The following is a 71,848-nucleotide window of genomic DNA, read 5'->3' as shown; positions in this document are numbered from 1 at the left end:
TCGGGTAAATGCGGAAGAAAATTGTCAGAAAGAGTTTTAAAAAGTGGTGTTATTGAAAAGGCACACAGAGACAAAAACAAAGGCCAGGACCGATATTAGCAAACACTGTGAAAAGAAAGCCCAGAAATATAAAAGGTTATTTTGTGATCTACCTCTTTAAAGTTTATTGCAAAGGCTACGTGAGTGTCTACACAGTGCATTTAAGTGTGATGTATTATTGTAGAAAGTAGAACTACACTTCGCACAAACCCATGCAAGTAAGTGTATGATGAGACTTTCATTTTATTCTCTCACTCAAGGCTTCACAAGCACATGCTGAGATTGCATGCATGCATGTGCTGAGAAAAACACACACATGCACACGCACACACTCATCCCTTTCGACGGTTAAAGAGCTGGGAAGGTCATCGGTAACTTCTCAGATTCATCTGATATTTACAGCTCACAGATGACACTGTGCATTTAAAGAGGCTTAGAGCAATGGGGCCCGCAGACACATCATGATTAAGCAGATGGGGAAGTCTGGTCATTCACCACACCACAGTGCATATGCAAATGTAGGCATTTGCATGAAGAGAAAATTAAAGATGGTGTCTGTCTATTCAACATCGTTAATTCATATCAACAAGTTTCCTCCTGTTTTTCATACTGGTCTCATCCCTTCTCCTGTGTCAAGAATTTGATATGGCAGATACTGAAAATGGAGGCTCACTTGTCGTCAATTGGCACGTCATATTCATGTCATATTCCTTCCCTATATAGTTGCTAGGTTAAGGAGAGCGCAGTGAGCCATAAATTAACGGTCACTGTAAACATGTCTGTGTTTACTGCAGAGGATCACCGTAGAAACTGGCATGTTAAGGTTTGGCTATAAAACAGGGGCTTTTCAACTCAAAGGTACAGGAGTCTACTCTGGTTACGGCTCTGTACGCGCTATATGAAAGACTTATTTTTGAACTGGCTGATAGTTAAAGACATCATTCGGGTCAAGGTGCCTTTCAATCTGCATAAACACATGTTTATTTTGCAATTTTATGCAAACAATTTATAAAGACCAAAATGTCAATATTGTGATTGTCGTGATTTTTCTTTATGTAACAGAATGCCATCTGAATGTCTGATTGTGGATTGGACTGCATTGCTGCATTTCAATAGAAATGGCAGTACAATATGCCTACGACAAGTTAGGAGAGAAGTGCATTTTTATTTTTGAGAGACAACTTTCAAAAGTGTTGAGCAAGTAAGGGGTTGCTGTGTACACTATCACACACCCACGCACGCACACGTACACAGACTTACCTCTGCAGGATGCTTGGCTGCTGGCCTCCAGCTCTCTCAGCGTCCCGTTCCAGGTGAAATTACTGCGGCCATAACCAAACATGACTGCTGTGCTATTGATCGCTTAGCCAATCTTTCCACTTCTGCCTGTCAAATTGATCCCCTCCTTTCTTCTACCTCCGCTCTTAGTGAGTGATCGGCTGAATTTAGCAAGTTAAGAGAGAGAGAGAGAGAGAGAGAGAGAGAGAGAGAGAGAGAGAGAGAGAGAGAGAGAGAGAGAGAGAGAGAGAGAGAGAGAGAGAGAACTGTAACCAAGTAGTGCTGATGCACCTGGCTCTCCCTTTTGCCTGCCCATTGGACAGATGCCAAATGTCTAACAGTGAGACACAGTTGTGAGAAGAGTATATGGTGAACTGTTGGCCCTGTGTGCATGTGTGGATGCGTGGATGTGCGTGTGTGTGTGTGTGTGTGTGTGTGTGTGTGCATGTGTGGATGTGTGGATGTGCGTGTGTGTGTGTGTGTGTGTGTGTGTGTGTGTGTGTGTGTGTATGTGGGTGTCTCCTGTGTATAAGTGTGCATGTGCATGCATGTGTGTTAATGTGTTTGTGTGTGTGTCTATGTCTGTGTATGCATGTGTTTATGTGTGTGCATGGGTGTAAATGCGTGTGCATGCGTGTGTGTGTGTGTGTGTGTGTGTGTGTGTCTCCTTGTGTGCATGCATGCCTGTGTGTGCATAAAGTGTATAAATCATCACTGTCAACTGGAAGATCGCAGGGTGCTGCCTTTTCCCAAAAGTAACCTGCTGTGAGACACATCAAACTGAGGACGGTGTGTGTGTGTGTTTGTGTGCAGGGGAGGGGGGGGGGGGGTTGATGCCTGTAGTAGGAAAGAGAATCCACCAAGAAGGAATCAAAGGAAAAGGAGAGGGCAAGGTTACGTCGGTGAGAGAAAGTGCAGCAGATAACAGGTGACAGATGGACCGCGAAGAGAGCCTGAGACAGAGAGCAAGGGAAAAGGAGAGGGAGTGTAAAGGAGGAAAACACAGAGGGTGAGATGGAAATGGACACGGGGTTCAATAGAGCGAGAGAGAAGTATGCATCCGTGGGTGTTCATTTATCTTTGAGGGGATTCCAAGGTTCTAGGATTGCAGCGGCAACACCCACCCCACTCTCCTACCACGCTCTTTGCCCCACCCCACGAGTGTGACATAAATAGTTTGGGAAATTGAAATGGACATAAATAGAGTGCAAAAGACGCACAAGACCCCAGCGTGCTCCCCCACCGACCTAGCCTTCCTGACCACACATACAAATAACCCCTTTGAAGTCACTTTGGCTTTTGTGGAACTGGAAAATACCCATCTGTCAGCTCTCGTCACTGACAACACTGTTACTGACACACAGTTACGCTTACTGTGCCGGCCAATTAATTACAGCTCCACATTTTAGGCAGAGGCTGGGAGCTGAAGTCTGCCAGTGTAACCGGCCAAGGGCTGCCGGCTGATCGGCACGGCCCTGTGGTAGAATCTGGCGCAACAGAACAGAGGAAATAGAACAGAATAGATATACGTAAAGGCGTACTCCATGTCTTGTGTTTCGTAGCCTGTATTGAATCTTATCCAGCGTGCATCTTTTTTTTTTCTGTCTTTTGAAATTGAACTTGCGGCTTTGAGGTCTGACCTTCTGTCTGCCCTTTCCACAGGAAGATTACGCAGCGATGTCAATATGTCACTTAAAAAAAAAAAAAAAATCACAAAAACCAATGAATGCAACAAATGCATGAAAAGTTCATCAACTCAGTTATTTAATGCACATGGAAAAATTTGAACATTTGGGTGAGGTCGCGTGTCAATTACCGAAGCACTGACCGACTAATTAGCGAGTTACTTCATAGTTGGCATAAGCCAGCGACAGCTGTGATATGACGAGTGAGCTAGAGAACCTGCTTCTCGTTTGTTTATGTCAGTTTATGTCTGCGTCAGTGGGCTCAGCAGAATCCCCCACATGCTGGGAGATTCATTAGGGAAGCCATCGCAATAAGCGGGGCTTCAGACGCTAAATATAACCGTACAAACATGTGTCGCAAATAGTCTCTGTCCTTTTGAATCGAGTGTCTCCGACTGAACTTCCAATTTTGCACCATAATGACGCATTACTGCTCCCAGCGGGGGGGAGAGGGGGGGAGAGGGGGGGAAAGGGAGAGGGAGGGTGGGTTGGTGGGAGGGAGGGAGGAGGGTGTTGTCTAATGGCGGCCCAGATGGGATATTGCACAGGAGATTTGGCCATTTATTATTTATTCCTTTTATTGTGCTATTATTTATTCAAGAAAGAGCAAAAGAGCTACGCAAAGAAACAAAGGCAGAAGCAAAGCAACTCTTTTGCTCAGTCCTCAGAAACACATCATGTGACTGCAGCACAACGGTTTGACACTTCAACACAAACTTTTTTTCCTCCATTTTCCTATTTTGTTTTATTAGCTCACATGTCAGTCAGCAAGGGGGAGGTGGAGGGGTGACAGCAGGATATCTCTACACCTAGCCCTGTGATATTGTGGCAGCATTCTTGGCACTGGACGAATGTACTCAACAGCATTCATCATAAATTAAGGGAATGTGTCCTTGAGCCGCCTTTGTGTCTAAGCAGACAGCGAGGTATTATACCTCTTTGTCTCACTAACAGGCCTAGACACACGGAACAACCAACCACATCCATGGCCATGCGTATACACACAACCACACATATAAGTATTGGGATATAGCTTTGTCCAAATATCTATCCAAACACACTTACACATGCAGCTGGTATACTGCAGCTACAGGTGTGCGCATTGACATACAATCCTTATCGTCTGCTATTATCTCTATAAGATCTGACATTTGCCATGACACACACACACACACACACAGTGTTACACACCAGTGTTCCAATGCATGGAACTCAATTGATTGTTGGGGCAGACAGCAGCTTAGATGATCACCGTAGTCTGGACAATAAAGAGCTTGAAATCCATGAGAATAAATCTGATCAGATATTTTTGAACAGCAGGTAAGCCTCGGCTCCAACCAAACGCAGGTAGCCAATTGCTAGCCAACAGATCCTGCTTCGTCCATACTCTTCTGTATACAATGTATCTTGCTCTTTGAATCAATGGTTGAATCAGTTCTTATTTTTCAGCATTTTTATTCAGTCCACTGCGTCTGTGTGTGTATGTTTTATGTGTGTGTGTGTGTGTGTGCGTGCGTGCATGCATACGTGTGTGTGTGTGCATGTGGCGTGCGTGCGTCAGCATGTGTCTGCTGTGACTGTCTGTCTTGGTGCAGTGCATATTTCAGTTGCAACCTAACCCTTTGCTATTCATACCACTCCCCCAGTAATTTCCCTAATGGATTCTCATCTGATATAATGAAGCTTTGATACACATGTATTTGGCTGCAGTGTGATAGAACTAAATGAAAAAAAATAATTAAAAAAATAAAAATAATACAGAAATTAAATGAGATGTTTAATTTGCACCTAGGTAAAGGATAAGAATAGCACAATCTGGAACATCCTTTAAGTCGTTCCAAACCCACTCTAATAAGAGACTAAGTAAGACTAGTTTCTATGTGTTGTCTATTAAATTCGCAATGTGTAACATTTCAACCAGCTTGAAGCTTAACATTACTTGGACATATCTGTAGTCATTGCTAATGGATATTGATTTCAATGTTATTAATAAAACCACATCCTTTACCGGATATATGTTCTACAAATAATTCATTCTGGCCAGCCCGTACCTTTTTGTTTACAATAATTTTGCTAACCCTCCCAGGCATGCCACTCAGTCAGCCAAGCCATGCTAATTCTCGTCAGTTAGAGTTAACAGAACACTGCTATGAAATATGTATATATATATATATATATATATATATATATAGATTCTTAAATATCAATTTGCATTTATTGATTGCAATTTCTTGCTCTCCCTCCTCTATCTCCATCCACCTTTTGATGAATGTTAAACCACTGTGTACATTTTGACCTTAATGTGCAATGGCTACAAATAAAGTGCATCATTATGATACAACCCCCTGGCCCTTAGTAGAGAGATGAGATGAGTAGAGACGTTGTGCATCAAGGGCACAACTATAAACAGATTCTAACAGCAACTCAAGTGGGACTGTCAAAGTCATCCATAACCAGTTTCTCTCACTCTTCTCGTGTGTAACTCCCAATAGATCTAATGGAGGATACGATTGCGCTGTTGGCGCTTTGATCAGCGTTTCTCGCCCTTGACGTTTGTACTCGCTGAGTGTGTTAAAGATAGACCTAAGATGTTTTCTTTGAGTTGATTCATCATCCTTAAGGTTGACCAGGACAGGACACACACACAAGATACTAGACCCCGTTATGGCTTGCTGCCCTAACCTAGGCATCGTTTTCAGAATCATCTATCAGCTGGGGTTTTCTTTCTTGTAGAAATGAAAAGATTCACAGACCCGAGGGGCCTATGGAGCTGGTGTCGCCCCGTTGACCTTGACCCCTGCTTTGTGTCCTGTTGGATCAGGCAGCCAGCTCCAAAGGATTGCCCTGGACAGGCTAAGGAAGTGGGAAAGGTAACAGAAAGAAGAGGACATACTTGTCATCTCCAAGGCTTAACAGGACATCATCCCGGTATGGAAATCACGCCTGGGCCCTGGATCGTCTTACCCACATATACATATACCGACATTGTGTGTGTGTGTGTGTGTGTGTGTGTGTGTGTGTGTGTGTGTGTGTGTGTGTGTGTGTGTGTGTGTGTGTGTGTGTGTGTGTGTGTGTGTGTGTGTGTGTGGGGGTATGAATGTTGAATCAATGATTGATATGAAAGAAATATGAGATGATAAAATTTATATCAATATGAATAAAAATATAAATTAAGCACATTAGAGCCACAGGCAGCAGAATATAAGTATAATGTTTAAGCAGAATATTTTTGCTACAAACATAATTGTACTGAACATTCACTTGGGGCAAAGTCAAAACAATTTTAAAACATATTGTATTAACTTAATATATATAAACACACATATATATTTATATATACACATATTTATATATACATAAATATACTGTATATATACAGATGCAACAATGCTGTGTCCCCCCCTTGGTGGAGACTCAATCCTTAGTGGAAATACCCCAGCATCATCACTTGAATTGGACACCTTTCAAACGGCCTATCGGATGTTCCAGCCTTCGTGGTATCTAGTGGAGGCATCTTGAGCCAAGCCAACCGAGGGAACTAGTAGCCTTTAGCAGGAGGGCGGGTGCTTTGACCAAATGGTGTTGTCAGAATTTCAACTCTGTGAACCTGCGCCCAAATCGTTGCCCGAAGGAAATCCAACTCAACTCAAGAAGGATCTTTTTATGGTCCAGGAATATCCTGGGACACGAGAGAGAGAGAGAGAGAGAGAGAGAGAGAGAGAGAGAGAGAGAGAGAGAGAGAGAGAGAGAGAGAGAGGAATGTAAGACCGTCAATACTGGAATGGATGGAACAATACCCACGCCGTTCCAGAGATCGCATTGACAGTCAACTTCATACCCCCATTAATGTGAGCAGCCAGAGCTAAAGCTTACTGAGGCCTGGTAGACTGGTATGGTCCTTTAAACATCACTTGGCTAACCAAGACTCTCTGGACATAATTAGCCTTCTGAGCTTTCATTGCCTAAATTAGAATAATGAACAGTTCTTCTTTTGTGCATATGTGTAGTCTGTGTTGATCTCAACGATGTAATAAAGACAGATATGCTTGGAAGCACTTGTAGGTGTGTGCAGTGGTGTGGATTTTGGCTTCATGTGTGGACAGGTTAGGGGTCAAAGCACAAAGTCAACATTCCACCACTCCAGGTCACATTCTACATTTCTCAGGGTTGTGACAGAAGTGTGACTGAATTATTCTGTGCAAATCAAATCAAATCAAATCAAAAAGTTGATGGTGATTCAGCTTTGAAGAGGAAAAGATCAAAATGGATAGCATTTCCACAGCTTTGCACATTGGAGCCCTTGTGCATGTTTTGCAAAGCACCAATATGATAAGCCATCAGTCTGCACAGAAATGTTCAAAGCGGTATCCCATTTAACTTGTTTAAGCACCAAGTAGGTCAAAACCCTTTCATGGTAGAACATACAGTAGAAATCTGGAAATTGATGAAAGTATAAAACAAGTGATTTATCTTCACCTTTACTCGAGGTCAGAAGAGAACCGGTGACTAAAATTCACAACACGAAACTACCCTTGAAACAGTTACTTTTGAGAAAACAATAATAAAAGAAGAATGCGAATGACAGACTCAATGATAGGTGACCAGTGACATGGATCAGGAGAGATAATTGAAGAGTGCAGGTGGGAGCGGGAGATCCTTAATAAAGAGGCAAAGTGAAGGAGCTTCTTGGGTGGGGTGGGTGGGGGGGGTTGTGTTTGACGTACATTGCCATCAATCAGTGGGAGTATGTAAAGTGACCCCGGAGCTGGTAGCCCCTGAGCTGCCTGTGCGTGGCTGAAATAGCATTTTCCAAAATGCCTGAAACCCAAGCAGCTCTCCAGGCACACTGCCCGTCTCAGACTCTACGTGCATGCACATGGACACACATACACACTGATATACACACACACACACACACACACACACACACACACACACACACACACACACACACACACACACACACACACACACACACACACACACACACACACTAATATACACATACACCCATCCATGTGATTAATAAAGTTGGATTAGGTGACTGGACTATCATAAATAATAGCCTTTATGACAACTTATTGTTTGCCATGAGTAAGTACACATATATTGTGTGTTTATGGCTATAAACACACAAAGAACATGATAAACGGGTGATGTCTGCTTCACATATGGTAAAGCGATAATCCCATCAGGCTCCTGTGCGGGAAAGATGTTTAGAGATTTTTTTAATATTCATTATAATTTTTTTATATTCATTATAATAAATGTACATACATTACCAAATACCATTCAGCATTACAACAGTTGTGAAATAGAAAATATGAAATGAGTCCTTGCACTGCCCAAGTAGGCCTATACGTTCAACAAAGTGCAGCATAATCATTAATATAGTATAAGCATTAATCAACTCGATACCTGATCCCTTATTCTGTGCACTACAGTGCACTGGAAGATAAAGTGGCATCTCTACTGAGACAGTCGGTACAGCACCCTGATTATTATGTGCCATCATTATGTTCATAATTAGAAGAATAATGAGCATAATAATTAGCCGTTTAGTGTGTGTCCCATGCCACTGCATGTGAAAAACACAAGTGTAGGCTAATGTTTTTGTTTTGCGGCCTGATTATTCAGTGTTGCCAAATGTTAACTCGCCCCTCAAGCTCCAAGGGAGTGAATAACACCCTTGAGTTGTCACCTTGCTCCAAGGTTGATTTCGAAGGTAGCGCAGCAGAGCACTTTCTCTGAAAAAACCTGTGCTGTTTTTAATGCTCACAAGGACAGCACACTTCGATATGGTGCAACCCTTTAAAGACAGTGTTATTATTTGTTGCTGTTCAAAATAAATCCTTCTCCGGTTGACACAGTAGGCTATAGCCATGCAATGCTATAGTACTAAAAACGAAGCGAGTCAACTCGAAAGGGCTTGCTTACATAACCAGAGAACAGGTGTACGCAATGAACTAATTAGGGCAGGTTACACAAAGGACAGTAACAAGGAGGCTCAGAGAATTTGGAGTGACATCAAGTGGACAACACCAACAATTACACTGGTTCTAGGACCGACCGAGACAGGACCATGACATAAACTTCTGATAATTATTATAACTTCTGATAATTAATCAAATAATTATCAATGACTTAATTTTGATGATCTACCTTATAGAGTTCCTGACCTTTGTTTGTTGTTAAGGGCAAAGTATCATCATATCGTACAAAGTATGCCCAATTTTAGAAAGCTTGCTAAACATGGGTTTGCATTGATATGTCATAAAGGATTGCTTACCTGAATTGGGAGCTGAATATGGCCTGATGACTTTAGACTTTGGTGCCCGTCACAGTCATAATGCAATGTAATCTGGCATGAGTCAGGATTCATTTTGGGGTGTGCCTGGACATTTTCTACCCGTCTTATTGTGCAATTCATGTGTGTGCATTATCTGAGTTGTGCGAGTGTGTGTGCAAAACTGTACATGTGTGAGCACCAGCACCAGTGTGTCATTTCAGATGGACATTGTAACCTTTCTCGTAATCCACCGCAACTAAATCAAGCGCTGATGTGTTTAATCCATCCGTCACCAAGTGTATGAATAGACAGTGACATTGTTCCTGCCCTCTCTAAGTCTTCTTCTCTGTCCTGTGTCCTGTCCAAGCCATGGTGTATGATTCAAATCCCATTCTCCTCAAAGCTAAGGAGAAGCTAAATTAGGAACACAGAAGAGTCATCATTTTACAAAAATTACAAAAAAAAAAAGACATCAAATGGAGTTTAGAGGCCATCTTATATGACGTGTTTTCAAAGGAAAATGGGTTATTAATGCAGAACAAAACATGGAAGGAAACATTTGGTTCTTCCAAGATTTGATGGATTTTGCCAAAATGAAACGTTTGACAGCCGTGCTGGGTGCAGCGTTGGATGACAGGGAAGGAAATCCTAACCATAACAATAATTGAATTGGTTAAAAGTAGGCCACTTTCCACAATTTAACAGTAGAGTAAATGATGCATTACATTTTGTTGTTATTCAACTTATTCCATTTTTTGGCAGGCATTTGGCAATGGGTGTATATAGATTACATGGAAATTAGTTTTAAGAAAAAAGTAAAAAATGTTGTCACAAAGTACATTTCAATATCTTGGTAAGTTTGGGTTTGACATAGTATTCAATTGAATGGTTCAGATTTTTAAGCAACCTGTTGATTTCAACTTTATTTTCTAACAATAACATTTTATAAAAGTGCTTTGCCACAAGCCACAGCAAACAACCAACAGAGTGCGGTTCGTATGAGGCCTGAGGTCACGGCACAGGCTTACACCATCTTCACTCCTAGCTGGTCATTCCCTTCAAAGGCAATTTTAATTTGATACAATTTCACAGCGATTCATCTTTTTTTTGCTGAGTGGCAGGGGGGATTTAGGTGCAGGAGGATGGTACGTCATCAGGACTGGGTGGGTCCAGCTTGGCATGAGTCCACAAGAAAAATGGATTTTCACCCTCAGTGAGCACACTAACTGAGACATATATATCGGTCGGTACTGCATTTCAAGGCATGGCAAAAAAGATCAACATACTCAGCAGGTCCACTGAGATGAGATCTAGTTATAAAGTACTATATAATTATACATTTTGGACACTTACATTTGGGATCAATCCGGGTACGATTCCTCCCCGTGGTCATTTGTCGCATGTCCTCCCCTCTATCTCTCCCATAAAAAAAAATTATATATATATATGAAGTAAATCTTATACTCCTGAAAAGAAAAGTAAAGGGTCATGGAGGCTAATTTTAAAAATGTTCTTGAAATTCCCATATATATATATATATATATATATATAAGCATAATCTTGAATATAAAATAAATAAAACTCATATTTTCATATGAGACCCAAGGAGATCCTTTGCTTGAATTATGAAGCATCCATGTTCTTATATCATATCCATCTTCTTCGGTTGGAGACAGTTCAATGTGTCAGAATATTGAATATAAAATGTGTACAAATACACAATTCCTCCCCAGACGTAACCAGTTGTCATTGCACTTGTCATTTGTCACTCAGCCCCTAGGCGGTGCAAAAAGCGGGTGCAAGTCAATTGATTTATTCGACATTTAAAAAAAATAAAAGTCTAATAAATTACAATTCATGATAATACCCTTCTGTATATTGCATGATTCACACATTAGATTGCAACATTTTACCTGTCATTCTCTTGTCCCCCATGGCCTACTGGAATGCTTGAGATGTACCTGGAAGGGCGTGTATATGCACAGAAATGATTCTATTAGGAATTATTTTTCTGTGTGCCATTTTTATTCAGTCTCCCCTACCTTAATAATTATTGCAACTGGCATAGTGGTGTATTGTCTGTTCATGTCTGGTGTTCCATAGCGGTGACGTGTCACATTTATGGAAAAGTTTAGACCCCTTTGAAAGTAAGGTTAATTCCCACCCAGGTCGCAGACATTTTTTTGGGAAGTCAGTGGGAACATATCAAAGACAGAAGAGGAAGAGACGGAAGAGTTGAAGGATGAGAGGGTAACACAGTGGTCAAGGATCCTTATGGTTACGATGGGAAGTCCAATAGGCTATGTGTCACTATGTGTTGTTATAAGTAATGTGTAGAATTATGTAGTTATATAAAGCAATCATACTGCAGAGGCTTCTTCACAAAGACATCTCCCGACTCTGGCAATCCCTCGGACCGGGTGGCAGAGACCCTTATCCACGCCTTCATCGCCTCCCATCTGGATTACTGCAACAGAGTCCGGTCGGGTTACCCAGCAAAGCCCTGGACATGCTCCAGCGTGTGCAGAACTCAACAGCCAGGGTTCTCGGCCATACCCTGGCACCACATCAACCCCACCCTCATCCACCTCCACTGGCTCCCAGTCAAGTCCTGCATCGCTGGCAAAATCCTCCCCCTCACTCGCAAAAATCCCTGCATGCTCTTGCCCCCCAGTAGCCATCAGATCTGCTGCTTCACCCCCATACACTGTCCCGGGATCTGGGGTCCTCAGACACAGGCCTGCTCACCGCCCCCGGCAACAACCTGCAGATTTCTTGGGACAGAGCCTTCAGTGCGGCAGACCCCCCACCCACTGGAACCCACTCCCAGCTAAAATGCTGAGTCCCAATGCTGAGTCTTTGGAAACCTTTAAAAATATATCTTAAAATGTACCTGTTCAGCAAGACCAATTTAATTTCTAGTTAATTTCTACCATCCTCTGCAATCTTTGCTATCATTGTTCTCTGTTCCTATAAGGACGCTAAGCGTCCTTTGGTCACTTCAATTGCACTATATAAAGTTATTAATATTATTATTAATATTGAATTCTTTAATTTAGTAAGGTAGGATTAGAGACACTGCCCTTTTCTTACCTATGTCATCTAAACTTTCTTTGCAGGGAAAGAAGAACCCCCCGCAATTTCCCTTAGGGGACTAATTAAGTATTATTATCTTATCCACACACTATAAAAGGCATCATCTGTTTTGGTGTAGTCCTGGAAAGTATCAGATTGAAAAATATATAGACCGATAATTACAACAGCTCATAATCCAAGTATATTCTCGGTAAACGCAATAAACGTTAATGTCTTTTAAGTAGTTGCGTTATATGTGAATGCCAAGAAGCAGAGGTTGCACATACTGCAAAAATGTAACGCAAGACGGAGTGGCTCGATGAGCAGAAACCTCGGGGGCGGAAACAGGGCGGGAAGTTCGAAATTTAATTCAGGTTCAAAACATCGCGAAATCGTCACAGCAAAGGAGAAAGACAAGTAAGTCTCACGTTGTATTGTAATGCGTAGTGTAAATTATTTGGATAGGAAACGTTGTTTATGAACGTGGACTCCTTATATTTATACCACATAGTCGTATTACTTATAATTACTACCCGGTTCTAACATGTCAAAATCCCATTTCAAACATCGGTCATTTACTTAAGCGGACTGTCGATACACATATTTGCGGTTATGTGTCTACAAATGTCTCTTTTGCCCATTCACAGGAACATGAGCGACCTGGAGGATATCACCCGTCACATAAATGACAGAATATCATCTCTATGGCGCATGTTGGATCTTTCAGCAGTTGGTAGTTAACATTATCATTAACATTGATACAGCCGACGTAATGTCATTTTCTGTCATCATCACTGTTCATACATGGAAAACAAAATTGATTACGTGTGTTTTCCACTCTGCCCACACTAGTGCCTCAACTGCCCCAAAGTAATATTAAGAAGTTGATTCAAGAAGTGCGATCCATAGAAGGCCTTCACCATGAGTTTGAAAAATGTGTGGATCGCCAGAATGAGCAACTGAAATGTCTTCAAGTACAGTTTTATCATATTTTACAGCTCTACGCAAGTTTATGAATCCCTCCCTATAAAAATGTACTTTATGAAATAATGTCTTTACGTTTCAGGAATTTGAGCGTTCCTTCAAACATGATTTTGAATCATTGCAACACCTTAAGGACAATGTTCCTAAACATATGCCCAAAAGGTATGCTTGATTTATAGTATGGATTGCAGGTAGCACAACTTATATTTCTCTTTGTATACTATAGATTTGTATCCTAACCTGTGGCTGATGTTATTTGTTCATGATTTCTCAGGGAAAATGAACCTGCTCCAAATCAGAATATTCCAGCCGTGACGCAACCCAGCCAGCAAGGAAATCCCAGCAAAAAGATCCAAGTAAAACAAATGGAGTTTGTTACAATGTTGGAGTTTGAAAACATCCCCCAGTAAGTGTCCTCAACAGTTTAATCTGACACATTAAATTTAATATGCACTTACTGCAGCCTTTTAGCCCGACCTCTCCAGACCAATTCGCAAATGCACATTAGTCTGGAACATTCATTTTCTATTTCCAAAGGGAAGTTATCTAAGGCTTCAGACCAAAATGCCTCTGGACACAATTGGATAGATCTACAACCAATCAGAGCAGCAAAACGTAATGACACATGAGCGAAAGCCATCTTGGTTGTATGAAAACGACCATAAGGGTGTTCCCATAGGGCGCTCCTCTGTTTAGTCATTGTATAAAACCCAACCCATAATAGATAAACGGTTGTGATTGGCACGAACCGTGCCAGGTCTGCTGGCAATCTGTCTGAATGGGAGGTAGGCCAGATGCAGATGGCAGAGCAAATAAAACGGCTTGCATATACATCTGGGTCCCAGGCTAGCAGCCTTTCCCAATAACCTTAAATACAGGACATTCTTTGATTGTTGGTGGCAGTGTTTGTGTTTGTACCACAGTGGCTGTTGATGGAAAGGTGATTTTCAACCAGGAGGCAAAGACAAAGAGAAATCATGAGTCCAGTTCGACTTAACGTAGAAATTTTTTCATTGCCATTTCACAATATTGATGAATATTATAATAATACACAATGTCGGCCTATTTAAATCCTAGTTTTCTTGGTTGCAAGGTGATCATCTTAGCCAACATCAGGGCGATGAAAGGTGCATGTACGGCCACAATTGTATTTTAAATCCATCAGTCAAAATGTCCATGGCTTTCTGCTATGCCGTCAACTTGAAGATGGATAAACAGTCCTTAAAGTGAAAGTGTGTGTGTGTGTGTGTGTGTGTGTGTGTGTGTGTGTGTGTGTGTGTGTGTGTGTGTGTGTGTGTGTGTGTGTGTGTGTGTGTGTGTGTGTGTGTGTGTGTGTGTGTGTGCGCCAAATGATGCTCCACAGGTACATGAAGGGGCGTGTGACGTACGAGCAGCTGAACACTGCGGTGCGTAACGTCAACGAGGCGGTGAGTGGGAAATACAAGATCATGCGGCAGCCGGCCAAGAGCCTCAACAACAACACGCGCAAGCTCTACCAGCGCTTCAAGGATGAAGAGACCAAAGACACAAAAGGTACACTGGGCACAGCGGCCTCTTTAGCTCTTAATGGGCAACATCTGAACAACCGTGTCTTTTCAAATGAGTGTTTGTGTGTATATATATATATAGTACATTTGATAAATAATCATGAGGACTGCTGAAGTTGGCCTTGAGTTAATTCATTTGTGTTTTACATTTGTATTTAATTGTTGCATTGAATAGGATCATCTCCTCAAAAGACAACAGAAATGTGTGTGGCTCTGTACTAATGTGTGTTGCGTTGTGTCAACGGCAGGTCGCTTTTTCGTGGTGAAGGAAGACATCCTTGAGTTCAGCCAGATAAAGATGGACAAGAGGTTCCAGGGCATCTTGAGCATGCTGCGGCACTGCCAACGCCTGCGAGATATGCGTGGCGGCAGTATCACACGCTACTTTATCTTGTAGAAAGTCTGCTTCACAATGCGATTTAGCAAACACGTCACATAAAATGATCTTTTTAAGAGCTCCTGTGTGCCATTCCAACTTTTCCATGCTTTTCAATATGAACATGGAGAGAACAAAAGCTTTGAGATGAATAAAACATAACTTTTTCTCACTTTTATTTAAATCTTTTATATATCTATAAAATATTTCTCACTTGTATATAAATGTTTTTCAATTGAAGATTTTTTTAATAATAAAACGGCTGCATCAAATGTTTGGTTTTATTGCTGTTTTTCTACCTCTGTCCACTGATGTGTAGGCCCAGAATCTGTCAGACAGTCTGACTGGATAATTCATGGAGAGGTTTTTGAGGGGAATGCGTCAGAGTTGGAGGGCTATTTTCTATATTGTAGTTTGTGTTGAGGGTGGCTGTTGAGCGTTTCTGTGCATGCTGACCCAAAATATTTAGGTGCATTTGGTTATTTGGATCAATTCAATTGCAATCATTGCAATCCAAGTATTAATAAGCTTGAATAATTGAAAGAAGGAAAAACCACAGCTTATACAAACACCCAAGTTGAAAGCTCTTGAAGTCTAACCCTGCTAGTCGGTCCTGGTTCTGCTGTGTACATGGCTCTAGGTTGGGCAGTAGGAAGACAGCCTTTAGGTAGACCATTTTCTCATAAAAAGACTTTCTCTGGAATGTATTTTATGATGGTCTGACCACCATCTGACCAACTGTCCATTTATACTCACACATTGTGTGTCTGGCAACAGAGGCAGTTTGGCTCATAAAGGGCAAGGACCGTTTTCTATAAGTAATGCACATGTGTTAACAGACTGTTGGGGATTTGCATTTACTTTTTCAGCATATAATATGAGCGTGTCACATTTCTCTGGAAAGAGGTGACGTCAATCATGCAAGCTTTTGTGTATCCTACTATATTTAGATATTCTGATATCTGAAGGTGAGTTATGGACTAGTGATGTGTAAGGACACAATATATAACAGGAGATGAGAATAGACTAGTGGAGTAGAAGGGTGGCCATCGCGATCGACTGCCACCCCCCGGCAGAAGGCAACAGCTCCAATCTACTGCCGCATCTGACTCCGGTGATTGTTACCATGAGGCCTACTTATACAATCTTACACAATTTGGAATAGGTTTGTGTCAAATTAAAAGCTTATATTCTTAATTATGTGAGTAAGAAATAGGCTAATACCATTTTCTATAGGTCAAATGCAAGTAAGGGTTTGTTATGGCCTTGTAATCAAAATGGAGAAATCTAAATTAATGGGGCAATGTTTTCTTATTTACAAAATTAGACCATATCTGGGTATTCAAAAAGCCGCTGTACAAAATATAACATTGCATTGGCTGCAATTCCTTACTACGTTCCAGTTCCCTATATGGGTCATTATGTTCCCATGATCCTGTGTTCGCCTTAAAATTAAATTAATAAAAACATATATTAAAAAGGCTTCTTATAATTAAAAAAAACAGAATACTATTTATGAAATATCTTTCCTTGAAACGGGTCAACCTCAATTAACATTTGAGGGTTAATGTGTGTGAACAGCATATTGTAATTCGGAAACTAGGATCTTGGGAACTTAAAACCCTGGGAACATAGACACACTCATTAACTAACAGTTCTTCCTGTCTGACTGTCACACTGTCAAATTGTCTATCTCAAGAAGGAACCTCGTCTGGCTTTACGAGAAAGGAGATTTCAATTACCGCAGCAGATTGGGGAATTGCGGACTATTGGGCGGAGCAAAAATCATCCTACTCCAGTTGCAGTCGACTCCGACGTTCCTGATGTAGCAGCGGCGGCCTTCGTCGTTGCAGGACATCTCCATCAATACGTCGGCTGGATTTGTTTACTCAAGTATAGACGACTTGACGATATGTTGACGAGCTATGGTTCACTTATGCACGAAAGACATCCATAAACCATATGGGTAGACATCAATGTCCATTGTCTGTGTCATCATCAATAAACACACACTGCAAGCTTAGTGTATGTTTGTATCTATGTGTTTTCATTTTCGTTGTGTTTGGGGGATAGGGGAGCCTGCACACAAGGGGGCGATATTGGATAGTATATATAGGCTAATAGATTTACAATGACTTATTTTTTGTCAATACATTTAACGAGATTTACATGTATAAAGCAATCGGGTGTCATTATTCATCCTTTTTTTTTTGCGTGTTTATAAAAAATGGACTAATCTAATCCATTGGGCACCATTGATCGTTCGTAATGACAGCCGTTTTCAAGTAGAGCTTTATTGTGATACCGTTAGTTATTACGCTGTAGAAATTATTTGCCATGTTTAAACGATTTGTCAGGGCTTACTACGTTATTTCCCTGAGTCAACGTGCTATTGTTTTGCTACCGCCATAAGCACTCATTCCCTGTGTACTCAATTGGTTGAAAGATCCGTTCAAATTACGCCTACTATAAAAAGCAATATGTTAATCATTTTATTTGCATAAAATAGGTCCACGTGATTGGTCAACCAAACGTCCATCACACGATATGAATCCGCAAAAGCCCACCTTATTTTTAGAAAAACATATTCTATTGGCTTGTGGGTAGATTAGTCTGAAATCCACATTTGGTACTGGCCAGAGAGCCGTCACTCAGAGCTAAACCGAAATCCACTGGTTGGTCCTTGTTGAGCAATTTCCAGCGTTCTCCCAAAACCAGTCCGACGGGCACTGGCAGATAGACGTTCTTTTAGTTATCTGGGATACATTTTTTAACTGATAGCCAGATGTCTTACATTAATTGGATTTAATTTTACGAAAACGTAATTAATGTGAGTATATCTTCATTACTTATGTCCTTTATATACACGGATACATGTGCAGTGTATTTCATTTTAGGACTAAAAGATTAACTGTTGTCAAGAGTTTACCGTTAACACTTAACGTTTCCCACATCTTAATGCAGTTTCACTCATTAAACAACTTGGGCATTTTCCATTATCGTCACACAACTTTCTACCTTGTACAACTCCCCCTTGTTATTGGGTGTTTTCTGCTGTTATTTAGGGTCCAGCTAGACTCTACTCATTCTGCTCATTGTCATTAAAGTTGAGCCTTACAATGACTCTGGCTCTCAACTAAAGTTGCTCGGTTTTTGTGGAATTGCACTTCTTATTTCGCCTCCGACTACTTGCGATGGACCAGGTTACTTTGACCATCATTTCCACGGTCGCATGAGCGTTGGGATGTTATTGTTGACGCTACGCGAAACAATCGGAACTTGTCTTTAGCTTGCGTGCTATGGAATGCTAACCAGAGTCTAGTGTTTTGACACAACTCTCCGTTTTAAATGGGTAACGTTATGGGTACTGGTTAGCCACAATCAGAAGTCTTTTGCACTTGCTGTTAAGTGTCTATTGTACCGCGATTATATTGTTTTACACGCATAACGTTAGTTAGTTGTCCTCTAATTTAAGTATTCTACAAAGACCAAAAAAAACATAAACCTGTAACTGCTCACACACATAAAGAGAGGTCATTCTCTAAATACATCCAACAGTACATTTAAGTTACCCAACTAAGTGTATACTCGATGTACAGCAATGCGTCATGTTTACTGTCTGAACAAAAGCAGACAAACTATTGCCCAAAGGTTGAAAGCATTTGGCTGGCTTCCATATACACTTTGATACCATGTAGAGCAAATATACCCTTGAGTCTCTGAGATGGATGACATTTTGATTCTACTTTAGAAAACGAAATATATAGGCATCCAATTGTACTTCTTACCAAGGTACATTCCTTAAATGGGCGATTTCTTTTCCTGTATTTACGTTTTACGGATGGTTCCAATGCTCCGGAGCATCATTGATTAGATGACAGCTCAAGCTAAAAAAAAACAATAGCCAAAGCGCAGGAATGATCAGCCCTTGCAGGTTGTAAAGCTGGGGATGCAGTGGTATCCTTGCCAATTATTTTCAAAGAATACGAGAAATCAAAACAATAAGTCATTACACTAGATGAACACAACACCTCATTAATCAACTTCTGCCCTTGACAAATTGGACAGCCATATGCTTGGAAGAGAACAGGGGCAATTTTCACACACAATGGTTCAGCCTACAGTGACGTGACCAACCGGTGATTGACATGGCAGACTGACAGTTAGTCCCCTTTAATCGTGATAAAAGGGGAGGTCTCTCTCTCTGGGTCTGCTTTTGATTAACAGTTGGTTGCAATGCTTTAGGGTGGTTTGGGTTTAACTGTACCTCATACAATTCACGTTGTAAGGAAATTATTCTGGTTGTTTCTCAATCATATTCGAGCATGCTGGCTCCCCTACACCACTCACAATTTGAGATAAGATTGTACAATGCTGATACACAGCTCACAAATTTGAATGTGACCTTGGTATACTACTCACACAGTACAAAGCTGCTGACAACATAGCCTACTCTACAAAAGACCCTCTTCTGTATTAATGTACTCGTCCACACACACACACTCTAAGTACTAAGCACTACTCATTAAACATGGCTCTGTGCAGGTTTACACACACACACACACACACACACACACACACACACACACACACACACACACACACACACACACACACACACACACACACACACACACACACACACACACACACACACTTTACGAGAAGAACCCTGGTGTGACCATGCTCACTTGCTCTCTTACTCAATCTTATCCACATCAATTTGGTTGCCTGCAGACAGGCCACTTTCAGGGGGCACCAGGCAACCAGTCCAGTGGTGCAGCTATGCTAGCAGCGGATAAACAACCTAGGCTAACTGACTAGCAGCCTCATTGCAAGGCAGTGAGCCATTCAGCTTTTCTTTGACGGAAACACACAGAGAAATTGAATAGAGACCTGTGTGTGTGATTTAAAGTAAATGAGTAGTGACCCTTTGAAAGTGTAAGATATTTTCCCATCTTTATTTCATCAACTAATGGATTCAAAATGCATATCCCCTTTAGAATCAATCTGGCCTGTACGATAAGACCAACTTGGCAGCACTGGTGTTACCAGCCAAAACTGACAACACTTTGGCTTGGAATACATTTGGATTTAACTATGTGGAACATCCAGGCTATAACCTAGCCCAGCCCTCTCGGAGCATCTCTTGTATCGCAGTGCAGATATTGAATGTGCGGATGCTTTCTATTTTCTTCCTTTCCTTAACTTGCTTGTGTACCACTATTTGTTGACAATGTATATTGCCCTGAATATCTTGTGTTGTTTATTAGCCCCCTGTAGCTGTGCGGGGATGCAGAACTCCCCCCACCTCCTGACTGTCAGTGCCTGTGCCTGGGTCAGCAGTCTTTGTCACCGTAAGTCTGCCTGAAGCCCGGAATGAAGCCCTCACCCAAACCCCACCCTTAGGTCTGAACCCACACCCCACCTTTATATCTAAACCCACACCTTACCTTATGTCTAAACTCACACCCCCACATTATTTTTTTTAAGTATTCCCACCCTCCCCCATCATCCTTGTGGATGTTGGTTCATTCAGATGTCTGAACCATCAAGGGCCTGACCCTCCACCCCCACCCCTGCATTGTGATCCATGGCGACCCCTCGTTGTATCTCGCTATACCTCACCACACTCTGTTGTTTATCTTGACATCTGCTGTCTGACCCCCCTGGACCAGCCTTGCTCCTCTGATTGACAACCCACCCACACCTCCAACCCCGCCGCTTCCGCTTGACATCTTCTGTCTGTGCATTTACATGCACACCGATCCAGAAGTCAGTTTTCTCTCCGTCAGGAAGTGATGGAGAACTCTGGTTGGATTAGTTCAGATGTCTGTAGCGAGTGCCTTTCCTTGGGTGCTTTCATTACTTAAATATCTGCTGTTGGATGCAACAATCTTGTTCTCTTCAGCCTTAAGTATATGGGCAAGCCTGGATCTGAATAATTGGATGGAGAAACATGTGTCTACATCCAGTCATTTAAAATGTTGGGCCGCAGTCCATTGTGAAAGATGGGAAGCCGAATCTCACCTTGAATCAGTCTTTGATTGAGGTTTATCCCATCCTATCTCTATGCCAGATAGGGTGGCGACAGTTGATTGGACAGCTTTAGTATGGGTAAAACAGTCTGAATTTGTGGCTGTTGATCATTGACATTGGACATGATCATTGACATCGGACATGGTGATTAGTGTGGTATTCTCTGAACTCCACTTTGGCTTTCATCGCTGGCCCCATTTGTGTTAGAAATCTTCCAGTCCAAATGGCTTATTTCTTTTAGATGGTATTCTCAACTAAAGTCCCTTGTGTCCCAATAAAGTTGACATGTCTATTCATATAGGCAAATACTCAACTGTCGGTGCATGTCAGCATGTGAGTTATATACAATTTGCCAGCATGTGAGTCATATACAATGTTATTATTTTAACAGTTGTTTTTTCAGTTCAGTTCAACAAGCCAACTCTGAAACAAGCACACAAACAACTGCATAATCTCTCTCACACACACACACACACACACACACACACACACACACACACACACACACACACACACACACACACACACACACACACACACACACACACACACACACACACACACACACACACACACACACACACACACGCATCGCGATTCTCTCTAGAATTATTCAGTTTTGATGCAGATAAGTTAATAATCAGAATAAAAAATATATATATGTATATATTTTTTTATTAAATTTGTTCGTCTGCTGCAGCATTCTGTTCACCTGCAGCAGAGTGCTACAGAAAACTATTTTCTGCCTGCGGGTTCTCTGCGCAGAGAACCGACTTTATCTTATATAAAATATTAGATGTGGTAATTCATCTGTTGATTGTCTTTAATGATCATCACAAAAGTAGGAAGTGATTAGCAAATTCAAAAAAGAATTGTTGCATCGATTATCATTTTAGAATCGATGACCTCGGAATCGGTGTCAAGACACACACACACACACACACACACACACACACACACACACACACACACACACACACACACACACACACACACACACACACACACACACACACACACACACACACACACACACACACACACACACACACACACACACCTGGCCAGGAAAGCAGCATGTCAGCAAATGCACACACACTACCAGCACAGACACAATCACACAGGCCGGCAGACAAACAAACAGCAGCATTTGCTGAAACTGCTCTTTTGTTGTGTTTTTTTTTTCTTCATTAATCTCTTTGTAGCATGGTTTGTTTATGTCCCGCTGTCTCACAGCCAAAAGAAGTCTTCCTCTTTTTCAGGGGCAAAACAATAGGCCCGTGTCAGGGGCTTCCAAACATTTATTATGTACTGCAATGTCATCATGGATCGTGTATATTTGTATCTGGGTTTCATTCACATCTACGGTCGGAAGAGCATGTCTTTTCTTGCTTTGTTAGTTCAACAGAATGCTTAGATGCATCTTTTGTGGGGTATGGGTTCACGTGACGGGTGGGTTCCGATTTGCTGATATTGGATTTTTGTAGATTTATTTAGCTCATTGTGTTTTACCAATGATTAACATGTCTCCCATTATAACAACCAGGAACTCTGGAAATAAATAAACCAAACACTGATTACGGATATGGGGAACAAATCTGACATTGACTCATGCTATAGCAAATGTGATCATAAGACTGCAGAATACAGGGAACAAAATGTGTACAAAAACAAAGAAACTCAATTTCTTAAAACATACTTTACAAGACTTAAAAGAATATTGAATGCCCGGCTCTTTATTGTTTACTTTTTGAGAGAATATCAATGACAAATCATCCATATCATATTGCTTTAATATTCCCATTTTGTCATGAATGTAACCCTAAATCCTAATCTCCAGCTATGTGTTCACGTCTATGTGAAAAGGATGATGAAACAATCCTCATTATGCTCAAGACAAAACAATTTAAAAGCTAAGTGAGTGTTTGTGTCTTATTGGTCTGTTCCTTGCTGTTCAATGTGCATTGAGTGACCACTTCGTTGTCCCACACAATTGCCCTAATCAAATAATACGTCCTAATGAATAGGACCAAGAGCTCCATAATGGCCTGCGGGATGCTAGGCTATGGATAAGTATATTCCTGTTGGCCACAGCAAGCAGTTTAATACCCCAGGAGTCAAAACAGAGCGTTGTGTTGCCATAAGACAATGTGAACCGTACCACACCCACCCCACTGAAAAATTACAAGTATGCCTCTTCAGTCTCCACTGAACAAAATTACTTAAAGGAATTTAAAGATTTTTGATGCCAGACCGCAACTGGTCAGAGGCAATACACATTAAATACAGCATCCTCCTTTATGTTTTGTCCCAATATTTAGGAATCTGGTATCTTTAAGCTGCGATATTTTGGTATGGGGCGGGGGGGGGGGGGGGGGTGCCATTGATGTTGCTGTCGGCAACATCAACACATGTGGGACTCCAGCGCTGCTTCAGGCCTGCTGCTGTTTTCCAACATTCTGCCTTTTTAATAATTCATGGTTTTTGGAGAGTTGATCTTGTGTCCCGACAGCAGCATTCCCGAACCTCGGAGAGCGAGAGATATGCACAGGAGAGGCTAGAGGAGCACTGCGTGAATGAACGCACCACCATACTGTTCAAAGGATGTTTACCTAGCTACAATGTAGAAAATAAGAAATAACTGCAAGAGATGACATGGCACTGAGAAGGGAAGATGTAGTAAGAGAGACTGAGGGAGAGAAATATATGAGAGGGCTCCGATGAAGCACAAGACAGAAATAGAAGTACAGAGATGGTAGTGTCTTGGCCTTCCTATTTGGCCACGTTCACGCTGCATGCAAAAGTGGCCAAAATCAGATTTGTTTTTTGCTCATGTGATTCATATCCTCTTTTTAGTCATAACAGTTAACGGCACAAATCATAACACATAATCATACACAGGTCCGATTTTTGCAATAAACCTGTTTTAACAGTCACATTTGATACAAATTCTGCACCATTCGCTCGGTGAATACAAACATCTGAAAATCTGTTCTAGGGAAGCCATTCACGTCTCAGTACTCCTAGCACTATCTCTGCTTCCACACATTTCCGTACAGAAATTGCAGCCATTGCTCCACAAAAAGCCATTGTTATCATCCACTCACAAATTCTTTGGCTTATCAACTTATAAATGAAAATGTAAACGTTGACTTCTGTGGCCTCCGTGTTTACTTCAGTCCTTGAAATCTGATACTGGCTACATTTAAAAAATGAGATTAATAATGGGATATGAGCAATAAATCTGAATTGAGCACTCAGGCTTGCAGTTTGAACGAAGCCTTTGATTCCCCCTCTGCCCTGTGGCGTTGTGATGAAAAGTGTTTGTTTCATGGCAGCACAGTTGTGTCCCAGTAAGTGGAACAGTAGAGAACATGTTTTTTTCTGAATCATGTCTCCATCTATTGTATCTTTATTACATAATTGCATTCAGAAGAAAGCAAAAACATTGAATTATGTATATTGTATAGTTTTGATTTTCCATGTTTAATTTAAGGCATGTTGACTATTTACTGGCCTGGATGTTATCAAGCGCTTTTACAACCTCTTTCCAAGTCTATGCAAAAGGCTCAAGATAAAGTAATTTGTTATGGGGTCAGACAAAGCTATACACCTGGGATTCAGGTGGCTGTATAACCCAGTGTATGCTGAACACCAACTGTTTAATGTCTTTGGAGTGTGCTTCAGTCAGTGTTTAACCTACCATCGCCGGTGTTGTGTTCAGGGGTCCTAATGAAAAGTCTAACTACATATATGAGGCATTATTTTGTTTTTGGTAGTTGATATAGGATTTAGGATAAGGTTAAGGACGCATTGCCATTTTATTCTGTTCTTTATTTCTGTATGATAAATAGAAAAGCAAGTAAATATTTTTAGTAATAAATATAAAGATTTTGATTTGTTTATTGGTTTGAACAGATGTTATCTCTTTGATCATCGTTCTAATCTGATATCTGCCCTGGGGGCCAGGTTACACAATATTTGGGCTAAAGTGACTCACTGAACATTTTAAACTAAAATTTGCAGTGTTTACTGTTTGTCTTCATGTCTGATGTTTCAATTATAACTTATTTTTTTAAATGTTCTTATTTTACTTTTCTCACCAGGAAGTCTTCCAGTGAGAGACTTTAGCCCAAGTGAGTAGAAGGGAGTACATTCTGTATACTGTAGTACTTACTACTGTACTTGATGATGCATGATAAGTCATTTTGTAATGTTTTATCTTGAAGCTTGAGGAATCATCTGGAATCCTAAAGTAGTTTTCCTACTTTTGGCCAAACCTGTTCCCTGTCCTTTTTTTTTTTATGTAATATTTTTCTGGTTTGGATTTGTGTTTCCGTTTCGTTCACCGTGTTTAGTGGGAGAGATTGTTCCAAGCGATTCCCTGGAGGTGCCGAGCGAGGGCGCCATGTCGGTGAACGTGCACGAGAACAGGAAGTCCCGCTCCAGCACGGGCTCCATGAACATCTCGCTGTTCCACAAGCCGTCGCACCCAGACAGCGTGCTGACCCACCTCAACACACTGAGGAAACAGTGCATGTTCACAGACGTGACGCTGTGGGCCGGGGACCGCTCGTTTCCCTGCCACAGGTGAGGAAGACTCAGTGATTCCAGGTTGAGTTGGTGCAGATCCAGTGATGCTTTTACCTTCCTATGATGCCAATCACAATGTCTGACTTGTTCAAGGCTGACTAAAAGGGCATCAAAACGTGAAAGTAGTGCATTGACATGATGCCAAGGAATTTGATCATTCAAAAACTCCCATTTAACTGTAGTAGTAGGTCATGATTTTGACACTGAGGCAGTGTCCAGCCAATGCTGTCCTTTGAACATTTGATCATAAGCAATGCAGCACTCCTCGTAATGAACTCTCCTGGTCTGTTTCTATGTAGGGCTGTCCTGGCGGCTTGCAGCCGCTACTTCGAGGCCATGTTCAGTGGTGGATTGCGAGAGAGTCTGGACCGTGACGTCAACTTCCGGAACAGCATACATCCTGAGGTACTATGATCAACATAAACACCACCACTGTCTGTTTGGATCCTGTGAAGCGCTGTGTGAACTACTTTGCACGAAACTTGCAAAGTGTAATCACCATCTGCTGAGCACTCACACCCCTGTCCCCCTCTGAGTTGTGGATATTTTGGACTACTGCTGCTAAATGGGAGGGCTCATCCAACTGTTCCCCCCCCCCCCCTCCCTCCCTCCCTCCCTCCGGCTCAGGTGCTGGAGCTGCTACTGGACTTTGCGTATTCCTCGAGGATCATCATCAACGAGGAGAACGCAGAGTCCCTGCTGGAGGCCGGGGACATGCTGCAGTTCCACGACATCCGCGACGCAGCCGCAGAGTTCCTGGAAAAGAACCTGCACTCGTCCAACTGCCTGGGCATGATGCTGCTGTCGGACGCACACCAGTGCAAGAGGCTGTACGAGCTGTCGTGGCGGATGTGTCTGGTGCACTACGAAACGGTAATGGAGACACGTTACGCTGGCGGGGGCTCAAAACGACTGCACGTCAAAACTTGAAATGTAATAGCCTTCCCCCCGTTCTTTGAAAACAATCCTACGTGGCTGGTTGGCTTGCTACGTGGCTGGTTAACTCTGTGGATTTCAGCTTGTTGTTTATAATGTAGAGAATACGCTGTTGTCAGTGCCAATCGAAAAAGCCGCAGAACTTGAATCTGAGAATGAAATATTATGAGGGAGAATTTATTGTTCCGTTTCCAAATCCCCATCAACCGTTCCAACTTTATATTAATAAGGGTGATTGGATTGATGCTGCTGCTTAGCTTTGCTTTTTCCTGCCTGCCAACAAAATGAAATTGTATTGCACTGTTGCATAGTTCTGTATATATTAATCCACACAAGCAGAGGCACATGAAGAGTGTTATACAATTTGCCAGTTTAAGTATTTAGTACAGTTTTACAATTATAAGTCATTGTTGCTCAGTTTAGTGCAGCTCATGTTCATGTTCAGCCCTTACTAATGTTGCACTGGCAATAAATATATCCTACAAATGCTATATCTTAAGCTTAATGGGTTGAAGCCGTAGCTGTAGCATAGCATTAACCAGCTATATCTTTGATGAAGTTAATTTTACTTTCAGGTCCTGGAATCCGAGGAATTCTACAGCCTGTCTAAAGAAAAACTGCTGGAGCTGATCCTAAGTGATGAACTTGAGATTGAAGATGAGGAGGTCAACCAGTAACCTTTTGGCTTTTCTCCCCCTTTTTCTTTCTGCTTCTGTCTTATGTAAACCTCTCACTTCCTTTCCTTCTTGAACTATTTTTATCTGGGGGATGTCTGTTTTTGCTGTTATTATACCATCTGGTTTTCTCCAAAGTAACTAGCTTGAAATTGCTCATTAATTTCAGCGACAAAGCTAGACTGTCAACAACTCGGAGGCATTCAATAAGAAAGTGCTAAAGGAGCTTAGAGTCAGCCGTGTCAAGGATATTTCTCCACAGTGGCTCTGCAGCTGAGCAGACCTCCTACTGTGCATAGCTCTTCAGCAGGGGGTGAGCAGACTCTCATTGGATCAGGTGTTGCAGATGACTGGGGCTTGATGGGTGATTAATGTCTCAAAATAGAGGAGAACATGTCCATGAATGATCAGGGGAATTTTGTAGCCGACACTGAGGGTTTATGAGCCAGTGCTGCAAAAGGAAAGCAAAGCATGTTTCGTTTTGTGTTGTATGTAATGTACTAGATTAAAGATACTGGGGATTTTAGGAAGGTGACCACATTGGGGAGATAAGTTGTTTGGTTTCGAAAGAGCTTGTTGAGCTGGTTGTGCCTAGGTGGGGAGCGGTTTGTTGCAGGAAGCAAGTCTTTATCTCCTTGAGACGGCTGAGAGTGGGACTAACAGACCCAGGCTGTGGGCTTTTGCCAAGGGTTTAACAAAACCTATTTTGTTAGGCAATTCAAAAAGTAATTCAGAAAAGATCATAAAAGGTTCAGAACCACAACCTCAATGAGACGTGTCAGGTTTTGCTCTTGGTAATCACACTGAATCTTTTTAATTGTGTCCTTGTGGTGCATACAGGTGGTGTTTAACTCAGTGTTGCGGTGGGTGCGCTTTGACCTGGAGGGCAGACGGCACCACCTGCCCGAGCTGCTGAGGGGCATCAGGCTGGCCCTGCTGCCCTCCGAGTGCCTGCTGGAGGCCGTGGCCTGTGAGGAGCTGGTCATGGCGGACAAGAGGAGCAGGTGAAGCATGTGTGTGTGTCTGTGTCTGTGTAATGGGTTCTCTGTTCATCTCTTGTATACACACTTACCTCTTCCTCAGTCAATGTTTTCTTTTTTTGTTTCTGTTAGTGATTGATATTTCAAATTAATGCATTATCATCACTAGGTGATGATTGATAAGTCAGTTAAATTAAAAGATGTGTGATCAAACAAATTGGCAGACAATTTTTCAGAGAAATCGGCACGGCTCACACGTCTGGAAACAACATATCGCTAAGTGACAGCAGGCCGCCAGACAAAACTTTGGACACTTCATCATGTATAAAAGCATCAACATGATGTGGCGTGGGTGTCATTGTGACAAATCGTTTTTAATTGTCATTTTGAGTTATTGAAGCAGCCTTGAAGAGCGAGGAGGTGGGAAATGTAAATCAAGGAGTGGCTGACAGGCATGTGTTCTATGGATTGGCATTCATTTAATTAAAGTATAGACAGCCAGATGTATCAAAACAAGTTCTTGAGAGCTCATACATTATGCTTTCCTTCTTCTTCCATACAGATATACACAGTGTCTATTCAGATTTGGTGTCTCAGTTGTTGGTATACTCACCAAAGAACAGAAAGTGTGATAATTTATTAAAGTTTAACCCATCTCTCTGTGTCACACACACACACACACACACACACACACACACACACACACACACACACACACACACACACACACACACACACACACACACACACACACACACACACACACACACACACACACACACACACACACACACACACACACTGGGGTGCAGGTTGATAGTAGAGGAGGCCATGCAGTGTAAGAAGAGGATTCTGCAGAACGATGGCATGGTGACCAGCCCGTGCGCTAGACCACGCAAGGCGGGACACACGCTGCTCATACTGGGGGGCCAGACCTTCATGTGTGACAAGATATACCAGGTACACGCACACACACACACAGATGAAAGGCACTTGGTTTGATCTCCAGTGTCCTCAATAAACCCTAGTCATCCTTGAACAGGATGTCTAAGCACTGCCTAAGTCACTTGGGATAAAACTGTCTGCTAAATGAATACATCATCAAGAGAAAACATGGGAGGGGTTGGCGTGGAGACCAGTGAATATGGTTTATTTGCATAGTTATATATTCAAACCTGGCTTCTAACCTTGAAGACACCGTCCTGCTCTCGTTCCTTCTGTTCACCTTCTGTGAATTTTCTCCTCAATTCAAACCTAATGAGGCGGCAACACCCAAGTCATTTAGCCTACAAGGTCAGGCTGCCAACACGCAGCTCTGTCACCTGAGAAGAGCGACTCTTGCACTGTAAACACTGATGCACATTGAAAAGAAGCCTTCTGGGCATAACATTCCACAAATGTACCAATTGTATTCTCTCCTAGGGGTCTTAAGGTACATGATATACATTCATGTGCATGATTACATTTCGAAAATGCACAGCAAAAAGTTTGAAAGTTTTAGTTTGAAACATAACATAAAGGATTCTGTTCATACACAAATACAATGAATAGCCACAGCCATGGAGAATCTGATTCAATACAAGTTTTGGACAGGTATGCTAACCTGAGGGAACGCTTTCAGGTAGACCACAAAGCTAAGGAGATCATCCCCAAGGCCGACCTGCCCAGCCCCAGGAAGGAGTTCAGCGCCTGCGCCATCGGCTGCAAGGTGTACGTCACGGGGGGGCGAGGCTCGGAGAACGGTGTGTCCAAAGACGTGTGGATCTACGACACCGTTCACGAGGAGTGGTCCAAGGGGGCGCCCATGCTCATAGCCAGGTGACGCACCTCTGCTCTTACTTATGGTTATTGTCTTACTTATGCATTTATTTAGCTCGATTGTCATGTCTGACACCATACAATAGAATGTTTACACGTTTTAAATACCCTATAGTCTGTAAAAGGAAAATCCAGCATTTCAGTGAAAAACATTGTTAAATGCTTCCAATTTTGTATAAGAAGTGCTTGCGCTGTGTGAAGGAACATCTGTGTGTACGCAAGTAGCTGTATCGGCTGCTATTTATCCTCCTGTTTAACAGGGCCTGTTTGCATCTTTTGACTGTACAGGTTCGGCCATGGCTCCGCAGAGCTGGAAAACAGTTTATATGTTGTAGGAGGACACACGGCTATAGCGGGGGTATTCCCTGCCTCGCCGTCCGTCTCCTTAAAGCAGGTATTAAGAATATGTTATACTAGCATCATACACTGAAGTAGAAACTTGGTGTTGCTGATACTTAAGTAAATGAAAATAAAATAATAAGGACAATACAAAGAATTTAAAAAGGCTGGTACACCGATGTCTGCAGGTGGAACGGTACGACCCCCTCACCAACAAGTGGACCATGATGGCTCCACTCAGGGACGGAGTCAGCAACGCAGCCGTGGTGAGTGCCAAGCTCAAACTCTTTGTGTTTGGGGGCACCACCATCCACCGAGACAAGGCCTCTAAGGTGAGCCTCTGCCTCTTAAAACACTCAAAAAGACAATTTTGCAAAAGGTAAACGGCGCCGCAATGGCAATTATCTCCAACAAGACTTGAAACCTTGTACCCCCAATTTCAGTTTTGTCTTTTGTGTCCGTGTTACGTGCTAGACCTTCCGCACTCGTTATCTGGGTAGACAGCCCATAACCTAATGTCTGTGCCTACAAGGTGCGTTGAACTTGTGGTGTGTTCCTAAACTTGCCCTGGGCGAGGGCAATCATACCTATCGAGGGGGTTAGGTGCGAGGTACTCACCACAGGTCCACAGCCACCGTAGGCGAGCAGCTCTCTCTGTGTCACGCCGCACCAGCACCTCGTCTCCAGGTGACCGGCCCGCGCTTTGATTCCCGTCGTTCAGTTTCCCCAGTGTACAGTGTGACAACCCAAAAGTTCTCTCATGGAAGTGTCTTCAACAAAACCGTGCGTCCTCTGTTTTAATCCAACAAACTCAGAGTCTCACCTGCAGAGACTCTCTACCCTGAGACTCTCTACCCTGAGACTCAGCTGTTGCTACTTACCGCTAATGAGCCCCTCAACACCGCCCCCTCTGTGTGAAGTCAGTACTGACCCTAACCATTAGCACTCTAAAGCTAACCCCATTCCTAATATCGTAACAGTCTGTTCCACTTGCGTTTTGTCTCAAACTAAATCACCTAATACAGAGTAGAAGCCAAAGGGCGAACTGTGTCTTGGTCATAACCGCCCCCTTTCCAACCCGCCCGCAGGTCCAGTGCTACGACCCCGTCGGCAACCGCTGGAGCATCGCGGCGGAATGCCCGCAGCCGTGGCGCTACACGGCGGCGGCTGTGCTGGGCAGCCAGATCTTCATCATGGGCGGCGACACCGAGTTCACCGCCGCCTCGGCCTACCGCTTCGACTGTGACACCAACCAGTGGTCGCGCGTGGGGGACATGACCTCCAAGCGCATGAGCTGCCACGCCGTGGCGTCGGGCAACAAGCTGTATGTGGTGGGCGGCTACTTCGGCACGCAGCGCTGCAAGACCCTGGACTGCTACGACCCCACGGGGGACAGCTGGAGCTCCATCACCACCGTGCCTTACTCTCTCATCCCCACCGCCTTCGTCAGCACCTGGAAGCACCTGCCTGCCTAACTGCTGCCCCCTGACCCACCTCTTCCAGTGGGAAGGGCGGGACGGGGAAGAGCTGACACCGGTAGGTACCTGGGCTGGGATGGGATACACTGATACAAGTGTTAAATGAGTGTTACTGACTGGGTGGACCAATGCATAGGCGATTTATTGGAGGGCCGATCACTCTAAATTGATTGAGTATTGGTCAAGAATGGTGGGAGGAGGATCAGACAACCGGAGCCTTGCAGCTTTGTTTGATGAATGAATGGGGATGGATATATTGACTGTTGGCTGGTTGTGGAATGGTTCAACTGTGGAAGGGATTGGTAAGATGACTCTATGCGTCTCCCCTATGAGCCGATGGGAGTCCTTCTAGGTTGTTTGTGAAGATGGATTAATGAATGTCATGATGACAGACTAGGAGATCCAATGACAAGCTTGCATCATTTCGTTTTCAATTACTCCAGAGTGTGTGGGCGTGTATGCATGCTGGCAGAGGCTACCTGTTTTGGTCAGTGTTCAGAGGCCTGAGTACTTATAAAGCCACTCACCTATTGATTAGGGATGGGTCAGAATATTCGATTATTCGATTATTCGTTCCTGAGGGTCAAAGTCAATTTTTAACATTTGGACCGTTAACATTTTTTCCCATTCAAATAAACAAGAATTAACGGACTGAACTAATGTTGGTTCTGTAGCACTAATAGTTAATCATGTACAGAAAAACAATATACACAATACACAAGCATAAATATTAATATATATGCATACAACACAAACACTGATCACTGTTAAAGTTAGTTTTTTTGCGTTTAAGATATTAAGTGATTTCTTGCCGATGATCCATGGCTGCCTTTGTGAATGTCGGCACACATCGAATAATCGATTATTCGTTCATACCACCCACTGATTATTCGACCATGAAAAATTTGAGTTATTCACATCCCTACTATTGATCAGATGGAAGTGAGTAAGGATAGGTGAAGACAGAGAAAAAGAGTTGGTCACAGGGTTTCTGGGAATGAGACGATGAGAGGGGAACCTGCAGTGATAAAAGCTGCAGTTTAACAGCGCTTCAGTATAATTATAACCATCTGCTACTTAAGTAATGTTAGAGATATGTTAATGGATGTACAGGGAGAGAGACGGAGGCAGCTGGAGGAGACATAGGAACAATTAAAGGCACATAAAACGATCATTCACAATCATCTGCCACTGCTCTGCGTTGAGTGCTTTCTGAGACAAAGCCAGGCAGGAGATGTGGGAAAACTGGACAATACAGTAGCTAATAATTGCTGCGTTTGTTTTATGCATGGAAAGTAAAAAAGGGTGGAGAACCGCCATCTGCTAAGAATGACTTAAACATTCAATAAAAAAACACTGGAGGAGGGAGGTGTGATGAAGCTGTAGCAGGAATATAGTGCCAAATTATTCAAGACTATTCGTACAGGTTGAATAGCGAAGCCAAGTGCACCATATCTATGGATCAGCCTTGTTTTGCCCAAGGCGCTCCAGAACCAGTTCATGGTTCCTTGACTGCTCTTCTCCACAGTTGAGGTGTGGTGAAGATGCAGTGTGGGAGCACCAACTATTAATATACTGCAGTAGTATAATATTATTTGATGCTATGTGGGGGGAATATGTTCCGGGCTCGCCTCTCTTCCCAGGGAATAACTCTTAATGCCTTTCCTCATGGACCAGCCAAATTCTTGGCACTCCCCTTGGGCCCAATTATTCCCTTACCTGAAGGCGTTAGCCCCTTACAATCTTCTAATTGTGTTTCCCCTGCCCCCCCCCCCCCCCCCCCCCGAATCTGCTGTGGTGCAGAAAGGAGGACAACAGTTAACATGGGTGTGATTGGGATAGCTCATCCTAGCTACAGGAAAGCTAGTTAAGATGGATTCATATGCTGTCCTAAGACCCTTGGGAGTTTTCCAATCCCACTTTCAGACCGCTAATAAAAATGTAAATACTTTTGTTCAACGGCCTCCTAAAGCCACTGTTGGGTCAATAAAGTCACTAGGAATGTAATTACTAGTGATTGCTGAGCAAGGCATGATTTGCATGATTAAAGATACAATAATAATTAATGGTCAATATTTGATTATGATGAAACACTGCTTAGAGAGACAGTTTACAGTCTGCCCTGTTCATCATAAATGGGTTTCTATTATTTTTCTTCTTATTCATACTCCTATCGCTTGCACCTCCTTTTACTGACACCATCCCTACTGTCACTCACGCCGGCGTGTGAGTTCTCTCGCTCCTCAATTGGCCCGCTTCCACATACAGACTTATATCGGTCCACTCTCTGAGTGTATGTTCGCATCTCCAGAGGTCTGAGGCAAAATCACACTTAGTCAGTCTGGGTCCTGGCTGAGGGTTGGATGTGTATTTATAGTGACGTGTCCCTGGCACGTCAACACTGTCCAAACAGCTGGATTCTCTCCAGACTCTAACAAGATGAAGTGAAAGCTTGTGCTTTCAGGTTCCACAGTAGAAAGACAATGTATAGGGATCCCCTGAACAGCTTGATTCAGCACATTCTGTACAATGATGTATTTGGTGGTTGATATAAATTGTTATCACACACCGAGCCGTTCACACCTGTCCCGGTCGGAAGGGGAAGATTTAAATCTCAAGCTGTCCTTCTTTCGTACCACAAGGCCCGGTGTGTAATTGTCTAGAGGGAGTGACTACCCCACCTATTCACTGCAGGGGGATAAATAGAGCAGTCCTCTATAGAAGTGTGGTCCGTTGTCACTGCATGCTTTGAACAACCAGGAAATGGATGGCAACACGAGGAATGTGTTGAAGGATTTCCGACCAGAAAGGCTGTACCTTAGGTCTAGTCTAATTAGATGTTTAATTCATGGGATCGTTTTCCTTTACACTGCACCTTGTTCAATTCCTTGGAGAGGTCTGAATTCTGAATAAAATATGCCAACGAGAGAGAGAGAGAGAGAGAAAAAAAGATGTGAATGCATACGCAACGGTTTCTCATTTGCAATCCCTGCAAGAGGAGCTTTTATCTCTTCCATACTGAATTAAGTTAAACTTAGACACGGCAACCTGACCATAACCCTGCCTCGGCCTTTTTAATATTTCAAGAACACATCTCACTGGCTGTTGAATGGGAAGTGCTCTGCCGGCACCTTGCTAAGCCAGCGGTGCTAAGCAGATGTGTGTGTGTGCTTCCCTTTGAAGTAAGGACCAAGGTGGCAGAAAATATGTCAGGCCGGATGCTTTTGAACTTTATATTCTTTCAGAGATATTCTTCTCTCGGTGCAGCCAAGTTCACCTTCACATTCAAAGTAAGCAACATAGTTCTGAAAAGAAAAGGATTGTCAGTAGAACAGTATATATTACCATGTGTATTCATTCATTTAATTGATCTGGAGCAAAGCACGACTGTAAGGCCTAATGAGTATTGATTCACGGTTAATGTTCTGCCTGATGCTTAAGAATGCTGCTTTTACACTCGAGAAAGGGTGTGTGTCTGAATGGAAACAATCAGGCTACAGGAAGTGAATTTAATAGCCAACACATACTCTTGCTAGACAGCACAAGCAAATCATGCTGGAGTGTAATGGCCTGTTTTGTTGCATAAAATGTATCCTTACAGGGTTAAAAGCATAAAATGCTATTTTAACAACTAGCATGCATAGCATGCAGCATATGAACACTGATTCACTCAAACAATGGCTCATAACAGGACAGGACCTCTATAGGACCACATGTTTATGGCATATTTTATTCATCATCAAAACAGGATGTAATGCCAAAATGAAGAGCTATTGAAGTACATTTAGGCTTTCATATTATTTGTGTGTGCACACGTGCATGTCAAAAAGTCAATTATTCAAAAACATGCTTTTAGTTTTCACAGCACTCAGATGTGGTTGGATTATCATACCGGTAGTCTCTTGCAAAATGTTATGTGAGGGAAGATGAGCAGAGGAAAGCCTAGAAAGACACACAATGATTAAAGCTTACCACTTCCATCACACTCTCCACAACACCTATTAGATATCACACAATAGGTACAGTCAGCCATTTTCCCAAACAATCTGATCAATAGCCAGCTGCTGAGCTCAGTCCGTTGGTGGATGCTAGACAGTCATCTTTTATGCATGATGTGTATGAGGAATGAAAAGCTTGCAGTGCATGTTTACAAAATCCACCAAATAGCGTTTGCTGCAACAATGTAATATGAGACAAAATGAAGTAAAAAAAAACGCTGGATAGTAATTGCTAATGAAACCGAAATACATGTATAGAAACATGAACCTCATAAATATTGTATTTGGAACCATAGTTACTCACTCTTGTAAATACAACACACACACACACACACACACACACACACACACACACACACACACACACACACACACACACACACACACACACACACACACACACACACACAACTATTCAACACATAAACCTCAAACAATTGCTTTAAAAATAATATTCAATCTATCTAGAGAAATGTTGTACCTGTAATAAGCATAGCATATTCACACCCAGCTAGTCTTAGCCCAGAGGGAGCACAGAATCAGCTTTGGCGGTAGCTAATCTACCAACTGTGCTAAATGGAATCCTGGGCTATCCTCACACTACACCACCAAAGCAGCTGGACTCCAGTGCCAATGACACACAAAACCCTCAAAGCCAGCTGTATTACAGTGCTAAGCACACACAAAACCGCAAAAGCCAGCTGCATTCCAGTAGCCCACACAGTATTCCAGTACTGCAAACTCTGCACAGATCAGTCTGGCCCATGTGATCCTGCTAATATTCCCAGGACTAATAGTGCCAGGTAAAGCCAAGGGCAGTTAGCTGATGCTAACGTCCTGCTTGGGCTGCAGTCAGGCCGCCGCTCCAATAACCAGACAAACACATTTCTACTTCTTTTCCAATAACTTCAAACTCGATTTAACATAATTGTGATTGGGACAAAATAGACGGGTGATTATAATCAGCAGTATAAGCTAAGTTTCACAAATAACCTGCAAGAAAGCTAAATCCTGGCATTGTCTATTTAAGCAGCACATGCCATTAATCAAAGTAGCTGTGTGAGGCTGGGTCAGACAGATGGCATCTCTGCATCGGTCATTGGAGGATCCACAAAATCCCCAAAATCTGATCACCGGCCCAAGACTACTAGCCATTGAGAATGGGCTTCAGCTGCTAAACAAAACCGTATTATGATGCTTAAAGATGTTCTACGGTGGATGGCGATCCTTTTAGGAAACCAAAGAGTGAAACGTTAATGCAGATCCTGTTTCTGTATGGGAAAGGGCTCCGGAGCGATGAGTATGATGTGGATCCTGCAGCTAGATGATCGAATATTCTGCTTCATTTGATGGCACCAAAGAGAAACAAATATGGCATTCATGGAATTTAGAGCAAATTATAAACTAGGGGTTGAATGACAGAGTAATTAATAATTATTGTTGCATTGCCATGCAATACAAAACAAAACTATAATATAAGCAGGTGGCAACACCAATCTCTTAAGGTGACTTAAAAAAAAAAGTATTCTCCACGTTTCAACTAAAATACCCCTAGGGATAAGAAGCTCATTGCTAATTTCAAACACTTTGTGTCTACCCACTCACAAAGTAAAATGTGTGAGCATAATCTTCTTCTGCTATTCTCTCTGATCTTCACAGCAACACACATACAGCCAGAATCTGGAGTTTCCTCTTCCCCGCCTTTCACAACATAACCTTCATGGCTTCATCTCCCAAGGCGGCTTTTCTAGCTCGGCAGTGCAATGTTTGACACAACTGAACCCATTTTTTAATGTTCTTAGAGACATACGAGCTTATGTCAATATCTGACAGCCACTTAGCCCCCCCGAGCGCGTGTGTGTGCGTGCGTGCGTGCGTGCGTGTATAAAGCTAGTTTGCCAGCTTTACTTCAGATTTGAGTTTCTAAATGATACAATCATCTTTGCCACCCATTTTCAGCAGGGCACCAGATTAGATGTGTCTGGATGATCAAAGGCTGTGGGTATTTGTGTGCATGTGCCTCAATGCTGCATGAATGTGCGACGTGAGTATGATACTCGGCTTGTGCGTGCGGATGCAGAGTTGTAGAGCTGGCTATTGAAGAGGGTTAGGGGCTGTGGAAAAGCTGATAAGTAAGGGAGGGGAAAAGGGGATCTGTAAATGGAGCACTGCAGTTAGGTGAAAGAAGGGCTGAGAGGGAGGGAGGGAGGGAGGGGGGCCAGGAGCATAAGGAGAGGTAGTGCTGGGAGGGAGCAGCCGGGTGTCGTGGAGCAGGTTGAGATCCCTGCCAGTGCCGACACACCAGCCCATCTGCTTGTGTTGCTCGTGCCGACACGACCCCTACGTGTAACCAGCAAGCCAGCAGCCCTCCTTAAACTACTGACACCCAATATCACCGAAGAGGCACAGGGAAAGCATTGATCCAGCAACACAACACACACGGCGGAAGGGAAGGGAAGCAGTGTGGTGATGGACGATGAATTCAAAGGGAAGATGCTAAAGAGGAGAGTTGTTTGACAAGAGGACAAAAACACAAGGAGGGGGGGGGATGTAACAGATGGGTAACAGGGTAATGGAGTATAGAGGGGGAGGCTGTCAAGGACAACTGGGAGCAAACCTAGAGAGAAAAGAGTAGACAGCAGGACAGGTGAGGGGAGACACACAAGCAGACGGTTTCTCAGCAGCGCCACTGTCGCCTAGCAACTGTACAAACAAAATTGGCCATAATGGGAATAACATTTACCTGGCTGCACACCACCCATGGTTAAAGTCTGAACCGTCACTCCGTCCTAGCCAAACATTTACCAGCCTGTACGGCCTAGGGTTCATCTCCGATGAACTCTATCGTCAATTATTAGCCATCCAATATGTTGGCTGATGACATTACAAGATATTTACTAGCAGGAGGACATCCTTCTTTACTCATTCATACAGCAGACCTCAAATTGCTCAAATGAATGTCATATATTCAACTTGTGTAATTTCCCCATCTCTTTAATCAAGTAGTTGTAGTTGGTTTTCCATTAAAAAAAATAAATAAAGAAAATCCACCAAATCATTGTTTGCCCATTAGCTTCCAAAGTTGTTTTTTTCCAACACTTATTCAGGTTACTTAATTTGTTTACTCATTTGCATTCTAGAAGCTCCAAACATTGGTGCAAATGGAGCCTGGTGTGCGTGAGTGTTTGTGCGGATTCTACAAGAGCAGGAAATGTTGTTTTTCTTTCCCCAAAAGGGAAAAAAACTAGAGCAGACGTGTAAATGACAGTTTTCCATGTGCTGCCATCGTGAGGGTTTAAATTCCTTGTGTTGGCGTGCACACACACAAACACAAACGTTTTTTTTCCTTATTTCATTTAGTCACAACAAAAACAACATGCCTTTCACACATGAACTCCAGATCAACTCTGGAGAATCAGGCCTGGACATGATCCGGAGTCGCCCTTTCACACATGCGACACACATCAGACGTGTTCACACATACTGTAGATACTCTGGATACTTTAAGCAAGGGCTGGCACCTGGGTAGAGCGAGTAGAAGGCGGGACGCGACACAAAATAATATGCAGCCGAAGTGAACACATCTAAGATGGCGGGTGAGGCTTCCAACTCCGTAATACAGACTCTTTTTGATCACTCTCTTTTGAACAGTAGTGGAAGTGGAAAGTAGCGAGAAGTTGGAAAAGCAAAATACATCATCTCTTCAGCAAAACGCCCACTCGCTCGTTGCGAATTCTCCGGCTCTCCGGACTTTACACTCAGAGCCGGGCCAGGTATTATACGGAGAATGTCAGACTTTCGGTGCACGTGTGAAAGGCCGACATGAAACATGATGATGAGGAAGAGAACCCCAAAACCATTTTGTTTATGTTAATGTGGTAATTTATCACTTATGATCGTCAACATACTAATCTATGCCATTTTGTCACTGCTACTAAAACAAGGCCGTCATTTGGAGAAAATATGAGTTTAGAGAGAGTATGCGTCTCTAAGAACCATTTTCACTCTACTCTACTAACCAGTTTCACTCTACTGCGCTCCACTCTACTCCGAGCGCCAGCGGGGGTCTGTAGATGCGTGTGTACATGTGGTGCTCCGTCTAGGCAGCAGTTTATTTTGAGAGATGGTTAAGCTTCTCTGACACTTTGTGTGTGCGGTGTTTCATATCCAACATTGCTCATTATAAAGCTCCTGCACAAGGACGGTAACGATAACACGCTCACCCTCCTTGCTAGGGCCCTTACCCAAAAACACACTTTTGACAGTCTCAGTGTTTGTATTCGAGCTGAAGCAGGGGGTTACTTACACTTTAGCACACAATGTATATCCCATTTCTGACGTTATCATATATCTCTAACATTAACAGGCTGTCTTATGATCTGTTACACCTCTACCGTTCCCCCCCCCCCCCCACACACATCTTACCTCTAGGTGTTGCTGTGCTGTCCATTCTCAAGGAGGAGGACCCACCATAGGGGCCTACACCGCTGGCTGGCAACGCCATTACCTCCCCGCCGCCGCCCGGGGCTGCTGCACCACCTACAAACATGGAAAAAAGATGGCTCACAGCCAATCATCACCTCAGAAAATACAGACTCCACGTGGAGGGATCAATCGCGGACAAGCAGGTCTCCAAAAGCTCAACCTAGAAGGAGAGGAGATGTTCTCCGGCATGCAAGGCTTCCTGAACGATGTGATAGTTTGTTAGAACTCCTAGTCTTTTAAAAATCAACAGAGGAACTGCAACAAGATAAACCCAACTGACAAACCCATTCATGGTTGGGAGCTGGCTGGTTACACAACCACTGCTGGGGTAACTTCTGTTATTTAATTCTTATAGTTTCTTTGCAGGATGTCTTCAGAAGTTTGTGTTTAGCATCAGTGATAAGAGTACACAAACATTCCTCATTTGAAACAAAAAGCTCAGGCTCTTAAACATGGTAAATGATTCAAGATGATGCATCTTGGAGTTGTATGATGTTGGTTTCTGCCACAATGTTGCCAACCAGTAGCGATCAAACTGAATTTAACAGTCTCGAGTACATAGCATGCTTTGCACGTCTTACTCTTCATTCCCATTGTTTTTCCAAACTAAGGGATGGACAGGCAGATATTTCTGCAGCTATGTCATGAATAGTTAAAAAGTCTGGCATCTAGCTACAGTTACATAAACTCCCTCCTTGGGCATCTTGTTATAGTTTGTGGTTTTAAAGCACTGCAGAATCTCACTGATGCAAGTGGCATCATTCTTGTGAATCCTGGTCTGAAAAGGATTCCCCACCTATTCAAATGCAGTACTTAAAACCGTCTGTGTGCAGTTACTTACAGATGTATTGGTTCTCAAATATGTATTAGCTCATCATTTGGGGCCACTTTACTAAGTGAATTTTTGGCATCTGCCACAGCCAACTTTTCCCCCTGTTGTCTTTCAGCCATGCCTTATGAAGTGCTCTAGATGTACGGCTGGGCAGTATTAAGACAAGGACTTTAAAGACTTAACAAAATATTCATAAGATATGTGCAAAAACATTTCATGTGCATTCAAAAGCGATAATTGAAAATATGTTGTAATTTCAGGTATATCAGATCAAAATTCATACTTTTTTTGATTAAATGTATTGTCATTACAAGTACAATGTAACGCTGTTGAGCATTCAAACAGCGCTAATCTGTGGACAGCAATTAAGTGCAGGTGTAACATATGTGCAATGAGCACAGCACATGGTACTAAGTACTGACAATATATAAGTGCAATTCAATTTTATATATATCAAACCTTGTATTGTTGCAAGATGGAAGTCTTAAGTCTTATCTTATCAAAATCAAGAGACTACAACACTTATCATTATAATGAATTATGATTAAGAACATGCTACTGAAAGATAATTATGGAATTATCGCTCAGCCCTATGTAGCAGTCAGTGGAAATTCTAGCTTCCGTCATTAATATTTAGTTGGTTATATGTGTATTATAAAAATAACTAAACATCTGTTGGCTCATGTGTATTCTAGTTCAGCTTGTTCGAACCCATGCTCACAAGTCAAAGATTTTCAGTTCAAACCAAACATATTAAGCCTTTTTCTGCCCAGCCTTCTGCAACTGGGCTGATCCACAATCTTAATGAGTCTTACGACAAAGGAATAACATGTTATGGCAATGACAACCAACCAATGACACTAAGGAATGAATGTGCTCTTTGTTTCTTTTAAGACAATTTTTTCTTCCCATTTTTGTATGTTTTAATGGCTCATTAAGGGCATATTCCAGTCAAGTCGGAGAAACAAGGTTTTCACACATTGCGGATTTGGATATGTGACAAAAATGACACTAAAATGAGGGAGGAGAAAAGCATCCACTATCATTACCCTTGGATTTTCTTCAACTCTGACAGTTACATGTTAGAAAGCGATGGCACACAACTTTGAGAAAGACTTCAGGAACTTTTGTATGAATTGGAAAATGAAGGGAGAAGAGGAGATTGTTTTTTCTGCATTTTTGAACAAACTTTTTATTGGACAATGAGGACTTTTTAAATTAAATCTGATTATGGTGGGAGTTGAATATGTGAAGGACTTCTTTTTGCAAAAGATGAGATTTGGATGTTTTTACTGATGGAAGAAAAAAATAAAACGATCACACAAATCTTTTTTTCTATGCATGTGTTTGGGGATGATCAATGACTCAAATTGTAATCACTTAAATTTGATATATACTGACTCCCATCCTGCTAACATGATATGCACAGCCGATCCTACTAGCCACCACCTATAGTCTCCGACGTGCTCTTCACAGAGCAAACAACACCCTGCGTGCCATCCCTGATTCCTAACACAACGACCACAGTAAATATCCCAACACAGCACAAGACTGAATGTCTACCCTGAGGTCTACCCCCGCAATTGCAGGGTTAGCTGTCTGAATCTGCAATGTGCCTACTTGTGTTTTTAAAGGAGAATACTAAGCATAAATCAAAGATTGCTGAGGCTTTATATTATTTTATGATAACCAATGTGTTCAATGCAGCGGCAGCAGATGGAATATTGTCCTAACAATGATTGATACAAAGTCCTTCTTCTTGCATTGTCACAATTCACAGCAATAATATTTTCATGTCAAATAATCATGTCCGGCAGTGTCATGTACAGTATGTGGCTATTGACCATCCACCACTGGTTCTAATCAACAGCAACAAGAACTACCCAGGAAAGAACATCTTAATCCTGAAGCATTCATGCCTCCCCTGACAAAAAAAGTGTTAAAGTGATAACAAATTAAGAAAAAGCAGCACAAAAGCTGTGGCTGTTGATGGCTCTGTGCTCGGGAAGATAAGATTGGAGATGGGAGGTAGGGGCACTGCTCACTCTCCCCTTTCCTTCCGCCCCAGGGCCCCTCCACCTCACAGTTTTCCATTGTTATTTTCTCTGACTCTGCTCCTCCTGGCCCAGAGCCCAGGACTCCCCAGGGAGCCCGGCCAAAGACAAGCCAAGGACACACGCAGGGCAAGACACTGCAGGTACATCCGGGAGTTGACAGAGTCTCACAGAAACTTCACTGACATTTAGCAAAGTGTCGCATTTACACACACACCTGCTTTTAATTATTTATTTATTTATTTTCACGACTATAAAATGGAAGAACAAATGTGTGGAAAATAAAGCCTCATAATGGCAGCACTTTATTCTTTACTGGAAGTACATTAATCATGGATGGAATAAACAAATTAAACAAACTGAAAACCTCACCTAGCCGTGAACTGCAGAGGGGAGGAACAACCCAAGTCTGAATTGAACAGCCCCTGAGGAAAAAAAACACAATACACTTTTAGAACATGATCAATATTCAAGCAGTTACAATATAACTTGGTCAACTTTAATTGTCTTTTTTTGCTGATGTTTGTACATATCTTCCAATTGATGATTGATAAAATTGGTAAAATTGCAAATTATAAACATAACAATTTAGAAATTTTATATATAGAATTTTGTCACACTGAAGGAGCTGAATTTGCCAATGAAGATAAGGGATGCCAATCTTTATTCTAAAAACAGGAGCATGTGTTCCCCTACAGTCAATCATTGGAGCAAACCGCAGAAAAGCGGTTTGCTCCAATGCAAAAAAGTCCCACAAAGCAGTCACCACTGTTAGTTGATGGTAACCTGTACAAAGGGCACTGCCAGAAGCTAATCAAATAAAGCACAGAAGAAAAACACATTGCACAGAAGGAAAGCACCGGAATGCATTGGACCGAATTCAACCGCAAGCAGCAGTAAACAGCTGCTTCATATGTATTGGAAGTAGATGGGAGTGTTGCTAGTAGTGTGTTCAAGAACAGCATCTACCCCAACATACAGCAACATTCTAACATGCCTAAACCAACCAGTTAAACACTGAGCCAACCCTGTCATGCCCGTTGACTCTTCTAATCAGTCTTTCATCTCTGAAGGACTTCCATAAGTCTAGTGTGGTAAAGAATGGATGGATCAAGATGGCCTTTACTTTGGGGATGTCGCAATGTAATTGGAATTGTTTAGCACTTTTCGCACCAATACCAGTTGACAAAGGGCTGTGCAAAAGGACCCCACCAGAAGTAGGTCTAAAGCCAATGCAGTGTTTCAGGTGATGCCCTTTAACCCAGAGGGCTTGTAGATGTTTGTATACCAAACAAGCCATTGACGAATTGTGTACAGTACTGTCCAATACCTTATCGTTGCGTTGTCTTCTTTCCCTTCTTCACACTTGACCTATAATCTGAGCCAGCTCAGAGTTAGGTGGATGGGGGAGGGTCACATGGGGATGCAGGCCTAAGGTCAAATCTGTCGGCTCATCGACCCCAGGTAATACAAAAGTATACACAAACCACTGCACTCAAACACAACCTATGATCAGCAAAGCAATGTTGACTAGCAATAGAATGCTTGTTCAAGGGGATGGAACAGGGATAACGCGAGTGATTCCATGTGGGTCTGCAAGGAGCTAGTAGAGTAGGCCAGACTCCAGAGGGATTATTTTTTATCATTTGATGGTAAAATCATCATATCCCATTGAGTTCTAGATATTCTAAATTCTATGAGCACTTAAAATCATATTTTTATGAGCACACTCCACGTATTCCTGTACCACATGTCTTTAAGTACCTAGGCCTACATGTGAATCTTTTTTTAATAATGAGATGCTAGTCATAGGCCTACTCAAAGTGTAGAAGACGTCACGGCATTGTTGGCGGCCACATTTGTCCAGGTGCCTCAGTCAAAACCTCACAAAAACACAAACAAGCAACGATTTTTTTTTTTGGAGTTTGCCAGCGACGTAAAACAACAAAAAGAGCTGGACGCAAACTAAGCTGAACGCAACGTTGGTTTCCGCAGTCGCACGCTTGAGTAACCATGGACCCTTGTGCGCAAGGGCTGCGACTGACCGTGGAACCTAATTAGTGTGCTAATGAGAACGAACGTCGATGCACTTTGATTGGCTGAGAATGAGATGCTCGAGACGAGAACGGCAATTAACCACTTCTTGAAGAAAATATAACCACTGAAATGGTAATTTCTCACCTATTTGATTGTTTGCGCTGGTATGTTAGAGTTATATAGCAGGCTTTAGCATGCCTATATTTTTGTTGAATACAATAAACTTTTTTACCTACCTTTTTACCCAACTTTTTCATACCTTTTTATTTCGAACTTCCCAGGGATGTGGAATCCAAGGTCACACAGCGGCTGAATCTGATGCTCAAGACATCTAGCTTGTTCAAATAAAAATAACATCACACAGCTTTATTTTGTAAGTAGTCCTGCAGCACAGCAGTGCACCATTGCTGTATACATGAGAGGGGAACTGGGTTCAGGAAAGCTACACCTTATGCAGGCAAAATGTACTTTGTTATATAGATAAAAATATACTTTTTTTGACTGAATTTCTGTGGTTGATGTAATTCTCTTGGGTCGATGCAGGAAGGACATCCATGTCTCTTCTGGGCCTGTTGTACGCCTATGTTGAGCAGTTTCCCTCATGTCGGTCAAATATAAATAAATAGGTGGGTCAATCAAATGGGGGACATACAGCTAGGCTATAATTAGGCAAAATCCCATCCTGAGGATTATAGATGCTGAAGATTCTGCCTAGAGCTGCTCTCCTTTTCTTAGGATCCATGTTCGCTTCCCTGTAGTTCTAGCGTCGTAGTCGAGCATCTCAGAACACACTGCCTTGTACAACTGTATATGTTTATACTGTATTTTTTCATTGTAATTGTCAGTCAGCGACAAAGCATAAACAAGGAGACCAGATGATTGTTACCCCCATTAACATGTCACTGTATATGAGGGACAGTCCTGTAAATCCATTCACCGCACACTGTTCAGGGCACAGCCGCAAAACATCAGCAGTCTATAAACGCTCTGTATAACATTGCTTGAATTCCTGCTCTAAGACACAAGAATGTTGTTGGTTGAGATCACAAGACAGGAGGAAACAGAGAAAACACAGAGGAATGAAGGGCAGCCTTCGCCATGAGGTCATTACTACTACAAGCTTGGACAGGTCTACTGTCCCAGCGCACCGACATGATTCAACTGTTGGCACGTGAATTCATGCCTGGCATTCCATAAGATGGATGCTGAGAGATGTATGTTGAAGTATGCATTTAAAATGACAAAGTTGAGCATTAAAAAAATTAATAGAACTTAGCGAGATATTGCCACTGAAATCTGGTTTTGGCAGGTATGATATGGCCATAATAAATCCAGAGCCTCTGTTTGAGGTACGAGCAAGGTATAAGCAATGAAGAATATTCATTGAATAATAATTGAAGATTCTCTGTCCCACTCAAACGGTTAAATGTTAGATATCTGTGTCATTGCCATTGTAATACAAGTACTGCAGTCACCTAATTTGTGACTAAGTTGATCATTGGCAGTAGTCCTGTTTTCATGAATGGAGTCCTATTGGTCAAAGTGCGTGTGGCAATTTAAGGATGTTGACATTGTTTTGGTAATGTACCTTAAGGTGACTGGGATAGGATAGATTATGTGTGTTTGCATACATGCAATGTGCTTGGGGTGTGCCTCTGCTTTTATATGTGCACACAGCCATGTTTATTGAGTAATGTTTAGTGCTAGGGTGTGTGTGCGTGTGTGTCATTTATGGATGTTGACATGGTTAGGGCGGCAGTTATGTAAGTTAAGCTTGCTGGGCAGGATAGACTTATGAACGTGTGTGTGTGTGTGAGTGCATTTAAACGTGCACAGAGCCATGTTTAATGAGTAGTGCTTAGTACTTAGTGTGTGCCTAGTGCTAAGTGTGTGCCTAGTTATAAGTGTGTGGAGTGTTAAGTGTGTACTTTTTGCTAAGTGTGTGCATGTGTATCTGTGTGTGTTTGCTTAATGCTTAGTGTGTGCTTAGTGCTGTACTGTGTGCTTAGTGCTTTGCTTTGTGCTTAGTGTTTGCCTAGTGGTGTGTGCTTAGGGCTTAGTGTGTGTATGTGTATGTGTGTGTTTGCTTGATGGTTAGTGGGTGCTTAGTGCTTTGCTTTGCACTTAGTGTGTGCTTAGTGGTGTGTGCTTAGGGCTTAGTGTCTGTATGTGTATTTTATATGTGCTTGTGTGTGTGTGTGTGTGTGTGTTGGAAGGGATAGGGGGCAGGTGGGTAATTATTGCTGCACTCCTATTCCTGGCAGTGGGACTCACTCACATTTACACAAACACAAATGTGTTGGTGCACGCGTACGCGCACTAACTCTCATTCATTTTTAAAGGCCAAAGAGAGGTTTAAACCTGTTAGGAGTCCCGGGAGAGAGGAGAATGCAGTGGAAAGGAGAGAAGAGGAGAGAGAGTGGAGAAGTGGAGATGAGACAGCAGAGAGAGAGAGAGAGACTGCAGAAGAGGAGACGAGGAGAGGAGAATGACGAGGACATGTTGAAACACACTGCCAGACTTCTGCATGCAGGTATTTTTCAAATCTGACTTGTTAATTCTGCCCGTCATTTCCCCTTATTCTGCAACAACACACACACACACACACACACACACACACACACACACACACACACACACACACACACACACACACACACACACACACACACACAAGAGCAGAAAGAGAGAACCTGGTACAGGTTTCAGTGAGAATCTTAACACGATTTGCCTCCCGAACTAAACACATTAGGCAGTCCTATCCGACTGGAGCTGCACATACTGTATAAGGAAGCCATGTAGGAGGCAATGGGATGGAGTGCAGAACCTCTGCACAGAGAGGACCTGAAGTTAACGTGTTAAAAATACATGCTTCCATAAAGCCAAACTAAGCATGGCACTCTGTGTGTGTGTGTGTGTGTGTGTGTGTGTGTGTGTGTGTGTGTGTGTGTGTGTGTGTGTGTGTGTGTGTGTGTGTGTGTGGTCATACCATTTCCTGGAATCTTCTGGAAACATCGTTGACCCTGTGGTTTGTATCCACTGACCGGGCGTATTTTCCGGACACATCGGCAGCCTGCAAAGCAGCCGCTTACTAGAGTGACAATTACAATTTAATTATGAATGACTCATGAAATGTTGTTTATCATTAAATATATGATCATTTTGGGATTTATTGCTCTTGAAATTCAAAGTGGTCCAATTGTTTTCCCTGAAATGTCTCTGAATGATGGAAGTCACTCATCTCCTATCCATAATCTATTTATAGTTACTCTCTCGTAGTACAGAGTAGTACACATGCAGAAATGGTAATACATAAAGCTATAGAACCTGCAGGTCTATTTCCAGCAGGGCTGTGAGCCCAGCATGTGGTTTCTGTCTTTAAGGTCTGCTGTCTAAATCAAAGCCCCGTTCTCCTAACCGACCGCTGTTGTCAGCAAAGAGCACACTTTCACCGTCTACCACAACAAAGCTATAGCAGGGGCTATTATTCTGAAGCATCAACCAGGCCAGGTCAGACCATTAGTTACTCCTCCATGGCCACTAATACCTCAACCCCTTTCTGACCCCGTTCCGATGTCTTCCCAGCTGGCCTGAGCATCACCTCTACCTCTGCCTGCCGGCCAAGTCCTTGGCTGACCTTGCTCAGTCACACCTGTCAGGGGATATACAGCTGCAAGACGTGGGTTCTTAATTAATGTGCAGCACTGCATAATCATCATTTTCCATCATCTCCATCCTCCTCCTGTTTTAATTTACTTGCCAACAAGACTGTTCTACAGCTCTCTTTGGTGAAATGCTGTTTATTTGCAGCGGCCTTGCATGGACCAGAGAAGGTCAAAGGCGTGTGTGTTTGTGTGTTTGTTGGGTCTACTGTCAAGCATTATAAAACCACTATATTTCCTATAACCGCAGGGCATGCTGTGCGCCATAAGCTTGCTCATGGTGTGTGAGAGAATAACCTTAAACATTATACACTTCACCGCACAGGGGAACAGGCAAGGGCACTGGGTGGTAAATCTCTCTACTCAGACTCCCTTGACTGAACTTAATGTCATTGGTGCTTCTAATTGGCTCAAATGAGTTCTGAGTGATATCATTTGGCATGTTTTGCACACATGCACACAGTTTGTGCATTATTCATAGTTGCTGCTGTCACTGCATGTTTGTGGATGGGCCAGGATGCAGGACGATAATGTGGCCTTTTTCTCCTGTAGGACACCAGAAGTGTGATCAAACCAAAAGGATCAAATCAAAAGGAATCATTTGGACTCAATTCTGGCAACCCATGTTAAATCACTACAGCATCCAATACATTAGCAGTTGAAACTAATGTGTGTGTGCGTGTGTGTGTGTGTGTGTGTGTGTGTGTGTGTGTGTGTGTGTGTGTGTGTGTGTGTGTGTGTGTGTGTGTGTGTGTGTGTGTGTGTGTGTGTGTGTGTGTGAGAGAGAGAGAGAGAGAGAGAGAGAGAACCCCTTACTGAGAAGGCAGATGTTTATTTGGATCATTATTGGATGGACATCTCCTCGAATCAGAACCTGCATCAGTCTCAATCTTCATTTCCCAGGGAGGAACAGTTCCAAGGTTGCCATGCCCACCAAACTTCAAGATAAAGGAGATACAGTAAATGCACTCAGTAGTCAATGTATATAGGTTGGAGTCATCTTTGGCTGGCCTGAATCCATCATCAATTGTTTGTGTTGTTTTTCCTTTAGGTAACATAATACAACTCAATGCAATACTGTAGTGGAGAGGAAATCTTCCACAGTCAGACAGCCTATTACAGAGACATTTTATAGTTTACAGTAGGAAGAGTTTATGTTAGCCGTCACACACAATGATGCACAATGGCCTACAGATCATTTACAGGCTATACTTCACATGTTTTATGACAGTATCCCGTCAGAGTGGAAATATTAAAAGGGAAAGTGTATGCAGTCTGTTTTTGAGTGTTCTTTGTTTAAGTCTGCGTTCTCATTGTTGCATTCACAAATACAAATTCAAGTCACATGTTTACAGCTGTCTCTGGAAATCGTAGAAGAAAAAAAAAGTCTTAGAAAATCTTAAGAGATTAGAAAAAAAAAATAGGTTTGAAAGAAGGATGAAACTGGAGTGGCACAGAAGATTGTTTGTTTTTTCATTTCAGATAGTTGGACTTCATCACTGGAAAGACCACACTCCCCAACTGTCAAACCTGACAATGTTTGTTTTTTTCCATGAAGACAAAGTGAAAGATGGCCTAGAATAGTAGGATAGTATCTAGCATAATAATTAGACATTATAAAGCCCAGAGGAATCTGGCATAGCTGCTGGTACAATAACAAATACAATTACAATAACGAATCAGGAACCACGGGTAGAATATTAAGTGGCAGGGTAGGATATGTTTAAGCTTAAACCAGAACTCTTTCTCCAGCGAGTGCTTCCCCGGAGTACAACAGCCGATCTCGACCTCGAGGAATGGGTTCACTCAAGGTTTAACATGAAAAACTTGCCTTCATGTGAAGCTTCAAGCGCCATCATCTATCGACCGTCACATCATCTGTAGAAAATGCAATCGATCGGTAAGGTGACCAGATCCAAACTAACCAAAAGTAGGACAGAGAGTGTATTTGTGTGGGACAATGTGGGACATGCTACCAATGCTGAGAGGTGGTATACAAAACACACACTCTGACATGTCCTCCGTGTGATCGTGTCGCTTTGCACCGACTTCACCCAGTCATGAGTAGTTTCCCAGTCTTTGTTGTAGCTTTTCATTTCCTTTATGGTAGTTCATATTCCCCTTAAATGTGCACAGCTCGTGCCTTTGTGGTGCCTCACGATTCTCCGCCTTGGGCGCAGCGTAGCAGGCGGCAAAGACGGTGACAGGTTAACCTGCACTTGACCCAGGTTGGCGCAGTGTGATTGACATGGAACAAAGCAGTCTGGTGACAGAAGGGGAAACCATGATGTTTTTATTGAGGTGGCACAGGAGGCACCAAGATCCAGTGAGGGTGGATGAACAGTGAGAGTTCATCACATGGGAAATCTGATCATTTTAGTGTATAAAAACATGTACAACTTTTTTTATGTTTTATTTTATTTTGATTATTCACAAATAAATCAAATACCTCACCCCAAAGTACCGTTATTTTCGTTCCAATCCACCATTCTACAGCTTACCATTCCCAGATCAATCTTTAATGTATCGTAAATCAGACCCACCCCTGGATGACAGCCTTCCCTAATTTCTTCACCTACATTTTAGAAAAGGCAGATTGTAGAAGAGCGTCCGTCCTGCAGTGGTTTGGCTTTTGAAAACGAGCCAATCCCCTATGAAGAGGGTTACTCCTGGGCACCCGGCCCGGGGTGCAGTGTCTGACAAAGGGGCACACCATTATGTCAATGTACAGAAGTGTCACATAAATCCCTGCTTAAACAGCCGTTAACACTCCTTTATTAACTCACCTGTGTTAAGTATAGAAATCACCCATTACTTACATTTTGACATGTCAAACGTTAGGTTGATTTTTAAGTTAAAATAGGACACTAACAGGGTGGGGTAAAGTAGATCATACAATCATTTTGTAGATAACAATCTACATTTGTTTGTTGATAAATCTTTTAAATAAAGCTTTGTGAAAAAGGCCATGATTCTGAGGCTACATCACTGGACAATGAGAGTTATGCTATAAGCTATGTCGTAGGCTGTGTGATCTGCACTGCTCTGGCAGATCACACAGGACACGATGCCAGCTCAGCGGGGACTCACCCTTGTGTCGCCATCATGGTCTGCAAGCGCACTGCACATAAAAGAAGAACACTTTCCATACTGAGAGAGAGAGAGAGAGAGAGAGAGAGAGAGAGAGAGAGAGAGAGAGAGAGAGAGAGAGAGAGAGAGAGGGGGGGGGGGGGGGGGGGAGGACAGAGTGAGAGGGATAGTCAGGATGTAGTTAACTTGATTAAGCTTCGCCCTGTAGAAAAACATGTTGACAAAAGCCAGCCCATATCATGACTTCTCCTAACCTCGCTGCTCCTTTATGTTATGAAGAACTGTTTTGAAATATGAGCCCTCCCTCGCTCCCTCCCTGACGCTCTCCAAGTGGGTTTCTTTGAACTTGAAGTGTAGGAATACAAGCCTTTTTTCGATCAGTATAAAAGCCGGGGATGTGGGTCAAATGGGTTAGAATACAATACACTCCAATTCAATGAATCACAAACTTACAATTTTAACACAGGCAATACAAAAAATGAAGAAAGGCTGCAGACCTGAAGATCAACCACCAAGCTCAGGGCCAGATGTCCTCAGACAAACATCTCCCTGGGTAATGTGCTCCATGTCAGAAGGTAAGTGCACCTTCATTATGCCTCCAGTCATAATTCAACCTCTAATGGACACCACTGTGAAAGGCAGCCTAATCAGCACTTCTCAAAATCAATTATAATATAGAGAGAGATATAGACGGGGGAGAGAGTGCATGTGAATTATTGGGCTGATGTGGGAAATCCTAATACAATATAGATTAAAGGCCTTCATTAGACTTAGTTTGATTGCTACCGAAATGCTTCGATCTGTTTTGTGTCACCAAGAGTGCATCACAGTTATGCACACTCTGTGTGCCGGTCTGCAGGCAGTGGTCAGGGAGGAGTGTGACACAGGCGGGCCAGATTGAGCTGTTGGTGGTTGTGGCGGCGACAGAGAGAGACAGAGCGTGTGTGTTATCGTGTGTGTGTGTGTGTGTGTGTGTGTGTGTGTGTGTGTGTGTGTGTGTGTGTGTGTGTGTGTGTGTGTGTGCGTGATGAAACACTGTGGTTAAACAGGGGCAACACCTTCTCATTTTTTGTGGTTTCACACACACATTTAAATGCTTTTATTTGGATCCACATTTACAAAGAGGAGAAAAAAGATCCAAACATTTTGGGAAGAAATACTGATAATGTGACAGATAATGTGACATCAAGCTACAAGCCTTTGCAAGGCCTGCAAGATGAATTAAGTTATTAAACACTTAAGGATAAACAAAACATCTTTGCCTCCAGATTCTCATGCTACCTATGGTGGCTGATACAGAGCAGAATTTTGCCAATCTTTTGGCTTCCTTCTTTAGTAATCCCCCCAACCGCAGTCCTCTAACCACATTTTTGTGAATATGGCCTAAGCTTCCAAAGATTAATGATATAAGTTGACATTGGTAACCTAGTTGGCCTATACGACTCACCAGTGGCTGGTATTTCAGTAGCTTAGTGTAAAAACAGGTGTCCATATACAAATCGAAGCAACAGCCCACCTCAATAATGACTAGTTTTCAGAGTCTCATTTACAATGACAATGTCTGGAATGTTTGCCATGTTTTTAAAATAATCATTATCAGGTACATTGTGATGGAACCAAGATATTTTAACAGCACTATGCTTAAAGGTCTTACAGTCATGTCCTTGATTTATTTTTGCTAGATCTTTTGCAACCAGGTCAACCAATCGGCCATGCCTGGCCACATACAGTCCTTTGTAATGATGGCATCCATTTAGAATGTGCGCAACTGTTTCATTCTCCTGTTGGTTTTGATGGAATATGCAGTATGGGTTATGTTTTGACGGGTACCATATTGCTAGATTGTATTTTGTTGGAAGACATTGCAGTCAAGCTTTAACCATAAAGATCAAGATGTCCTCTGAAATGGAATAATTAGTTATTACAGAATGTGAAACAGAATTATCTGCGTAAGGCAGTGCAGCTAACTTCCCTTGTCATTTTAGGCTTGACCAGCACTGTGCGTTCCACGTAAGTCTGCGCTGGAGAAGAGAGGCTCTTGCGTGTTTGATTTGTAGATGTTGGGAGTTCTTGTCGTTCAGGATCGCTAGAGTGGAAATCTGCGGGTCCGTTATGATGTTGTCAGTGAGGGAAGCTGTCGCTCCGTCAGGGCCTTGCCAGGAGAGTTGTAATCCAGTGCGGTGGCAGAGATCGTTGAGATCGAGCCAGTCAGAGCGCACTCCAAATCCGACGGCCTTGATGTTGAATTTTCCATTTTGCTTCAGTTTGAACCCGAGGAACTGGGGTTCATTCTGGGAAGTGATGGGTATCTTGCACCGTTGTAGGTATAGAAACAATGATTTGGCGTGCTAGCCCCCTAACCGTCGGGTCGTCATTATTGGTCGGCATGTTCAGCAGATGACCTATCCTGGAGGAGGTATACACACACACACACACATCGTTGTTGTTGCTTGCTTTCCATCGACCACCCCAGAGGACTCGTTGGACGACCTTATCTGTTTTTGAATTCCCCGCCCTCCCCCGTCAGTTGGTGTTAAGCTGAAAGGAGGTGAGAAAGAGGTGTAGTCAGTAAAAACTAGGTCATATCACACATTCTCCTGATCCTATGTAAGAGCCACTACCCACACAACGCAATATGCGTTCATGAGCATGGTGGATTGATTCCAGTGTGAGGTAACGATGTCGAAATCGAGGAGCCACCAGGACACATGATCGCTGCAGGAGTGTGTTGAATACAGAGCCTGTCTGACGTCGCCACACACACACACACACACACACACACACACACACACACACACACACACACACACACACACACACACACACACACACACACACACACACACACACACACACACACACACAGTGCCAGTGACTAGTGTGTAGACAGATATGATTCATGCCATACTGTACCATCATCATCGCCATTGTGGAGTGTGGCTCTATTTGAACATTTTATAAAACAAACAGATTAAAAGAGATGTCAAATAAAACAAAACAAAAAAAAATAATAATAAAATAAACTGGATGTTAGAAACCAGAGCTGGTGTTGGCTGGCGTCATCGAGGGATTGCGCTGGACTCCGCTCAGCTGATGGAGGAAGGCATGGCTAACATCATGAGTCACGCTACACCGGCCTCCTCCTGACTCACAACATATTAGATTCAACACACCCTTCTGCAGTCCGAGATACTAGCCCATCTCTGATGACCGAGCAATAGAATTCTTGGAAAACAAGCCAGAGGAAGATGTATGGGTATTATACATCCATCCACCGCCAGTGTTCATTACCTAAAACGGATAAATTAAAAGAACACTTTCTTATACCAGCCAATACCACCACCCGGCACGTAGCTCTGGAATGTACATTCAGTTCCCCCCAGTGGATTATACACAGGCAGGAGATGGCTGCTAAAACGAGGTCAGCTCGATGAAATTATGAAATGTATGACGCAGATGATGAGCCTGCAGTGAATTGGTCGCGGGCGTTCACTTCATCACATGGGCATTCACTTAGTTACAGTTGTGAAGATCTAGCGAAGGGGTGGAGATAGGGTCTGGTAATGAGTCATCCTATTATCCCATGAAGGACCTGTGATCCTAATGGTCTCAGTGGCCTACTGGGAGCTTCTGATAAGGTGTGTCTCCCACTCCCCCGTATCTCTGGAAACGGAGAGAGACGGAACACACTTTATTTGGGGGGGGTGAAATAATCAGACTCAAGCACAATTGACAAACGTGATTTATTGAAAAGGGGAAAATTACTGTACATTTTTAATATGTTTATGCCTCCAAACATTACGAGTACAGATAAATAAAGCCTTAATATTTATTTAAAAAAATCATCTAACAAAAGAAAAAATCCACAGTCAATACTTCAAAAGTTCAAATTTTGTACATAAAACATATTTACAATTTTTTTTGTTCTGCCTTTTTTTGCTTTACAGATGAAATCAAAAGGAAACTATAATTGTACCTTCTTGTATTTAGTACAAACAACATTGTTAAAAAGCTTTGGCATACAGTGCAAAACTGTAAGGTCTAATGAGATTTGAAAGCATTTCATGACATTCTAGTGCATTTTCATTGGGAACATGATTGTTGACAAATTGAGAGATTTAATTATAGTCGTTTGGTTTGAATCCTCTCTCCGTTATGAAGGAGTTCATCGGTTGCTATGCAAGGCCTTGCGTGTGCATATACATGTATTGATACAGATAACGGAAAGTGCAGTTCTGAATTGAGCTCTAGACTGCTGCTACACTTTGACTGTGGGAGAAAACTGCGAAAATAAGAGTTGTGCAGGTTTGCGTGATGGTTAATACAATCTTGAAGTCCCTTGTGTCACAGCGATTAGCACCCAATCCTCCTCGAAATCCCACATATAAAAACTGCTGCTTTTTAATCTTTTTTTGCCAAAATCGGCATTAGAATTATTTACACTCATCTTTACAAAACTGTAACAAGTAACCCTCCCACCTGCTCTTAAAAACTTATAAAAGAGTTAAAACAAAAGGTGGACTCTGTCTGGATTTCAAAAGCGTTGTGAGATGGTTGTGTATTGATCATCAGATGGGTTATGACTGGCCACAAAAAAGAAAGATATTTGCCAATTAAAAATTTATGTAAATAAGATTCCTTGATCCATATTTCAAACACACTTTCAAATAAATAAGAAATTTGACTCATACAGGAGCTTGCATTTCAGACCATTAATACAAATTAGCTGTTTGACGTTTTTAGTGGCCGGTTACACAACGGCTCAGAAGGCCATGTTCTCCTCTATAGTGCCATCTGTCGGTCAGATTGAGAAGACAGGTTCACTGCTCAGAACTCTAGCCGTCCCTCATTCACAGTGATGCACTGTCTTTGAAATCGATCACCAAAGACATTTCATCAGCATAATGAAACACCCCCAAATTAAATACACATCTACCATAATAAATGTGTTTAGTGATGTAACTTGAATGTATGAAAAAAAATATATATATATATTTTCTGGATCTCAACACCCTCGTCTCATAACCCTCGTTGTCATTTAGAATCCCTGATATCATTTATAATATCCCACCAAAGACCGCACTTCAATTTTGTGGTTCAATTTGTATGTATCACCCAAGGGCCTTGGATCAATGCTGTGTGCTAGGCTCTTAGTTTTACACAAATCTGCTCCTTTCAGCAGAGAGATCTTTGGATAAGAGGTGGCTAGGGAACATATTCCTATCTTTAAGACTGCAGGGGCTAAAATGTCCAACATCACTCACCCTGGCAAGGATACATGAAGAGGAGAGAGATCAATGCGGTGCAAATATACAGCTCCCTGTTGCAATCTCCCACAGACTTTAGAGGAGACCAGCCCACCTCCAGGGATCCCTAGTGTGTGTGTGTGTGTGTGTGTGTGTGTGTGTGTGTGTGTGTGTGTGTGTGTGTGTGTGTGTGTGCACTTGCAGAAACATCACAAGAACAGGCTGTGGAGGATTCGTGGGTGGGGTTGGGGGGTGGGGGGGGTAAGGGTTGGTTCAGAGAGGATTTTGCTTTTGGCTTAGCTAGCTTCCTAAAATACATTTTATTCAAGGTTGTTCAGAAGTAACTTCCATCTGTATTTCCTTTGACAATGCTCTCTTTACTGTCTTGACTTGACACATTGTTTTATTTAAATAAACCGGATTAGGACCAAAGAACAAAGATAAAAACTTTTACATGAGCAGGCGGATCAAAAATTTATAAAAAACAATAAAATTGAGTATTGCCATACACAAACCCAACACCAACAATGTTTTTTCCCCCCAGAAATCAATCTGAACACGTACACAAAAAAAAAATAGTAAACTAATCGATTGTCTTGCATTTAGGCACCGGGAACACACTGGGGCTTTGCTGCAATATTGGAAAACGTAAGTGTACTTCAATCTAAAGTGCTTTAAATAAACCTTTTTTGGTAGCCCTCATCTTGATCGTATTGCATCGCAGTGACATAACAAAAGCTGGGGGGAGAGACAGAGAGAGAGAGGGAGAGAGGAACAGAGGGAAGAGAGAGTCCTGCTGCATTGCACATTTTCACACGTGGTGATATCGGTGAGGCCAGAGCAGCAACCGAGGCCGCCGCCACTTTGTTTTTAAACCTAATGGCACCAGAGGTACCACTTTGTATTAAACACAATGCCAACATTGATTTCTGAGTCCTATACCGGCCGGTAGATCCATTTGCTCAGACTGTGATCATCAGTGTGGAGAGAGAGACAGAGAGGGAGGGAGGGAGGGAGGGAGGCAGGCAGAGAGTGAAAAGCAGCCGATTGGGGAAGACGTGGTCAATAGCTCCTGTCTTTATAAAGAGATCCTTCCATGAGAGACAGGGAGACCAAGAGAAGGCGGCGCATTCCTTGCCTGGCATGCTAGATTGAGGTGGCGAGAGTTCATTCATTTGGGGATTGACTTGACAAGATGGGACATGTATTGTAATTAACACTTGCTGGTGTATACTTGGGACCAGCAGCCAAGCAGTGGCTGAAGGCAGTTAGTGGTTCCATGAGTTTGTCTAAGGCTTTCCCTCTAACACGGTCCATCACACGCTTGGTAGCTATTTAATTAATGCCTGGCCAATGCTTGGAAACGAGATCAGTTAATCACCCAAAAAGAGAATCATGGGAAAGTGAGTTTTAATGTGGATAAAAACTCTGCCAGAGGAAATGTAAAAGGGGGGGAAAAAGGAATATGGGTAAATGGATCAGGGTCCCGAAGAAAGTCTTTGGCCAGACGTCCATCTCTTGATCTCTTCTTCAATGCAATTCAAAGATATGATCCCTCATTCAACACATCCCTTCATCCCTGGGTCATTGATAAGTCATGTCTCTTTCCCCCATCGTTTATATTTTTGCTAACCTTGCAACCTCTGACCGACCACACACACACACACACACACACACACACACACACACACACACACACACACACACACACACACACACACACACACACACACACACACACACACACACACACACACACACACACACACACACACACACACCTCATTTAACTACAAAGTGGGTGGGAAGAAAATAACGCTTCAGTCTTTCAAAAAAGAAAGAAGACAAAAACGATTGAACACAGAATCCATATCTCACGGCGAGCTCTTTCCTAACTATTGCAACCCTGGCAACCAATCAGAATATACAAAAGAAAACATGCTAGTACTTATTGTGGTAATGCAGAGGGAAACCTCACGGTTGGCAATAGCAACAGAGACAAGAAAAGTGGTGGTTAGGATATTATTGCTTCTTCCTAAAGCTGGACAGTTGCTATGTTCACTTCTTTCAATCCTTTGGAAGACTTGAGGATCAGCACCGATGTTCATCACTCCCTTCTTGAGGAGGAACCCAAGAAAAAAGAATAAAATCTGCTTGTTCTACTTCATGCTGCACATGCTGTATTTCTTTTTTTTTAATCTGCTGGTGCTACGGTCTGGTTCCACCTCTCCCAGTCATCATCATCCCAGTTGCAGAACTGAAAAGGTCTGTGGTCTTGTTACCAGCCACTCTTTTTTCTTTGTTTAAAAGTCTGGGGACCTGAGACACACACGCACACACACGCACACATTTACACACACACACACACACACACACACACACACACACACACACACACACACACACACACACACACACACACACACACACACACACACACACACACACACACACACACACACACACACACACACACACACACACACACACACGCGCGCGCGCGCGCGCGCGCGCGCGCACGATAAACTTCCATCAGGTCTCATCGTTTCAACCGGGGCAGAGTGGTCCGGGGGTGGGGGGAGGTGCGGGTCAGTCCAGAAGAGACGTTCTGTGTGGCGGGGGGCTAGAAAGTGCGTGTGGCCTTGTGCTACCTGTGCTACGATGGTCCGTTGAGAAGGAGCACGAGCTGTAGAGTAGATGTGCCTTGCTCAATAGACCTCCCTGGCGCTCTCCACGGAGAGGACAGAGAGGAAGGTGCTGTCCACAGACTGATGTCTTCAACGCTGGAGGTGGTGGTCTTCTCTCTCCGTTCCGCACCGCCCCTCCATCAGCAGAAGATGACCTCTCCGTCGTTGTGGGGTTCAGACATCACCAGGGCCTGGCCTTCCAAGAGACGGAGGAACCAAGAGGAGAGCATTTACAGGTCAGGTCGTAATGTGGTGGGTCGGGCTAACCGTCGCACTGGTTCCTGCTAAAGACTGCATGGGATCCGGGATAGTTCCTAAATGCTGATGTTTAGTGTGTAATCTGGGATCCAGCAAGCCTACTGTGTTACAGCAGACCCTCTGGGGGGAGACGGCACAGAGCCTGGGAAGCCAAAAGCTGAAAGGGTCGTGGTCATGCCTTGGTTCCTGTGATATTCCACAGAGGGGAAGCTCATCACGTGGGTGGATAAAGCTTTCAAAAGGGGATTTTAATGAGTGTATTTTTATAGTGGCCAGTCTACCCAGTGTACATGTTTGGTCTTAATCGTTTTTGTATAGTTAACTAGAGCCGGCCACGGATGGGTTCACCGTTAATAGCCAATTTCCCGCTTACAGATCCAGAAGCATGATTTGTTAAAAAGAGCATGAAGCAAAAAAAATAAAAATGAGACGCCTTGTTCACGGGAGTTTTGCACTGATTCCTCTAAGGTCTGGCTCGTGAGTCTAACCCAAGTGGAACTAAAACATGGACGGCTGATTGAATGGAAGAGTTTTTCTGTTTACGTTTTAAGTGGTACCTGTCTCTTCCTGCTCTCCTCCTTTCCCCTTCTTCTTCTTCTCCTTCTTGCCCTTGGTCTTGGCCAGCTGCAGCAGTCGGTTGGGGAGCTGGGGATCCTTGTCCCCTCCCTGGGTCTTGGAGGACGAGGAGGTGGAGGAGGAGGAGGAGGAGAAAGGGTTGAAGTTCTTGCCCATGCGCTTGGATCCTATGCGCAGGAAGGGCTCTTTGGTTGGTGCTGAGGAGGAGAGCTCCACCTATAACAAAGGGGCATTGTTGCGTTTTAAAAGCCAGGTGTACACAATAGATACAAGACACACAGAAGACTCCCATTTCCTCCTGTGGCACAATGGAATGAGTCACTATAATAAACAAAGGAAAGTGAAATTAAAAACACTAAATCCTGGTAGACTGTGTGATGCCATTAACTTGAACTCCCCCATTCCCTAGCGGCATTCATTTATTTCCCAGTCTATATCGGGCTGATGGCTACACACGACTCCTTTGTGGCTGACTTTCCCGGGCATGAGACCGGGCAGGGCAGTGGGCTGCCGGGCTGTACCTCTTTGGCGGCTTCTGGGGCTTCTCTGGACTCCTGGTCCAGGGAGCTGGAGCTGTGGAAGCGCAGGGATTCTTCTGAGGTGGAGGAGGACGTGCGCTGGAACTTCTGCAGCGCTCCGGACTGCAGACAGGGGAGGGGGAGGGGGAGGCGGAGGCGGGAGTGAAGGGACATTTTAAAGCAGAGGCCGGAGGGGAAGGGATGGGGACTCTGGGACACAATTATTTAACACTTAAGCCTCCGGCATTTCTTTGGAACATTTCGTCGGGTGGCCATGGTTGAAAATGGCCGAAGGAAATGTCAGGCTTCGACAGTCGAAGCCTGACACACACACACACACACACACACACACACACACACACACACACACACACACACACACACACACACACACACACACACACACACACACACACACACACACACACACACACACACACACACACACACACAGTATAAAGTTGTATGGACTTTTTTCTGCCTTTATAGACCTGACAGTGAAGCGAGACAGAGGAGTGGGTTGAAGGGAGAATAAGGGAGAGGGAGAATGAAATGTTGCGTAGGATCACAGGTGGGAATCAAACCTTGTTCACTACGCGACGTGTTGCCTATGTGCTCAGCACACTAGTGACTGTAGTTAACAAGTTGCCAGTTTCTGTCTCTTTAAATGCCTCCGTCAAGCTACCATATGTATACTGCCTGAGCAACTCTTCTCTATTTTGGCACCGTAGTGGTGGAACAAGCTCCCTGCCGATGTCAGGACCGCAGAGTCGCTCACCAGCTCCCACAAAAGACTCAAGACTCACTAGTGCAGAGTTCACCTGTGGCGCATTTCCACCGACGGGTACGCTGCGGACCCAGCACGCCTCAGCTCAGTAGTGAGGGTGCGGTATAGCCCAGCTCGGTTACGGCACGCGTTTCCACCGCCGCCATTACCCTTATGGTATGGCGCACAATGAACAAAGAGCAACAACGTAGGACGTCCAAGAAGAAGTTTGCACATCCATACGCTCACCTCCTCACTCCTCAGGGCCTCCAGCCTCTCCGTCTCCCGGCGCAGCGCCTCCCTCTCGCGCTCCAGCCGCCGCTGCGCCTCCCGCAGCCGCTCCAGGTCCCGCTGGTAGTCCTCCTTCCTCCTCTGCAGCTCCTCCCGCTCTTCCTCCAGGGCGGCGTGGGCCTGCGACGTGGCCTCCTCCTCCGCCTGCAGCCGCGCCTCCCGCTCACCCAGCACCTGCTCCCGCGCCTCCCACTCCCGCTCCCGCCGCCGCCGCTCCTCCTGGTGCGCCGCCTGCTGCTTCTGGAGGCCGGAGAGGAGGAGGAGGAGGAGGAGGAGGAGGAGGTGGTGGTGGGGGTGAGTTCTGGGATTGGTATTATCTGGCTGACTGTGTAACTGTATTTATTTTTTAAAGCAGGGGTGTGAGCTACATAAAAAGCATAAAATCCCTCCGTTCAGGCCGTCCTCCGATGCCACGCCCCCAAAACATGTGCCAGCTTTAGCGGTAGGTTTGCCTGGCCCTATGGAAGACTCCAGTCATGCGCAATGAATACAGAGTGCGCACAGGGAGGCAGTTCACGATCACCTTGTTTGATGGACAATATAATGTCCCTGAAATAATTACGATAAATTAAATGAAAATAAATCTTAAGACCATTTTAAGCCCACTGATACAATGATAATAGCATAATAATGTAAGTACACCCTTTCAAATAGCAATTTGCTTTTTTTCATTTCTTAAGACTATTCAGTCATTATAATTGCAATTTAAATTATTATAATTTATTTATTTGCTGAGCTAAAAAGACAGATTCAAAGCCAAACCTCGCACAGCCTGGAGTAAACAAGCTGATGATCGGTTTGTGGATGAGGCGGATTATGATTATTAAGTAGGTGTGCAGTCCTTAATAAATCCATGTTTTGGATGTTGTTTCCCAGTTCGATAACTAAAAGTAGCCATCACTTATTTTGATAAAGTTAGTAACCAAAACCAAACGGGTTGCAATACAACTGCACACGTCATGTTGTTAAAAGCAACCTATGTTCGCGCCCCCGCAGTGCAATTAAACATCTGCTTGCAATGCAGACTGCTATCGAGGTGATTGATCAATTCATATTGGTCGATAATGTAATCATCATGACAAGCCTACATGCAGGAGGCCAGATGGGAAAACAAACAGGCAATCAAAATATTTTCAGCAAATATTGATCTGTTTTTTCGGTGTATATATCATTATTAGTGTTAGTATTACCATAATATGTTTTTTCCTTAACTCAAAACTATTCAGCAACCAACCACCTAGAAACCCACTCCAAAGTTAGCGAGATAGAAATCTAGGACAACTCACTCAAAGCCGGGGCTCTAAATCATGCACACGGTGGACAGGCCTACACCACAGACCGCTGGCCGGTCGAACGGAGATCCCCCTCGAGACAAAGGGAGAAGACTACTAGGACAGACAGGGGGCACTCGGCGTACCTGCAGGCTGGCCGCCTCCTGCCTCTGCCTCTCCAGGCTCCTCTGCTTCTCCTGCTCGATCAGCGAGGAGGGCCGCGAGGAGGAGGAGGAGCCCGAGGCCTGGGACAGGGAGGAGGAGGAGGAGGAGTTCCTGGAGGGCGGCTGGGCGGCCAGGCGCTCACTGAGGGCCAGCCTCTGGTCCTCCACGAAGCTGTCCTGCTGCACCACCACGGCCTGGAGGGGGAGGGGCCAGGAGGGAAGGGGCGGGGTTAAGATAGACTTGTGATAGAAGAGTAAGCCAAGACGAGGAAGAGCATTCTGGGGATTGTGTTGAAGATAAAAAAGAGGAAAAGAGGCAGGTTTTGTTTTTTTTATGCAAAGCTGAACACAGGGGAAAAAAGAACGGAGAGACAGGTGATAAAAGTTGAGTTATCTGGATGAGAATAACCTTAGAGGAAGTGTGTGTGTGTGTGTGTGTGTGTGTGTGTGTGTGTGTGTGTGTGTGTGTGTGTGTGTGTGTGTGTGTGTGTGTGTGTGTGTGTGTGTGTGTGTGTGTGTGTGTGTGTGTGTGTGTGTGTGTGTGTGTGTGTGTGTGCGTGCGTGCGTGCGTGCGTGCGTGCGTGCGTGCGTGCGTGCGTGCGTGCGTGCCTACCTGCAGCGATGTCAGCAGATTATAGAGATTCCCCACACTGTGCTGGACCTGCTGGTATTAAACAGCGTTAGCATACATCTTCACAACAACAAAGGGAAATGGTTCACTGAAGCCGTTGGGAAAGCTGCTTGATCATCTATTTGTACATGTTTGGGGTGAAGCGGCCCCACTAATCCCCATCCTCAATGAAGACGAACACTAAAGACGGACTCCAGTGGCATCTGACCACTGTGAACTTAAGCCGGAGCCATGGGAGTAGAGCTCAGCCGTGGCGCAAAACACTAACCTCATTGTTTCTCTTGAGCAACATCTGAAGGCTGGTGTTTGCTCCCTGTGGGGCAAACCAAACACACACATCAACACGCTGTAGCGATCGCTAATGACAAGCACACCCGGCACCGCACTGTAACAATCTCAGATCCTGGTCACGACACATGATGCTGTATCGTTTTGAAGACCACATTACACAACGGCCGGTGATATTAATTATTACACCCAAACAAACACACGCACACACACACCTTCTTCAGCACGCTGTCTGACTCAGTCCTGCGAAGGTCAAGTGCGTCATCTCCTTCTTCTTTCTCTCCGCCTGGGTGCGAAAGAAAAGAGAGGGAGAGAGAGGGAGAGAAATAGGGAGAGAGAGAGAGTGGGAGAGAAAAAGAGAGAGAATGCGTCATTCCCCATCAAAGCTGCTAGTGGCGGCTCCAGCTGTTAGCAAGTATGCACCTGTTGCAGTCTTCCTGCAGGAGACCAACATAAGGCCCTGAGCCTGGAATACTGGAGCAGCCATAGATTCACTTAGGCTACTGACAATGACCAGCAAGCCAAACAGCTTTCCACCTAATTGATGATACTTGCATTCTCTTCGAGAGATTTATTCTTATTTAAACTGTACTTCTATGGGAAATTGCTAACGATAAAATGTCCCATTTATATATTTATTTTCCTCCAAATATATACGCGGAAATATATAGACAGGCCTTGATTATCTTTTAGTTGCTGTTTCTGCTGTTCTATGTGCCAGTGTGTGCCAGGGTCTTAAGTATTTGTCTAAGTATGTCTATAGGAGAGGAATGTAGACGTGTGTGTGTGTGTGTGTGTGTGTGTGTGTGTGTGTGTGTGTGTGTGTGTGTGTGTGTGTGTGTGTGTGTGTGTGTGTGTGTGTGTGTGTGTGTGTGTGTGTGTGTGTGTGACAAAAGGTCTTACTCTTGCTGCTGTTCATCTGATGACTGTCGAAGCCTCCGAACGTCTCAGCCCTCCTGGGCAGGCAGACCGGTCCTACATTGCCCCCTGTCAGGCAGATGGTGGTACTGCCTCCCGCTCCTCCTCCCACACTGCTGTTCACCAAGGTATGCAGAGACTCCACTATTGTTAGGAAAAGAGCAAGAGCGGGGGAGGGAGACAATTGATTAAATTGGCTTGGAATCAGATAGTAGCTCACAAGATTGGAGTAGATTTTTGGCTCAATTGGATTGAACACTGTGAAAGCGCTGTAACAGTTTGGACTTTTGGGAGATTCCACTGGGAGATGTGTGGCTGAGTGGCGCAGTGTTCAGCAGATTAACACATTTTAAATCGCTCTTTCCACCCACACACACCTTCCTTCAAGGCGTCCTTAATGATGGGCTCTCCCTTGGTGACCTCGTCGGGCGTGGCCCTGAACAGCATGCGCTCGCCGAGGGGCGGGCTGCCCTCGTCCAGGGCGGGGCTACAGTCACAGAGGTCCTTGAAGATGTTCACCTTCTCCTTCAGAAGGGCCACGATCTGCTGGTCCTTGAGCCTCAGGAGCTCTGGAAAGACCATGCACGCACTATGTTTGTGTGGGGTTTGTTGTCCACGGTTTCTGTGTTCTTTATTTTGCTCGTAGTGGAGGGGTCGAATATTATTGATGTTATTAAACGGATGTCTCTTCTATGCAAAGAGTCTGTACCTCTGCTCTCCTTGGCCCTGTTCTCCTGCTGTCTCCGGTCCTCCTCCGTCTCGCTAGGAACCCCTTCATCCTCCTCCTTCTCTCTGTCCGGCACACGTCAAACCAAACGGAGGGGGGGTTAGGATTGCGGCACCCAGACATGCACACATGAACAACGTGAAGAAGAAGTAAGTAATTCATTCAGCAGCCCATCGACAGATCCCCCACAGACCCACAGAACTGGGTGCCAATCTGACCCAGGCATCACACCCCACCAATTGTTCAACCTAGAGAGGGTGTAGGCGGGTTTGTGATTGGACTTTTCTGTATACACCTTTTTGTATGTTTAACTTGGAAAAAAGGTCATGATTCGAACGTATGCAATATCCCCGCCCTTGTCATGTGTTTTGAAAAACTGTGTTTTGTGATTAATTTAAAATAACGATGGCAGAGGACATAATAATAGGAGACGACACATAATGAGAGAGTAGCACATAATGGGAGACAAGAGTGACAAGAAGAGAGTCCACCATGTAGCAGGATGGCATTGGTTGCTGAGGTATCCTGCAGGAGGCCGCGAATAGAGTACTGATCATTACATCTTGGCTCCATGATCTATTTGGGACACCAGACCAGACCATGCTTTGAACTATCCTCTTCATTTGGCGAGCCAGCCAGGAGTGATGAAGAGAGCTACATCAAGAGAGTTTAACTTATTTATTTGGTGAGCCGAACCAGACAGTCAGATAACTCCAGACACATAACCTGTGTCTAGCCAGAAGAGCGAGCTGAGTTTTAAATAAGTCTACACAGTGTTGGTATAATGTTAAAAATTTGCATTGGTAGTCGTAATTGCTAATTATTTTAATCAGTTTCCGAGGTTATTACATAGTTGTGTTCATACCCTAACTCCTATGCGTGTTTAGTCTCAGCACAGTTGTTTTCTATCTTGCGTTTTGTATCCTTAATTTTCCTCCACCTGAGGGTAGATTGAATATTTAAAAATAGTCAAGTTTGGACCAGCTGCACATGGCCACTGTGTGGCCACAATGGGAAGCACGAGCAGAAAAAAGGTTGAGACAAAAGAAAGCAAAGCAGATGAATCGACCCAACATGCCACCGCCACCCCTCTACCAAAACACATCCCCACAAAGCCGCTGCCAGGTACCCACGCCTGGATTCTATGAAAAACCACACACCCCAAATGGTGGTAGAGGAACATCCAGGACTACACCAAGAGCAGCTCACCAAACAACCGCCCCACCCACACTTCAACATAACAGACGGCCCTGACCCATTCCAGAGAGGACGCAAAGGCATGGAAAAAGGAACCGACAACACCCCCGCCCAAATGGAAAAATAGAAGTCTTACAGATGATGACAGCCTAGAAGAAGACAAAGAAGAAGTGAAGGCACTGGCCATCATCTTAAAGGGTCGACCAAGTACGATGCAACTGTTCAAAGCCGCCAATGACGATAGATAGATAGAAATGAACATAAGAAATAGCAAACAGCGGACAATGCTCTGAAGCGGGAAGAAGGATTAAGCAGTGGTGTACAGGGGACTGACAGACATGGCACTAGAAGTACAGCGAGGCATCAGCCAAGCCACCAACAAAGTGGTAAAAGAGTCAGGACAGCCACTGGCAATACTGGAGCAGGGCAAAAACGTGAAGGCGGGGAGAAACAAGGACGAAGCAGGCCCGGGGGCCAGCACAGGCCCAGGAGAGACCGGGTTGTCCGGTCCAGATGTTGCTGACTACCAGGATGAGTCCCGAACACAGAATGGAATGGGTCTGCACCAGCTGCCATTGATCGGGAGAGAGCCACCAGTCTAAAAGACAACGCTTCAGGGGTCTTGTCATCTTCTCTCTTTACACTGGTGCCACCCTATTCAGTGTAAGCATGGGATCCCAACCTACATTGGTTTGTGACCAGGAGGAAGCAGCAGGGAGTAGGAGCTCCTCATGACAGCAGCAGAGACCAGCAGAGCGACAGCAGTAGAGACCAGCAGAGCTACAACAGAGACCAGCAGACCGATCGCAGCCGAGACAAGCAGAGCGACAGCAGCAGAGACCAGCAGAGCTATAGCAGCAGAGACCAAGAGAAGAGACCAGCAGAGCGACAGCAGTAGAGACCAGCAGAGCGACAGCAGCAGAGACCAGCAGAGTGACCGCAGCAGAGACCAGCAGACCAACAGCAGACACGGCACTAGAGCAACACCCACTTTGCTTGTTTGATTCCCCTTGGGAATGAATAATAAGGAGGCAGGAGTGCTTATTTGTTTGTCAGGATGGGGAAATTAAGCCACAGTCAACAGAGGCATGGTTCACATTTTGAGTGGGGTGTACTGAGCCTTTGGAGTGAGTTTCGGCTGAGACCGAAGCGGGGGGACTTTGTTTTTGAAGGAAGCTTTAGACAGACTAGGTTGCATTGACCAATGCATTGCATGTTTGATAGGGTCATAACTTTTAATACACAAAGAATAAGGACTTGCATTGTATTATAAACAACCTCTTCTACAGATAGGATGGGTGAGAAGGTTTAGAACGTATGCATAGTTGCATGCATGCATGTTTAGGAGTATGTTTTGGTGACTTTTTAGTTGTATAAGTAGTTGTATTTTAGTGACTTGACTGAATTTTATTTTTTAAACGTTTGTTTTTGGCAAATTAAATTTTTTTCAGATAAAGGACGGGTGTTTTCTTTCAAGTATATTTTAGATGATGATTAGTGAGACTTTGGTGAGGATTGGTGAAACTTGAAAACTGCACCCTACTTTGTACTATCCTGTCTTCTTCAAACGCATATTGATATAGTACAGATCATACAACTTCACTCTTTTGTCAAGCAGTTTTAAATACACGTTTGTGTACCATTCACACCCGTTGACGACATCCATACATTAGTCATTGTCTTAAAGACTAAAAGTAGCATTTTCATGATCGTCATCACTGGATATTTGACACACTTTGAAATGCTAAGAGAATTGTGAATATGTACAAAGTTATAAGCCAACGGCAAAAAAATCAAATGACAACAGAAACACACTAGAAGCAGTCCTATCTTCTTACATGCAGTGCATAGCTTCCTGTATGATGCTCTTCCAGGTGTTGCGTTCGTCTTTGCTGCTGGCCAACACATTCACCATCTCAGGGTTATTGGTGCCGGCCGTGATCAGGAACAGACCTGGAGGGAGGCACAGACACGGCTTTGTAAGAGACACTCACTGCTGGATTTCCTGGCAGTACACCCACAGTAGAGATCTGGGAGGAATTCACATCTATCTGGTCCACATATGTTGCAGATGTGAAAGGATTTCTGGCTACACGCACTACAGATTTACAAAAATAAAAAAATGCATTTCTGTAATCATTTAATCTGAGATTTAAGTTTATTTATTAGATGTTCTAGCAAAAGGTTCAGCATGTACAGACCTCTCTCTTCGTTGGCCACCTCCCTTACAATGAGCTTCTGAATGGAGATGACAGTGGAGCGCTGGTCCTGAGGGACACAGGGCATGACAGAATGTCAACGTGTTGAAAAGAGATGAACATTAACCGACACATTGACGTGAAAAATCAAACAGCATCACATTCTGGATGACTGCTTGAATCTGTGGGACCTTAGATTCCTCCTAAGAGATTCCCTGTATGATGGCTTGAAATTGCGTCATCAAAAGAGAGTGTAGACCCGTTTGCCTCCCAACTCACCAGGGAGGCGAAGACATACTTCTGGTCCTTCTCCTGCAGAAACACCAGCACGTCTGATAGCAGCATGGCATGGACATCTGCACACAGGGAACAGAGTCAAACTAGGCCATATGTGCGCAAGCGCGCATGCACACACAAAAATAAAGTAAAGAAGGAGAGAAAAAGAGAAAAGCGCAAAAAGGAAAGAGAAATTCAAGAAAGAAATAGAAATAATTGTAAAAAAGGATTGTAACCAACAAACCACACAAATGCACAATGTGAGGCTGAGGGAGAGAGAGTGCAAACCTTTGAGTCGCCCTGCAGCGTTCTTCAGCTGTAAAGTGCCGTCGTGCAGCAGTCGGCGCCCCCTAATGAGGTCCTCCTTAGCAAACATCTGACCGCTTTTCATCCGCATAATGGATTTACTGTCGGTGCGACTGTAAACACACACACATAAGGAGGGCAAACATTATTAAAAATTTGATGCATCGTCCGCTGCGGCTGTCACTCACTGTCACTGAGATATGTTTTACCCAACGTTACTTCATCGTCTTCCGAGCACAAAGCGCTGCTTTTCTGAGCAAAGCATCGCTAACTTGAACAGCGTGTTATGGTTTACTTTTTCATTTAACTACAGCCACATTTATAAAGTGAAAATGTAAGTTCCCTATTCTGTGATAAAAGACTTTCACACCCCTAGTTTCGGTTCCTGTGGAAACAGGGGAACTGCTGTGCCAAAGGTGAAACGAGAGCCACTGATGCATCTTGGTTTCAGCGTCGCTTGACGCTCTGCACAGGCGCAGCCACTCACCTATAGACCTCCCGCAGCCTCGTCTTCTTCTCCTGCTCGTTCACCTTGCTGTCCACGGCCGCGATAAGCTCCTTCACGCAGCGCAGTGCCTCAGACACACAGGCGTGGTCCTCGTCCGTGTCTGTTGTGCGGGAGAGGAGAAGAGGTTACGGGCCGCCCAGTCGCATTAGCCTCACGTCTGTGTATCAGCACACTGCTCGCAATGCCCCCAGACGCTCGAAACATGGGAGTAAAAGGAGCTGCACGGTTATGAGACATTATTTATTCATGTTTCATAATTCACTATCTATGGCGTCTACTGTGTATCACGCAAAAGCTGATTTGTAGACGTTTGTTATTTGACTTTAATCTGGCAGTCGTACATAATCTGATTTATTTATGTCTGATATGATAAAGAAGAGCTTCTAGGGGGAGACGTCACAGAGCCTGGGTCGAAAACCAGGACCTCAAGTGGCGAAGTAACGCTTTGCTTCCTGCTTGGTTCTGCATTCTAAGATAACAAACTAGTGCGTAGCAACACAATAGGTCAAAACAAATATGGAGCAAAAGAGTGGAATCCCCCATTCACTGAGTTTACTTTAATGATAAATGATCATTAAATGATCATGTCTTCAGTCTGATTTGTGAGACTAATGTTTTGTAATTCTTATCCTTTTTATTTTGTACATTAACTGCAACCTTTTGGGAGATCGCAAAATTGTTGAGTATAAAAGAAAATATCCCCAAATTGCAACGACAAATATTTAGTAATTCAT

At 43.5% G+C, this 71,848-nt stretch overlaps 4 protein-coding genes across 10 annotated transcripts in view; 2 read left to right on the top strand and 2 right to left on the bottom strand.

Annotated features, from left to right (window-relative positions):
- Positions 1–1,434, bottom strand: part of agbl1 (AGBL carboxypeptidase 1) — a 103,044-nt gene extending 101,610 nt beyond the window's left edge. For both annotated transcript variants that reach the window (XM_084477082.1, XM_084477083.1), the window contains exon 1: positions 1,300–1,434. In XM_084477082.1, coding sequence (XP_084333208.1) covers positions 1,300–1,381 — 82 coding nt within the window. In that variant the 5' untranslated portion in view covers positions 1,382–1,434. The remainder of the gene's footprint in view (positions 1–1,299) is intronic.
- An 11,302-nt stretch (positions 1,435–12,736) lies between these two features.
- Positions 12,737–15,519, top strand: ska1 (spindle and kinetochore associated complex subunit 1). Its single transcript, XM_084477233.1, has 7 exons — positions 12,737–12,783; positions 13,014–13,099; positions 13,219–13,340; positions 13,433–13,512; positions 13,625–13,756; positions 14,714–14,883; positions 15,146–15,519. Exons 2-7 carry the CDS (start codon positions 13,018–13,020, stop codon positions 15,292–15,294), a joined length of 735 nt encoding a protein of 244 aa, XP_084333359.1. The 5' UTR covers positions 12,737–12,783; positions 13,014–13,017; the 3' UTR covers positions 15,295–15,519.
- A 2,473-nt stretch (positions 15,520–17,992) lies between these two features.
- enc2 (ectodermal-neural cortex 2) lies at positions 17,993–42,761 on the top strand. 3 transcript variants are annotated; one of them, XM_084477373.1, is made up of 13 exons: positions 17,993–18,103; positions 25,419–25,448; positions 25,671–25,902; positions 26,205–26,310; positions 26,533–26,778; positions 27,417–27,506; positions 28,356–28,519; positions 29,308–29,455; positions 30,117–30,313; positions 30,602–30,707; positions 30,841–30,984; positions 31,741–32,188; positions 40,560–42,761. In XM_084477373.1, coding segments are annotated over exons 2-12 (1,821 nt in total). In that variant the 5' UTR covers positions 17,993–18,103; positions 25,419–25,447; the 3' UTR covers positions 32,128–32,188; positions 40,560–42,761. The 3 variants fall into 3 exon arrangements, with proteins under 3 accessions (XP_084333499.1, XP_084333500.1, XP_084333501.1); XM_084477375.1 differs by lacking the exon at positions 17,993–18,103 and adding an exon at positions 20,552–20,630; XM_084477374.1 differs by lacking the exon at positions 25,419–25,448 and having other exon boundaries at positions 17,998–18,103.
- Positions 42,762–56,012: 13,251 nt separating this feature from the next.
- Positions 56,013–71,848, bottom strand: part of LOC311357382 (uncharacterized protein) — a 77,002-nt gene continuing 61,166 nt past the window's right edge. Inside the window, exons 31-46 of one of the 4 annotated variants that reach the window (XM_084477317.1) lie at positions 71,094–71,214; positions 70,589–70,719; positions 70,304–70,380; positions 70,028–70,094; positions 69,665–69,779; positions 66,612–66,694; positions 66,280–66,471; positions 65,888–66,046; positions 65,200–65,270; positions 64,965–65,009; positions 64,679–64,729; positions 64,048–64,260; positions 62,589–62,870; positions 61,577–61,696; positions 61,023–61,271; positions 56,013–60,417 (exon numbers count right to left, since the gene is read on the bottom strand). In XM_084477317.1, coding sequence (XP_084333443.1) covers positions 61,026–61,271; positions 61,577–61,696; positions 62,589–62,870; positions 64,048–64,260; positions 64,679–64,729; positions 64,965–65,009; positions 65,200–65,270; positions 65,888–66,046; positions 66,280–66,471; positions 66,612–66,694; positions 69,665–69,779; positions 70,028–70,094; positions 70,304–70,380; positions 70,589–70,719; positions 71,094–71,214 — 1,973 coding nt within the window. In that variant the 3' untranslated portion in view covers positions 56,013–60,417; positions 61,023–61,025. The remainder of the gene's footprint in view (positions 60,418–61,022; positions 61,272–61,576; positions 61,697–62,588; positions 62,871–64,047; positions 64,261–64,678; positions 64,730–64,964; positions 65,010–65,199; positions 65,271–65,887; positions 66,047–66,279; positions 66,472–66,611; positions 66,695–69,664; positions 69,780–70,027; positions 70,095–70,303; positions 70,381–70,588; positions 70,720–71,093; positions 71,215–71,848) is intronic. The other 3 variants (XM_084477318.1, XM_084477315.1, XM_084477316.1) reach the window with 3 other exon arrangements.

Source organism: Micromesistius poutassou, assembly GCF_964030765.1.
Source record: "Micromesistius poutassou genome assembly, chromosome: 13".
Taxonomy (NCBI): domain Eukaryota; kingdom Metazoa; phylum Chordata; class Actinopteri; order Gadiformes; family Gadidae; genus Micromesistius; species Micromesistius poutassou.
Note: the sequence above shows the minus strand (reverse complement) of the source record. Positions and strands in the feature narration are given on the sequence as shown.

What these genes read in the sequence shown, in the direction of transcription:
- enc2 (XM_084477375.1), top strand. Translation starts at nt 20,567, where the DNA reads ATGCAGAACTCCCCCCACCTCCTGACTGTCAGTGCCTGTGCCTGGGTC. An exon ending in GCGCCCATGCTCATAGCCAG is followed by an intron (nt 30,314 to 30,601) that starts GTGACGCACCTC and finishes TTGACTGTACAG; the next exon opens with GTTCGGCCATGGCTCCGCAG. An exon ending in ACCGAGACAAGGCCTCTAAG is followed by an intron (nt 30,985 to 31,740) that starts GTGAGCCTCTGC and finishes ACCCGCCCGCAG; the next exon opens with GTCCAGTGCTACGACCCCGT.
- ska1 (XM_084477233.1), top strand. Translation starts at nt 13,018, where the DNA reads ATGAGCGACCTGGAGGATATCACCCGTCACATAAATGACAGAATATCA. An exon ending in CCTAAACATATGCCCAAAAG is followed by an intron (nt 13,513 to 13,624) that starts GTATGCTTGATT and finishes ATGATTTCTCAG; the next exon opens with GGAAAATGAACCTGCTCCAA. An exon ending in GAGTTTGAAAACATCCCCCA is followed by an intron (nt 13,757 to 14,713) that starts GTAAGTGTCCTC and finishes GATGCTCCACAG; the next exon opens with GTACATGAAGGGGCGTGTGA.